The sequence below is a fragment of the Dermacentor albipictus genome, chromosome 6 (assembly GCF_038994185.2).
Source record: "Dermacentor albipictus isolate Rhodes 1998 colony chromosome 6, USDA_Dalb.pri_finalv2, whole genome shotgun sequence".
Taxonomy (NCBI): domain Eukaryota; kingdom Metazoa; phylum Arthropoda; class Arachnida; order Ixodida; family Ixodidae; genus Dermacentor; species Dermacentor albipictus.
In genome coordinates, this window is record NC_091826.1 from 68,905,946 (window position 1) to 68,966,099 (window position 60,154).

The following is a 60,154-nucleotide window of genomic DNA, read 5'->3' on the forward strand; positions in this document are numbered from 1 at the left end:
GTGAAGGGAAGCGCAGTCGAGGACGGCAGAAGGTGTGGCGATGAAATGAGGAAATTTGCGGGCGCAAATTAGAGTCGGTTGGCGCAGGACATGCATAATTGGAGATCGTAGGGAAAGGCCATCGTCCTGCAGTGTACATAAAATAGGTTGATGATGATGATTATGGTGGTGACTATGATGATGAACATTGCCGTTGTCGTTTTGACCTTATGGCGTAGGAAATCCCCATCGTGAGTACGTGTTCTTCACGCGGGCTCACAATCAGCAGCAGCTGCGGCGGGTGCCCTCACGAGCGGACCGACAGAGCAAGAGCAGCTGGACGCTTGCAGGCTTGTCTCGCTCTTGCTGACAGTCAGGGACGGCATTCACACGCAGGGCGACCTTCAGGTGTGCCGGAGACAGCATTGAGTTCAATAACGAAGCGATGGCCGACACTGGGGCGACCACTATCGACAGCAGCAGCAGCTCGAGCTCCTCGGATTCGGAGCGGAACGCCTTAGGCGGTTCGAGGCTTACCACGGGTCCTACGAGACGACCGGGCTTCCAGCGACTCGAGTTGCACGAGCTCCTTCAGGTGCGCCAGATGCAGGCGGCGGCGCGGCGGGCGGCAGATGCAGCCGCCCACGGCGATGGCGCAGACACCGCGCTCGATTCTTCAGCGACGTCTGCCCTCGCGTTGCCGGATCCGGCTCCGGCAGCACAGGTGAGCAATCGGAAACAGACGATAGAGGGCGCGATTGCTGCGCGATTGCTGCGCAGCGGGCGCGAACGGGAATATACCACAGCGTGTCAGGTCGAGTAGGCTTAGCAGTTGCAGGCGGGTTGACGTGCCTCGGGTCGTGCAGGCGGATACGTTTACGTAACGCCAATAACGTCGAGGCAAGTCGCCTTGTCGAGACGAGATCCGGTTATCCGGCTTCACGCGAACGCTAGCAGGTCGGACTCAGGTACACAGCGTCGGACTGGGCCGTCAGCCGGACTGGGAAGGGTGCACGGGGTGAATTGCTGAACCCCATCGGAAAGAAGTGTGTAAGCGCTGTAGTGGCGCTCTCAGTCAGTCCGACTTCTGACTCTACCCGCTAGCGATGTGCATTTAATTCTAGTCGTGTGGAAATGCCGAGCCACAAGAGTTGGACAAGAACCAGCACTTCTATTACCGCTATAGCGTTAATAGAAACCAAGGACATCACGTGAGCGAAGTGTTCCCAGAGTCCTTATAAGGAGTGTGGGAGCACTTCTCTCACGTGTGGCCCTTGTTTTCTCGTATACTATCTGTAGGCTAACTTTCGGAATCCAGACAGGTGCTGAACAGGAGAGGTCAAGCCCACTCTCCACCTGTCGTGCTTACACGAACCCAATTCTCGCGAGTGTGACAGCAACTTTGTACCTTGCACAGGAGGACTGGGAGAGGGGAAGATACCATCCTACGTGGGCGTTAATGTCTAGAAAGAGCATCTGATGCTACACGCAAGTGTCTCCAACTCCCAAACCATCAGTCCTATGGCATACATGTTTAGATGCATATTCCCATGTGTCTCAATAGGCTAGAGTCAAACTGCTACAGGCAGTCCCATTCAACGCATCCCAACATTCATTCTCGTTATCCTGCTCTAGCGTTACATGGACTGGGTGGCGGGATTATGATTCGACAGCCAACAGCCTTAACGCAAGCGAACCTTGTGCCAAAATCGGGCTGGCCGACCTGTTGTAGTTGTCAACGGAAAAGAAGTGGAGTCGGTTGACGTGCCGCCCCACGTCGGCTTCATGTATCTATCTCAGTCTTGCACATACATCACACTCTTGATTTTCAAATTATACGCTATGCGTGAAATTGAAGAGAGGGTCGAACCTAATCAGAATCACCCAGAAAACGTGGCCAACGTTTATTGCTAGGTGGGTGTATACAAGACATTTTGAAACCACATCAAAAATTAGTCAGAAGATATAGATCCGTATATTTCAGCCGTGCTTACTCAGCGTGGTTTAACTGGTTTCGGCCACACTAGTTCCACTTTGGCTATGCATGAGAGGGCGTTTGTCGAGACATTACGAACTAGCTGAGAACTCGCACGCTTCGGTGGTGAGCAGCAACTTCAAACGAGAGTCCCAGTTCTTGGCATTACGTCAATGACTTAATCCAAGCAGTGTAAGAAACACAGGTCGAGTTAGCAGGCAGGAAGCACGCTGGGAGATTACGCCTTTCGCAGAAGCATGCACTCTATGAAAACACGTGGCATGACGGGAAATCTCTTGCGTAGAGACAGGTTTGTAAGAGCGGTTCGCGGCGCATTACACCGAAATGTTGTAATTATGAAGAAAGGCAAAGTTGTACTTTTTCTCCAGTCCGGGTTGTCCTAATATGGCAAAGTTTAAACTACGTTTCCATATGGCTATACGCTCTGATTCATTCCATTGAGAAGTTTATGTGTCCGTAGACGCAATCTGCATCCGTAACACAGTGATCCTGTTATGGGCCTGTAGCACATACAGGGACACTATCGCAGAATAGGGTTAGTGCGTATGTTGTTAAACAGGTTCGAACTACTCTCGCGTCTCCGCGTGCCAACGACGAGCTTAACGCCATATTTCTGACTACAGCATGGGTTTTCTCAACGCCTTTACAGCCTTTCCGGAAAACACTTATCTCAACGCGTTTCCACTGGAACTGGTGTTTTCATTTTAGCTTGGGAACCTGAAGCAGAAGTGTAGCCAGAACCATAATCAGGCTGCAGGTGTGTTTAACCTACCATAGCAACCTTTTTGTATTTCTTAGGACGGTACGTGTTCTTATAGCGACAGACAGCATTTCGGCGCACTATTAGAAATTGAAACTCAAAGTAACATGAATATAGTCAAAGCAATAATCTAGACGCTTTATCAGATGTTCACGGCTGCAGTCAACAAGGTACAAACTTTTCACTTTGCATTTCCCACCCGCAGGAACACGCCGGGCCTAATGTAGTCGTCATTCGAGCAAACTGGCGCATGAACCCCAGGCACGTGACCATCCTGGAGGCGATGGCCGTGATTTTTTCCATCGCCTTTCTCCTCTACCTGGGATCGATGCTGTGAATTCGCGTCAAGGACAAGGGTCTTCTCCACGCAAGCTCCCGGACGTCGCACGCAGAACACGCGGATCTACCACTTTTTTCTGGCTGCCATGAAACGGCATGCCACAAGTATATGGCCGCTATAGAGCTTTCGATTAATCGATCTCAAGACCCGTGCCGAAATTTCTACCGCTTCGTCTGCGACGGGTGGACACGCCAACACCACCTGCTGTCCGTCGTGGATGCAGCGGAAGATGCGATGTACGGTCGCGCGCTTAAAGCCATCGAGTGGAGCACCGAACACGGCGGCAGCCAGTATTTCGCAGCACCTTCGGCGTCGAGCCTCGAGAAGAAGGTAGCCGGCCTTGCCAAGTCGTGCATGGAGCTTTCGCAGAGCAGCTTGCCCGACCTCAAAAAGTTCATGGCCGCGCGCCATCTCCCGTGGCCTAAGACGTCTCGCTGGGATCTCCTAGAGATTCTGCTCGATCTTTCTGGCAACTGGAACGTGCATCTGTGGTTCCACGTGAGCTTCGAACTGGCTCCTCTTCGCGGAGGGACCGGGGAGCCCGTGCTAAAGATTGGCCACAGCGCTGCCTTTCATGCCTGGATTGCCACCACGCGGGCGTTCGCCGCTCAGCCAGCGAAGACGGCAGCGTCGCTCCGGTACCGTCGATACGTGCGAGCCATGTTGTGGCTATTCGATGCTTCCGAAGCGGTCGAAGACGAGGTCATCGCCAAAATAGAGGCAATGGACCGGCTGACACTTCAGGTGCTGGGCCCCGCGATGGCCGAGCCGGACTCGAGAATTCTGCGCATGTCGATCCGCAACCTCACAGACACGGCGACTCCGGGCATTGCTGCTGGACGGCTGCTGCTCCTGTTGAACGAGTACTTCATCTGGGCACGCCGCTTTTCGGCTCGGGACATCGTGCAAGTGGAAAACGCCGGCCTGCTTCGGTCCGTCGTCTACCTACTGGGACTCGACTCCGATACGCGAGAGGCGCTCACGCTGAGCCTAGGCCTTCGCGTTGCCCACGAGTTGGGCTGGATGGCTAGCCGGGAGATCGCGGATGCCACGCTGGAGCTTGCTGGCTTGCCTCCGTCGGCGCATCGGCGACGCTGCCTGATTCAGGTCGAAAGCGCGGTGGGCATCGGGTGGCTCAGTTTGTTCCCGAAGCACCGAGGCGCCGAGGATGTCGTTCGGGACGTGCGGGACGTTCTCGTTGACGCGGTGGCACGCCACAAGGAGGCCTTGCTCCAGCTTTGGGCCCCGGGCGCCATTGTACCATGGAACAACGAGACCTTCCTGGCAAGCGTGCTGCCAGAACCGTCGCGCGGAGCTCGCTTCTTCGTCGACTGGTTGAACCTGATGAACGGGCGCTGGCGCCTCCTGGAACAAGACGTAACGAGCGTTCTCAAGGCGGGTTCCTTTCTTCACCACCGATGGAGCTTTCGCGGCGCGCTCACCATCGCCGAAAACTTCTTTGTGTTCCCGCTGTTCCATTCAGACTTTCCGGCGGCCGTTAACTACGGCGGTGCCGGACGACTTCTCGCTGACGAAGTGCTCAGGGGCCTGTACCATGATCGTCTCGTCAACGTGATCCCCCTTCGCAAGCAAGATATACGCAATGATAACATTCGGCACACCAGCGGCACTTCCACTGCACCACAGGAGTGGTTGCCAAATTATGTGGACTTGAAGGCTCTCCTGGCCAGCCTGGCTGCCTACAGGCTAAGCATTGCTCGAAACACAAGCAGTGCGTACGCCAAAGAGTCGAGCCTCGCGCAAGACAGGCTCTTTTTCGTGGCTTCTTGCTACGCTCTGTGCTCCAGCGGCAACCATGTGGACGTGCTGTACGGAGATGCAAGCCAACGCTGCAACGTGCCCGTCAAGGCGCTGCCCGAGTTTGCGGCAGCGTTTCAGTGCGTGAAAACACAAGCTCTGCGATAATCTTCGCATGAGCATTACTTGTGCTCTCTGCTTAACACCCGTGGCTTGCTCGTGATGGTGGTCACGCGTGGCTTATTAAAATTCTTGCCGGGCGTTATTGTTTGAATGCTATCGTTACGCTGAACAACGACGACGACCCCAAACCCAGCAACAACAGCAACAACATAAACAACACCAACAACAGCAGCAGCAGCAAAAAAAAAAACTTAAATTACAAAACACGTTTAGCTGTTAAAACTGCACTAGTTGCCTCGGTGAAAACGTCACAGTCCGAAGCAAAGTTGTTGGCGTGTTTTGGATTCGTATTTCTTGCATTGCACAGCTTTATCCTGCAAAAATGAACAAAGAAAAAGCGACAGACTAATTTTGTCACGGATTGGCCACAGGACACACAATTTTCTTTTCAGATCCAGCTTGCGGTTCGAGGTAACTGCATCAATGCAGATTAAGGATAGCTTACTATTGGTCAAAGTTTTCTGTGTGGTCGCTAGATCTTCCAGCAGATTAGTCAAGCGAGAGAGAGAGAGAGAACATTTATTTGGGCCATCGAGGTCATTGCTCTTGAGGTCGAGTTGGTGGTGTCCTCATTCCTGGGCTCCACTGGCCATGGCTTCACGACGTACTTGCTGGACGAGAGCTTCCTATCCAGCCAGGGTATCGCCGGTCAGCTGTACCTCCCGCTGCTCAAATGACCTGCTAGAAGTCTAAGTGTAGAGGTTTGCCCCCGCACCCCTACGAGATGCGAAAGTGTAGCGCGTTTGTCGCCGCACCAGGGGCAGATGCGGTGATATGTATGTGGGTACATTTTGCTGTATCTCTGTAGGTTTGGGAATGTGTTTGTCTGAATAAGCTTGAGAGCTACTGTCTCTTCGGTGCTGAGCTTTCTGTGAGGGGCAGGATAAATCTTGCGGTTGAGTCGCCGGATCTCGAGTATGTAGCAGTAATAGGATGGCAGGGGCACGAAGGTAAATGATGGGGATTGATGAGACGATTGGTTTTGCCCCGCTTGGTTGATTAGCGCTCGAGCTAAGGCGTTCGCCCTTTCGTTACCCTCCAGTCCGCGTGGCCCGGCGTCCACGTGATTTGATGGAATTCTTGCAGCCTCGGGCCTATAATCTAGCTGAGCCGCCAGCAGAGGTGTTAGTCCGTTGCTAAAGTTACGGCAGGCCTGTTGCGACTCGGTAACGGCATTAACTTCTCTGCCTACCCTGTCTTGTTGCTTTATTACTAGCGCCGCGGCAATGGTCTCAGCCGCAGCTGCCCGGACGGAGGCCGCGAGGGTCAAGGATTTGTCTGTCCAGTTCACGGCGGCTGCCGCGAAGAGGTTCCCTATTGGGTACGCCGCCACGTCTATGTACGTTACGTACGGTTCACGCTTGAATTGTCGGCGCTGTCTGTCGACGCGAGTCTTGCGTCGTCCTTCGTCGAGTTCATGACTCATGTGCTTCGGTATGGGGTTCACCTTGATCTTGCCTCTGACCTCAAGCGGGAGAGATCGTTGCCCATCGAGGGCACTGAGCTCCGTTGCCATTGCGGTCCGGTGGAGGATGGATCGGCCCCCCGTCGTGTCTGAAGTCTGGCTTTTTGTGAAGCCATAACCGCGTCCGACCGCTCAGCGAAGGTGTTGTGGATTCCGAGGGTCGCTAACTTCTCCTTTGAGGTGGTGATAGGGAGACCCAGGGACAAAAACTAGTCAAAAAGGTTTTACGTTATATGTAGTTTGGGTCAGGTGCACTGATAACCGTCCACACACGAACGCTTTAGAACCAGAACAGAGTTGGGTAATAGTAGTAGTAGTGGTGGTAGTAGTAGTAGTAGTAGTAGTAGTAGTAGTAGTAGTAGTAGTAGTAGTAGTAGTAGTAGTAAATCTTTATTAAGACAGGGAGTACGGGCAAAGGGCTCAAAGAGTGATGGGTGGCTCCCCTAGTCTAGGGCTTCACTGGCCTTGGCCTCCCTGTGAACTTGCTGGAGGACTGTCCTCTGAACACACAGGTGCCAGCTGGCTAACTGTCCCACTGCTCCGCTAATGATTGTTGGTGGTTTCTGTTCGGCTGAATGATGTTTATCCGCATCTCTTAAAACCTACACAATATTGAGTTAGATGGCCGTGGTGTAACGGTAGATCAACCCTATCCCACATTGTTTGGACGTGTGAAAGTTGCGCAACTTTTTCTACATAACGCGTTGTTCGGTTGGAAGGCCACACTTTATATTGAATGCCGGATTTGTGATATTATTTGCCCCCTGATTCCCTTTAGGAATATATTTGCACATGCAGGAAGGAAGGAAATCAACTTTAGTCAAGGTCCTGCAGGCCACGAGAGCTTGGGCTCTCATGGAGTGGGCGTCTCCCACGACGGAACCAGGAGGTTGAGTTTCCTTACGGCGTCGTAGACCTGCTGGACGGGCCAGAGTTGGGCACGGAGTCCTTCTCACCGGATTGCTATTTCAAACTTGCGCTAGTCCGGTTCCGAGTTTATGTGAGCTTGCGAGCACGGCCAGAGTAAATGATAGACGTTAAGGGATGTGTTGCAATTGGTGCAATACTTGTCGTAGGAGACTTTTAGAGCTCAGGCATGTAGTGGTGTAGTCTTTTTTGCGTGGGGTATGTGTCTGTTTGTAGCATTCTGAGTGTAACCGCTTGAGCTCGAGTGAGTGTGCGGTCTGGCGTGCTATACTGTCTACGTTGTAGGTAGTAGTGTTTAGTGATTTCATTGTATGTAGTGGAGGCGTCCTTATTCTCCGAGTGGTCGGGTGAAGCTGCGCGGTCTGTAAGAGCGCGCGCACTCGTGTGCCACCTCGTTAAGGTTGGGGACGTCGCCGATCTTTGGTCCTAAGTGTGCCGGGAACCAGTATATGACGTTGTTTCTAATCTCTTTCTTTGAAACAATTCTGAGAGCCTGTGCGCATACCATGCCCTTTTGGAAAGCTCTGATAGCGGCTATGGAGTCGCTGTAGATGTGGGAAAGATTGTCGTCGGTGAACGCCACAGCGATCGCAACCTGTTCGCCCTGTTGAGGCTTCCTTACAGTTACCGTGGCGGCATATCTTGTGGATCCGCGGCCGTCCGCAAACACCACTGCAAAAGCACATTAAGATGCCGCTTGTTTGACGTCACATTTCCACGGCGACGCGTCCTCGCTGTACAGTGGGACTTAGGCGCGATGCGAGCTGAGAACAAAACAACGAAAACTCGCTGTACTGTCCTTTCATGAGTCCTCCAATACGGCGTGCCCCATAATCAGAAAGTGGTTTTGCCACGTAAAACGCTATAATGTTTCATCATCATCATCATCATCATCATCATCATCATCATCATCATCATAATCGTCGTCATCGTCGTCGTCATCATCATCATCCTCATCATTCGCCTTCTTCCAGCTCAATATATATTGATCTGCCAATTCCTGTGGCTTATGGCCTTTTTAGAAAATCCTGCACTATGGCGAAGCTATTAATTATATTGCACATCCTTATTACGGGTCATAGAGGGAACTCCAGCAATCTGGATCTACACGAGCAAAAATATCATGAGCCATTCCAATCTCTGAAGGGGGATGACCAGCGAAGCTGTGTAGCACACGACAAAGAAGTAACACGGAATTTTGAACACAGGTACGAAGACATTTATTGTCTTGATCGGTGATCATCGAGACGAAAGGTACGGACAGACATTTATTTTTACATTCATGTTTTCATTTGGCGTTATATGGAGGCAAATAATTTGAGACCGAAATCACCGCACCGACTGGCAGTGGGCCAGTGCCGTCAGCGCCTTCTTAGAGGGAGGGGCAATATGGGAACGGGGATATGAGCGGCAACGGAACGGAGACAGCTGTGGAAGAAGCAGACGAAGACGAACCACGTGAGTCATTGCTGATGATGATATTTTATTTCCACGCAGATTTGTTTACGGACACGAAAAATGCACAGAACCCTATAGCCATACAGAGCGTCGCTGCAAAAGCTAACTAAAAATTATTAAACAAAGAGCGACCAAAACCTGCCAATCGCACACGATGAAGAGCATGAGGAATAATCACGCGCTGCATTTCGAACGTGCCAAGCGGTGCAGCACCTACAGTACCGCCGGCATCGAAAGCGGATCGGCTTAGCCACAGCGATTGTTAACAGCTCCCGCAGCGATTTGTCCTTTCTGAACAGTGCATTCAGTCGTAGAACGATGTTCAGGCGCACCGGAGACCGGGTCGAGTTGAAAAACGCCGCGATGCCAGAGACCGGGACGAGCACTTCCTGCAGCAGCAGCAGCAGTTCGGGCACCTCAGGCTCGGACGCGTTCAGCCGCAGGCGCATCGCACGGCCGGCGAGACGGCCGGGCTTCCGTCGCCTCGAGTTGCACGAGCTTCACGAAGTGCGCCAGTTGCAGGTGGCGGCGCGCCGCGCTACTGACGCGGCGGCTGGTGGCGACGGCACAGGTACCGCGCTGGACCCGCTGGCCCTCCCAGAGCCGGCGCCGATGAACCAGGTGGGAGACTGATAGGCGTGTTTAGACCAGTGTGTGTCGTGTGCGCATATTCGAGCACATATATTTAGCGTAACGATATCGGGTGTTTACTTTGAAGCGATGCCCACTCGTGCTGCTGAGCCCGAGGTCGTGGGTTCGATTCCGGTAGGCTGCCGCGTTTCAATGAGGGCGAAATGCAAAAAAAAACAATCTTGTACCATGCATTCAGTGCACGTTAAAGGGCCCCAGCGGGTTAAACATTAATCTGGAGTCCCCCACTGTACAAGGTGCCTCATAATCAGATCGTGGTTTTGGCATGTAAAACCCGGGAACTTCATTTTCTTACTTTTTTATTAAAACGATAGTTTTCTTTAGCTTCTCTAGCCACTTTGAATGGTTGCACGATCTTGCACAACAAACAGCGGTACCGCACCCACTGACGCAAGTTGTAGACTGTAAGTTGGGCCACTAAGTATGCGCTGGCTGATGTTTTTCCGAGCAGACAATATGGGGCCCTGGGGATACATACATGTGCCCGGGGTAGACAACTTGCCGGTAGCTGCTGTCTGGCCTCGTAACAACTTGGACACTGCTTATGTGATATTAGTATGTTCCAATTCTCGGCCAATACTCCAGAATTAATGCGCCAACCTGACGGAATGCGCATGTAGCTTCAAATGGCTTAAAGCGAAAGCGCTGTCTCTGGAACAGACCACCCCGCGACGAGTGGGACTACCTGATAGCCATTGCAACGAAGTTACAGCCAGGATACTAAGGATAATGGAGGTTATGCTATGGAGTTTCAACTGGGGAGCAGTGATTACAACATGATACAGTGTGTCGTAGTGTCGTTCGGCATTGTGGCTGGCAGCGAGATTGTCACTTAGCGTGTGTGCTGAAGAACCCGCAAAGTTTCGCGATTCATGGATATCGTGGAGATATGCAGCAGGATACACAAAAACGCAATCGCCGATTTTGACAATAATATTCGATGGTTTCTGGCACAATTTTTTTTACTAAATTTAAAGAGAAACACATGTGGGGTGGCAGCCGCCAGAGTTTTTACTTTTTCGGCTGGATTAATCATTGCTTGAACGTTAAGGGCATGATTTTTTTAACATATGAAGTTCATAATTCACTAGAATCAATACAAAAATTGATAATTGAGATTACAACTAATTACTTTGGGACGCAAGTGGCAATTTACAAATTGTAGCCGGGGAATTCGCAAGGCCTATCTACTAGGAACAAATTCGGAGGACAAAATTCTTTCAATAATCCCTAAAGCATACGACAAAACAAATTTCCTTCCAGTTATTTCTGTCATAAAAAATACTTGGAATGAGTTTTGCTAGAACAGTATGTGGAACAGGTGCATTTTTTTTTACCGAATGCCTGACAGCACACATCTTGAGACTACATGCTCAATTCACAGCCGCGGTCGAATTTCGGAGGGGGCGAAGTGCAAGAACGTTTAGGTGCAAGTTACGTGAACCCCGGGTGGTCCGGATGTCACCTCTACGGAGCGTCTATCATAGCCCTGCAGTACTCATTAAGGTCTATAGCTGGTAAGACAACTTATTTTAGGAGAACTGTGTCTTTTTCTGTCCCATCTTTTTCGCTGTTCCCTTCAATGAGACAGCGGCAGTGTTACTTTGGGACGTTAGTCGCCAAGCATCAATCAATTAAAAGGTCAATTGCGGGCTACAATTTGTAAATTGCAATATGTACGACAAAGTCTCCCGTTAAAAACTTATTCAATGTAGTTTTCTTAATTAGTCAATTATGCATTTTGATTTATTGCGCAAATGATGTTCGCCTCCTCGAGCGATCCAGTTCAATGATTTGAAACGTGCTTTCACCCACAGTAAACTTTAGAGCACAGCCCTTAGACACCCGTTCGTGCGTTGAGCATCGGAGCGCCTCGGCGTCCCTCATCGTCCCTCGTAACCGAGAAAACTAGGAGAGCGAGAGAGGAAAGAGCGAACGCGGTTGGCAGTGGGGGATGACAGGCGGCGACAGCGAAGAGATCGCGAGGAGGAAAGCGGAGGAGGAGGTTACAGTGAAAGCATGAGGTGGAAAGAGGGAGGAGGAGTGTATTGCGAAAGGGTGAGGACAAAGCAGAGTGCCGCACGAGGCTGCGAGATGGCACCATAGCACTAGAACGGAGCTCCGGAGGTTACAGTGAAAGCATGGGGTGGAAAGAGGGAGGATGAGTGTATGGCTAAAGGGCGAGGACAAAGCAGAGTGCCGCACAAGACTACGAGATGGCACCATAGCACTAGAACGGAGCTCCGGAGGTTACAGTGAAAGCATGAGGTGGAAAGAGCGAGGAGGAGTGTATGGCGAAAGGGCGAGGACAAAGCAGAGTGCCGCACAAGACTACGAGATGGCACCATAGCACTAGAACGGAGCTCCGGAGGTTACAGTGAAAGCATGGGGTAGAAAGAGGGAGGATGAGTGTATGGCGAAAGGGCGAGGACAAAGCAGAGTGCCGCACAAGACTACGAGATGGCACCATAGCACTAGAACGGAGCTCCGGAGGTTACAGTGAAAGCATGAGGTGGAAAGAGCGAGGAGGAGTGTATGGCGAAAGGGTGAGGACAAAGCAGAGTGCCGCACGAGACTACGAGATGGCACCATAGCACTAGAACGGAGCTCCGGAGGTTACAGTGAAAGCATGAGGTGGAAAGAGCGAGGAGGAGTGTATGGCGAAAGGGTGAGGACAAAGCAGAGTGCCGCACGAGGCTGCGAGATGGCACCATAGCACTAGAACGGAGCTCCGGAGGTTACAGTGAAAGCATGGGGTGGAAAGAGGGAGGATGAGTGTATGGCTAAAGGGTGAGGACAAAGCAGAGTGCCGCACAAGACTACGAGATGGCACCATAGCACTAGAACGGAGCTCCGGAGGTTACAGTGAAAGCATGAGGTGGAAAGAGCGAGGAGGAGTGTATGGCGAAAGGGCGAGGACAAAGCAGAGTGCCGCACAAGACTACGAGATGGCACCATAGCACTAGAACGGAGCTCCGGAGGTTACAGTGAAAGCATGAGGTGGAAAGAGCGAGGAGGAGTGTATGGCGAAAGGGCGAGGACAAAGCAGAGTGCCGCACAAGACTACGAGATGGCACCATAGCACTAGAACGGAGCTCCGGAGGTTACAGTGAAAGCATGGGGTAGAAAGAGGGAGGATGAGTGTATGGCGAAAGGGCGAGGACAAAGCAGAGTGCCGCACAAGACTACGAGATGGCACCATAGCACTAGAACGGAGCTCCGGAGGTTACAGTGAAAGCATGAGGTGGAAAGAGCGAGGAGGAGTGTATGGCGAAAGGGTGAGGACAAAGCAGAGTGCCGCACGAGACTACGAGATGGCACCATAGCACTAGAACGGAGCTCCGGAGGTTACAGTGAAAGCATGAGGTGGAAAGAGCGAGGAGGAGTGTATGGCGAAAGGGCGAGGACAAAGCAGAGTGCCGCAGAAGACTACGAGATGGCACCATAGCACTAGAACGGAGCTCCGGAGGTTACAGTGAAAGCATGAGGTGGAAAGAGCGAGGAGGAGTGTATGGCGAAAGGGCGAGGACAAAGCAGAGTGCCGCACAAGACTACGAGATGGCACCATAGCACTAGAACGGAGCTCCGGAGGTTACAGTGAAAGCATGGGGTGGAAAGAGGGAGGATGAGTGTATGGCTAAAGGGTGAGGACAAATCAGAGTGCCGCACGAGACTACGAGATGGCACCATAGCACTAGAACGGAGCTCCGGAGGTTACAGTGAAAGCATGAGGTGGAAAGAGCGAGGAGGAGTGTATGGCGAAAGGGCGAGGACAAAGCAGAGTGCCGCACAAGACTACGAGATGGCACCATAGCACTAGAACGGAGCTCCGGAGGTTACAGTGAAAGCATGGGGTGGAAAGAGCGAGGAGGAGTGTATGGCGAAAGGGTGAGGACAAAGCAGAGTGCCGCACGAGACTACGAGATGGCACCATAGCACTAGAACGGAGCTCCGGAGGTTACAGTGAAAGCATGGGGTGGAAAGAGCGAGGAGGAGTGTATGGCGAAAGGGCGAGGACAAAGCAGAGTGCCGCACAAGACTACGAGATGGCACCATAGCACTAGAACGGAGCTCCGGAGGTTACAGTGAAAGCATGGGGTGGAAAGAGGGAGGATGAGTGTATGGCGAAAGGGCGAGGACAAAGCAGAGTGCCGCACAAGACTACGAGATGGCACCATAGCACTAGAACGGAGCTCCGGAGGTTACAGTGAAAGCATGAGGTGGAAAGAGCGAGGAGGAGTGTATGGCTAAAGGGTGAGGACAAATCAGAGTGCCGCACGAGACTACGAGATGGCACCATAGCACTAGAACGGAGCTCCGGAGGTTAAAGTGAAAGCATGAGGTGGAAAGAGCGAGGAGGAGTGTATGGCGAAAGGGCGAGGACAAAGCAGAGTGCCGCACAAGACTACGAGATGGCACCATAGCACTAGAACGGAGCTCCGGAGGTTACAGTGAAAGCATGAGGTGGAAAGAGCGAGGAGGAGTGTATGGCGAAAGGGCGAGGACAAAGCAGAGTGCCGCACAAGACTAGGAGATGGCACCATAGCACTAGAACGGAGCTCCGGAGGTTACAGTGAAAGCATGGGGTGGAAAGAGGGAGGATGAGTGTATGGCTAAAGGGTGAGGACAAATCAGAGTGCCGCACGAGACTACGAGATGGCACCATAGCACTAGAACGGAGCTCCGGAGGTTACAGTGAAAGCATGAGGTGGAAAGAGCGAGGAGGAGTGTATGGCGAAAGGGCGAGGACAAAGCAGAGTGCCGCACAAGACTACGAGATGGCACCATAGCACTAGAACGGAGCTCCGGAGGTTACAGTGAAAGCATGAGGTGGAAAGAGGGAGGAGGATTGTATGGCGAAAGGGTGAGGACAAAGCAGAGTGCCGCACGAGACTACGAGATGGCACCATAGCACTAGAACGGTGCTCCGGAGGTTACAGTGAAAGCATGAGGTGGAAAGAGGGAGGAGGATTGTATGGCGAAAGGGCGAGGACAAAGCAGAGTGCCGCACAAGACTACGAGATGGCACCATAGCACTAGAACGGAGCTCCGGAGGTTACAGTGAAAGCATGAGGTGGAAAGAGCGAGGAGGAGTGTATGGCGAAAGGGTGAGGACAAAGCAGAGTGCCGCACAAGACTACGAGATGGCACCATAGCACTAGAACGGAGCTCCGGAGGTTACAGTGAAAGCATGAGGTGGAAAGAGCGAGGAGGAGTGTATGGCGAAAGGGTGAGGACAAAGCAGAGTGCCGCACGAGACTACGAGATGGCACCATAGCACTAGAACGGAGCTCCGGAGGTTACAGTGAAAGCATGAGGTGGAAAGAGCGAGGAGGAGTGTATGGCGAAAGGGCGAGGACAAAGCAGAGTGCCGCACAAGACTACGAGATGGCACCATAGCACTAGAACGGAGCTACGGAGGTTACAGTGAAAGCATGAGGTGGAAAGAGCGAGGAGGAGTGCATGGCGAAAGGGTGAGGACAAAGCAGAGTGCCGCACGAGACTACGAGATGGCACCATAGCACTAGAACGGAGCTCCGGAGGTTACAGTGAAAGCATGAGGTGGAAAGAGCGAGGAGGAGTGTATGGCGAAAGGGCGAGGACAAAGCAGAGTGCCGCACAAGACTACGAGATGGCACCATAGCACTAGAACGGAGCTCCGGAGGTTACAGTGAAAGCATGAGGTGGAAAGAGCGAGGAGGAGTGTATGGCGAAAGGGTGAGGACAAAGCAGAGTGCCGCACGAGACTACGAGATGGCACCATAGCACTAGAACGGAGCTCCGGAGGTTACAGTGAAAGCATGAGGTGGAAAGAGCGAGGAGGAGTGTATGGCGAAAGGGCGAGGACAAAGCAGAGTGCCGCACAAGACTACGAGATGGCACCATAGCACTAGAACGGAGCTCCGGAGGTTACAGTGAAAGCATGGGGTAGAAAGAGGGAGGATGAGTGTATGGCGAAAGGGCGAGGACAAAGCAGAGTGCCGCATAAGACTACGAGATGGCACCATAGCACTAGAACGGAGCTCCGGAGGTTACAGTGAAAGCATGAGGTGGAAAGAGCGAGGAGGAGTGTATGGCGAAAGGGCGAGGACAAAGCAGAGTGCCGCACAAGACTACGAGATGGCACCATAGCACTAGAACGGAGCTCCGGAGGTTACAGTGAAAGCATGAGGTGGAAAGAGCGAGGAGGAGTGTATGGCGAAAGGGCGAGGACAAAGCAGAGTGCCGCACAAGACTACGAGATGGCACCATAGCACTAGAACGGAGCTCCGGAGGTTACAGTGAAAGCATGAGGTGGAAAGAGCGAGGAGGAGTGTATGGCGAAAGGGTGAGGACAAAGCAGAGTGCCGCACGAGACTACGAGATGGCACCATAGCACTAGAACGGAGCTCCGGAGGTTACAGTGAAAGCATGAGGTGGAAAGAGCGAGGAGGAGTGTATGGCGAAAGGGTGAGGACAAAGCAGAGTGCCGCACGAGACTACGAGATGGCACCATAGCACTAGAACGGAGCTCCGGAGGTTACAGTGAAAGCATGAGGTGGAAAGAGCGAGGAGGAGTGTATGGCGAAAGGGCGAGGACAAAGCAGAGTGCCGCACAAGACTACGAGATGGCACCATAGCACTAGAACGGAGCTCCGGAGGTTACAGTGAAAGCATGAGGTGGAAAGAGCGAGGAGGAGTGTATGGCGAAAGGGTGAGGACAAAGCAGAGTGCCGCACGAGACTACGAGATGGCACCATAGCACTAGAACGGAGCTCCTAGGCGCCCGTTCCTGCGGCGAGCGTCGGCGCCCCTCGTAACTGAGCGAACGAGCATGGCAAAGGATGACAATATATATATATATATATATAGTGAATGTTACGTTCAGTATCTGGGCGTCGTAATCAGATTCTTGGGTTTAGTAAAAGTCGTGACCTTCTGGCGAATTGCAATGCGATTTCACAAAGGTTTTCGTTCGTAAGTGCTGCTTACCATTGTTCGCTCGCAGCTTCTCAATGTCCGACATAGCAATTGGCTGGCGTCTGATATCCCGTCTGCGCCCTCATAGTGGCCGGTAGCGAACCCGCTACCTCGAGCTCTGCAGAACAATATACCGTAGCCATAATAGGCTACCGCGGCTATGGTTAATCACGAAAGGCACTTACTTCAAAGAAACTTTGTCAACAAGACCCTTGGCCGTGGTGTAGCTGCATAGTTGCTTTAGGCCAGAACTCGTCATTCGGGCCCGTATCACACCAATGTCTTATAGACATGGCGTAGCTGAAAACGAATAAGTGCTCTATGTTATTTGGCTTGATACCATTCATCACCGCTAACAGTACAGTGCACCCGAAAATTACTATTGCTACTACTATAAGACTGTCACAGCTGCTACCAAACACGTAATACTGATGCCATGCTACAGACCTCTACTCTCATGAACTGCTATATAAAGTGACGTCCCTACGATGACATTTACATTCGCAGGAACGCAACGACGTCGAAGTAGTTGTTCGACGAGGGAATCGGTACATGAATCCGAGATTCGAGGCAGCGCTTTCCGCCACGGCCATCCTCTGCAGCTCCTTGGCTCGACTGCGGATTGGCATAAAGTACCGCGACCTCCTCCGCGCCAGCACCCGGAGGGCTTATGCAGAACGTGCGGACCTTCCCGTTTTCAGGCTGCGACGAAATGGCGTGCCAGCTCTACATGGCTGCTATAAGAACTTCCATAAAGAAGTCTCAAGACCCCTGCAAAGACTTCTACGGGTTCGTCTGCGACGGCTGGAAGCATCAATACCATCTGCTCTCTTTTATGGACGCGGCTGAAGATACGATGTACGAACGCGCGCTCAACGCCATCAAGCTGGCTTCCCTGGACAGCCACAACCAGGATCAATCCGCTTCGCCCGCTATCAGCGTCCAGAAGAAGGTGGCCGCCCCAGCCAGGTCCTGCGTGGAACTTTCGGAGAGCAGCCTGCAAGACCTGAGAAGGTTCATGTTCGAGCGCCACCTGCCATGGCCCGAAAAATCTCGCTGGGACCCACTGGCGATTCTGCTCGACCTGTCTGCAAACTGGAACGTTCATCTCTGGTTTCAAGTCAACATCAGGCTGTCTCCACTTCGTGTCGGTAGCATCGAGCCGGTACTGAAGATTGCTCCCAGCGCAGCCTTTCGCTCGTGGGTGGCTACCATGCGTGCATTCGCCGGCCATCCAACGGGGTCGGCGCCGTGGCTTGGCACGTAAAACCCCGTATTTAAAAAAAAATCTATACCAAACGGCAAGTGCGCATGCTTGTCACAATGTATACTGCAAAGCTGCTTGTTTAAAAGCAACCACGTGCACGCGATATTCAAATGAAGACGACCAGCTCTAGACACGCGATGGGTGGACCCTGTCGCGTGTCATGGTTTGAAGAAACCACATGGGCACTACATCAAGAAAAGAAGTGGTGGAACATTTCCATTGTCCGAACAAGTATACAATCGCATGCCGGCAAAAGATTGCAAAATGTGCCCCGAGTATAACGTCTTAACCCGAATGTACTACAGATGGATGGATAGATGGATGCAAAACTTTAATGAAGGTCCTGAGGTACGCGACTCAGCACGCTGCGGGCCGTTCCCACGTTGGGACAGTCAGGCCACGCCCGACCGTCGCATCGTGGGCATTCTGGACAGCCCATAGTTGCGCCCCGGCATCGGGGCTCTTGATAGCGGAGAGCGACTTGTCCTCATTGATTTGTTCTGTGCCTCGTAACGAGGGGCAACGCCGGAGCAAATGGTCTAGGCTGGCTAAGTCAGTGCGGTGCCTGCAAGAACTAGTGGCATAGGTGTCGGGATAAAGCTTGTGGAATAAAGCTGGGCTGGGATAAGAGCCTGTTTGCAATAATCTGAGGGCCAGTGCCTGTGCTCTATTTAACTTCCTGTGTGGAAGGGGAACGTCTCTCCTGCCGAGGTAAACGTGCTGCGTATTTCATGCACATTTTTAATATTCCGCGTCATCGCTAGTAAAAAAAGAGCTTTAAGAAATAAAAAAATATTTCGCGGCTCAATGCTCATAAACAAACAGCTGCTATCGATAGCCACGACAGAACGTCAATACCTTATCTTCAGCGTGAGATGAGACTAAGCGAAGGCTGATTTTACCGTTTATTTCTTGCTGTCATAACAGAGAGAAAGTAGCAAGAGATAATTCAGACTGAAGTATATATATAGGAGGCCTGGGGTAGTCTAGGTGTTCCCATTTTGTTATGGGCAACCACGGGTAAGTGAGACTCAGGCAGAAAGAGCGCTCCTCCAGAGACTTAGAGGCGGACGGAATCTCGTGTCTTTGTGACGCTCAACAAACTACGTGTACTTGGCCTGCAATTTACTAAAAAATTAGACCATCAGAAACCACCGAAGAATTGAATACTGACCTGTACAATACACAGAGAAGCCACGATACCGCCATTCGAAGCAGTAATCAACAGGTTTTGGAGACTCCTTCTAGAACTAGCGATGAGGTTTGAAGGGTGTTGCAAGATGTGAAACGGGTAAAGCAGCAGGAGCAGATGGAGTAACATTCAGTTTGCTCAAAGATTGAGAAGACATAATGATTGAAAAACTGGCGGCTTTCTATGAGAAGTGTCTATCGACTTCAAGGGTTCCAGAAAACAGAAAATTGCAAACATTACACTAATTCACAAAAAGGGAGACGTTAAAGAATTGAAAAAATATAGGCCTATTAGCTTACTTCCAGCATTATGTAAAATACTGAAGATAAATCTCCTATAGAATAGGGGCCACACTGGAGTTTAGTCAACCACGGGAACAGGCCGGCTTCAGGAAGGAATACTCTGCAATAGATCACATCCGTGTCATCAATCAGGTAATCGAGAAATCCACAGAGCACCGTCAGCCTCTCTATGTGGCTTTCATAGATTACGAAAAGGCATTTGATTCAGTAGAGATACTAGCAGTAATAGAGGCTTTACGTAATCAAGGAGTAGAGGCCGCTTACGTAAATATCTTTTAAGATTTCTACAGAGATTCCACAGCTTCCTTAATTCCACACAAGAAAAGTAGGAAGATGCCTATAAAGAAAAGGGTCAGGCAAGGAGACACAATCTCTCCAGTGCTATTCACTGCGTGCTTGGAAGAAGTATTCAAGCTACAAAACTGAAAGGATTTGGAGTAATGATAAACGGCGAATATCTCATCAGCTTTCGGTTTGCAAGATGACATTGTGCGGTTCAGCAACACTGGAGACGAGTTACAACAAATCATGCAGGACTTTAACAGAGAGAGTGTAAAAGTGGGGTTGAAGATTCATATGCAGAGGACAAAGATAATTATGACTAGTCGGGCAAGGGAACAAGAGTTCAGGATCGCCACTCAGCGTCTAGAGTCGGTGAAGGAGTACTATTTACCTAGGTCAATTTACCACAGGAAACCCTGACCATGAGAAGGATATTCACTGAACAATTAAAACCCGTTGGAACGTATACGGTGGATATTGTCAGCTCCTGAGTGGAAGCTTACCATTATCATTCAAAAGGAACATGTGCAATCAGCGCATTTTACCGGTGCCGACATATGGAGTAGGAACTTGGAGACTGAAAAGGAAGCTTGAGAACAAATTAGGGACCGCGGAAAGAGCGATGCAATGAAGAATGCTATGCATAGCGTTAAGAAACAGAAAAAGGGCAGTTCGGATCAGAGAGGAAACGGGTATAGCTGATATTTTAATTGACATTAAGATTAAAAAAAGGGAGCTAGGCAGGTCATGTAATGCATAGGTTAGATAACCGGTGGACCATTGGTGTTACAGAATGGTTGGCAACAGAAAGGAAGCGCAGTCGAGGATGGAAGAAGACTACGTGGGGCGATAAAAGGAGGAAATTCGAGGGCGCTCGTTGGATACGGTTGGCGCAGGACATGGGTAAGTGGAGTTCGTAGGGAGAGGCCTTCGTCCTGCAGTGGACACAAAATTGGCTGATGATGATGATAATGATGATGAACATCGATTATCTGCATTTCTTGCCTGACTTACTTCTTCGTCGTCGTCGTTTTGACCTTATGGTGTAGGCAATCCCCATCGTGAGTACGTGTTCTTCACGCGGGCTTAGAATTAGCAGCAGCTGCGGCGGGTGCCTCACGAGCGGAACGACAGAGCAAGAGCAGCTGGACGCTTGCAGGCTTGTCTCGCTCTTGCTGACAGTCAGGGACGGCATTCACACGCAGGGCGACGTTCAGGTGTGCCGGAGGCAGGGTTGAGTTCAAGAACGAAGCGATGGGCGACGCTGGGGCGACCACTTTTGACAGCGGCAGCAGCAGCTCGAGCTCCTCGGATTCGGAGCGGAACGCGTTAGGAGGTTCGAGGCTCATCACGGGTCCGACGAGACGACCGGGCTTCCAGCGCCTCGGGTTGCACGAACTCCTTCAGGTGCGCCAGATGCAGGCGGAGGCGCGGCAGGCGGCAGATGCAGCCGCCCACGGCGATGGCGCAGACACCGCGCTCGATTCTTCAGCGACGTCTGCCTGCGCGTTGCCGGATCCGGCTCCGGCAGCACAGGTGAGCAATCGGAAACAGACGAGAGCTGGCGCACGCGCAGATGTGCGATTGCTGCGCAGCGGGTGCGAACGCAATATACCACAGCGTGTCAGGTCGAGTAGGCTTAGCAGTAGCAGGCGGGTTGACTTGTCTCGGGTCGTGCAGGCGGATACGTTTACGTAACGCCAATAAATTCAAGCCAAGTCGGCTTCTCGAGACGAGATCCGGTACTCGGGTTCACGCGAACACTATAGCAGGTCAGTCCCAGGTATACAGCGTCGGACTGGCCTGTCAGCCGGACTGCGAAGGGTGCACGGGGTGACTTCTGACTCTACCAACTCGCGTCGGGTTCAATTAAAAGAAGCTAGCGAAGTTCATGCAATTCTAGTCGTGTGCAAGTGCCCAGCCACAAGAGGTGGACAAGAACCGGTATGTCTATAACGCTATGGCGTTAATAGAAACCAAGGACCACACGTGAGCGAAGTGTTCCCACAGTCTTCATAAGGACTGTGGGAGCACTTCTCTCACGTGTGGTCCTTGTTTTCTCGTATACTATCTGTAAGCTAACTTGCAGGAACCCGACAGGTGCTGAACAGGCGAGTTGAAGCCGACTCTCCACCTGTCGTGCTTACAGGAACCCAATTCTCGTGAGTCTGACAGCAACTTTGTGCCTTGCACAGGAGGACTGGGAGAGGGGAAGATACCATCCTACGTGGGTGTTAATGTGTAGCAAGGACATCTGACGCTGCAGCCAAGTGTCCCCAACTCCCGAACCATCAGTCCTGTGGCATACATGTTTAGATGCATATTCCATATGCCAGAGTCAAACTGCTACAGGCGGTCCCATTCAACGCACCCCAACATTAATTCTCGTTATCCTGCTCTAGCGTTACATGGACTGGGTGGCGGGATTAGGGTTCACCAGCCAACAGCCTTAACGCAAGCGAACCTTGTCCCAAAATCGGGGTGGCCGACTTGCTGTAGGTGCAGACTGAAAAGAAGGGGAGTCGGTTGACGTGCCGCCACACGTCGGCTTCATGTATCTATCTCAGTCTTGCACATACATCGCACTCTTGATTTACAAATTAGGTGCTATGCGTGAAACTGAAAACAGGGCCGAACCTAATCAGAATCGCCCAGAAAAGGTGGCCAACGTTTTTTGATAGGTGGGTGTATACAAGGCATCTTCAAACCACATCAAAACATCAGTCAGAAGTAATAGATCGGTATGTTTCAGTCGTGCTTACTCAGCGTGCTTTAACTCGTCTCGGCCACACTAGTTCCACTTTGGCTATGCCTGAGAGGGCGTTTGTCGAGACATTACGAACTCGCTGAGAACTCACACGTTATGGTTCTGAGCACAAACTTCAAACGAGAGTCGCACTTCTTGGCATTAGGTCAATGCCAAGACGTTGAGTTAGCAGGCAGGAAACACGCTGGGTGATTACGCCTATCGAAAAAGCATGCACTCTATGACAACATGTGGCATGACGGGAACTCTCTTGCGTAGAGACAGGTTTGTAAAAGCAGTTCGTGGCGCATTACACTGAAATTTTTTAATTATACATAAAAGCAAAGTTGTACTTTTTCTCCAGTCCGGGTTGTCCTAATTTTTGAAAGTTTAAACTACGCTTCCATATGGCTATACATTCTGATTCATGTCATTGAGAAGTTGATGTGTCCGTAGACGCAATCTGCATCCGTAACACAGTGATCCTGTTATAGCCATGTAGCACCTACGGGGACACTATCGTAGAATAGGGTTAATGCGGATGTTGTTAAACAGGATCGAACTACTCTCGCGTCGCCGCGTGCCAACGACGAGCTTAACGCCATGTTTGTGAGTACAGCATGGGTTTTCTCAACGCCTTTACGGCCTTTCCGGAAAACGCTTATCTCAACGCGTTTGCACTGAAACTGGTGCTTTCATTTTAGCTTGGGAACCTGAAGCCGAAGTGTAGCCAGAACCATAATCAGGCTGCAGGTGCGTCTAACCTGCTATTGCAATCTGCTTGTATTTCTTAGGACGGTACGTGTTCTTATAGCGACAGACAGCATTTCAGCGCACTGTTCGAAATTGTAACTCAGAACTAGATTGATATAGTAAAGCAGTAATCTAGACGCTTTGTCAGAGGTTCACGGCTGCAATCAACAAGGTACAAGCTTTTCACTTTGCATTTCTCACCCGCAGGAACACGCCGGGCCTAATGTAGTCGTCATTCGAGCAAACTGGCGCATGAACCCCAGGCACGTGATCATCCTGGAGGCTGTGGCCGTCATTTCTTCCATCGCCTTTCTCCTTTACCTGGGATCGATGCTGTGGATTCGCGTCAAGGACCAGGGCCTTCTCCGCGCAAGCCCCCGGACGTCGCACGCAGAAGACGCGGATCTACCACTTTTTTCTGGCTGCCATGAAACGGCATGCCACAAGTATATGGCCACTATAGAGCTTTCGATTAATCGATCTCAAGACCCGTGCCGCAATTTCTACCGCTTCGTCTGCGACGGGTGGACACGCCAACACCACCTGCTGTCCGTCGTGGATGCCGCGGAAGATGCGATGTACGGTCGCGCGCTTAAAGCCATCGAGTGGAGCACCGAACACGGCGGCAGCCAGTATTTCGCAGCGCCGTCGGCGCTGAGCGTCGAGAAGAAGGTGGCCGGCCTCGCCAAGTCGTGCATGGAGCTTTCGCAGAGCAGCTTGCCCGACCTCAAAAGGTTCATGGCCGCGCGCCATCTCCCGTGGCCTAAGACGTCTCGCTGGGATCTCCTAGAGATTCTGCTCGATCTGTCTGGCAACTGGAACGTGCATCTGTGGTTCCACGTGAGCTTCGAACTGGCTCCTCTTCGCGGAGGGACCGGGGAGCCCGTGCTAAAGATTGGCCACAGCGCTGCCTTTCATGCCTGGATTGCCACCACGCGGGCGTTCGCCGGTCAGCCAGCGAAGACGGCAGCGTCGTTCCGGTACCGGCGCTACGTGCGAGCCATGTTACGGCTATTCGATGCTTCCGAAGCGGTCGAAGACGATGTCATCGCCAAAATAGAGGCAATGGACCGGCTGACACTTCAGGTGCTGGGCCCCGCGATGGCCGAGCCGGACTCGAGGATTCTGCGCATGTCAATCCGCAACCTCACAGACACGGCGACTCCGGGCATTGCTGCTGGACGGCTGCTGCTCCTGTTGAACGAGTACTTCATCTGGGCACGCCGCTTTTCGGCGCGGGACATCGTGCAAGTGGAAAACGCCGGCCTGCTTCGGTCCGTCGTCTACCTACTGGGACTCGACTCCGATACGCGTGAGGCGCTCACGCTGAGCCTAGGCCTTCGCGTTGCCCACGAGTTGGGCTGGATGGCTAGCCGGGAGATCGCGGATGCCACGCTGGAGCTTGGTGGCTTGCCTCCGTCGGCGCATCGGCGACGCTGCCTGATTCAGGTCGAAAGCGCGGTGGGCATCGGGTGGCTCAGTTTGTTCCCGAAGCACCGAGGCGCCGAGGATGTCGTTCGGGACGTGCGGGACGTTCTCGATGACGCGGTGGTGCGCCACAAGGAGGCCTTGCTCCAGCTTTGGGCCCCGGGCGCCATTGTGCCGTGGAACAACCAGAGCTTCCTGGCAAGCGTTCTGCCAGAACCGTCGCGCGGAGCTCGCTTCTTCGTCGACTGGTTGAACCTGATGAACGGGCGCTGGCGCCTGCTGGAGCAAGACGTCACGAATGTTCTCAAGCCGGGTTCCTTTCTTCGCCACCGATGGAGCTTTCACGGCGCGCTCACCGTCGCCGAAAACTACTTTGTGTTCCCGCTGTTCCATTCAGACTTTCCGGCGGCCGTTAACTACGGCGGCGCCGGACGCCTGCTCGCTGACGAAGTGCTCAGGGGCCTGTACCACGATCGTCTCGTCAACGTGAACACCCTTCCCAAGCAAGATATACGCAATGATAACATCCGGCACACCAGCGACACTTCCACTGCGCCACAGGAGTGGATGCCAAACTACGTGGACTTGAAGGCTCTCCTGGCCAGCCTGGCTGCCTACAGGCTTGGCATTGCTCGAAACACAAGCAGTGCGTACGCCAAAGAGTCGAGCCTCGCGCAAGACAGGCTCTTTTTCGTGGCTTCTTGCTACGCTCTGTGCTCCAGCGGCAACCACGTGGACGCGCTGTACGGAGATGCAAGCAAACGCTGCAACGTGCCCGTCAATGCGCTGCCCGAGTTTGCGGCAGCGTTTCAGTGCTGAAAACACAAGGTCTGCGATAGGCTTCGCATGAGCATTACTTCTTCCCTTTGCTCCACGCATGACATGCGTTTCCCCGCAGGCCGGCTGAGGCCGGTGAACAATAGAAGGCAGCATCCACGTGACCCTGCGTTCCCGGATGTTGGTTCCCTAAGTTGGTTTCCAATTGTCCCTATGGGGCCACTGACTACCTAGTGTGTCACGTGATTGGGGAGGTTTCTTCCCTGTATTTAACCCTAGTGCGTGCAATGCCGCAAAACCACGTGCATCCAAATGCCGCCTCTCCGCTTCGGAATGGCGCACGTATGTGATCGAGCTGCCATCGGCGATGACGATCGTCGCTGCGAATTTTGCAGCAAACTACTCATACAGGGGAAGAACATGCTGCAACACATCAGGAACGTTCACAGAATGGCCGTGGGTGTCAAGAAATTGATGAAATACGACGTATGTGGGACTTCCCTGCTTACAATGGAGAAGTATTCGGTGCACCAGATCACTGCGCACAACTTCGAGGCTGACTACGTGCACCTGTGTTCCGGAACAATAAGGGTGAGGAACAGTTTTATTAAGTTTATTCTCAGTCATCGTGAGCAAATGACGTTTAAACGCAATATTATATGTCGGACTTTTTTAAATTTCTTGTGCGCAGTGTGCCTCCAAAAGCAGCTAGTTGTTTATACCTTGCGGGCCTTTGTTTTTTCTTTCTGCATCTGTTTCGCGAAGAGCAGCTTTTGCGCAGGTGCCCAATTTATTTCGTTGGGGTATGTTGAACTTTGTATCCTCGTTAAATATAATTTGTTTGTTTTGTATGGTCATGTGTGCGCGCTCCCAGCGATGCGCTACATGACGTACGTTTGGCATGGTCTGCTTTCCTGCACAGCAAGTGGAGTGAAATTTGACGTTTGTACATCTTTTTTTCTTTTTTTTAAGCGACAGGAGTAAGCTGTTCTGCGTTCTGACGTTGCTCTGTGCCACATGCGTGCGTGGCCTAGTCTTCGCCTCAATCACGTTGCAATGCGGCAGAGACGCAGAACCGGGACCATACTTGAATTTGCGGATGTCGCCGGCTGGTTTCCCAGCGTATTGTTGGCAAACTCTTTATTAGTACATTTCATAGAATAGAGCGAAATGTGACGCTCGCGCACCCCCCCCCCCCCTTCTTTTTTTTTTTTTTTCTTGAACGAGAGGAGGGATTTGCTCTGCGTTCTGACGTACGTTGCTCTGCGCTACTTGCGTGTGTGGTGCAGTCTTCGCCTCAGTGCAGGCCGCAATAGGTCCGAATGCAGACGACGTATGTCCAGGACCACACTTGCAATTGCGGCTGTCAGCGGCTTGCTCTCCCGGCGTACTTTGGGAAAATTCTTTAGTAGTACCACAGTCCTTCAATTGAAGGACTCTGGTTGTAGATTTCATAAAATAGAGCCAAATTTGACGCACGCGCAATCGTTTTTTCTTTAAGAAGAGTGTGTTAGGAGGCTACTTGGTAAGACATCTTTTTGTGAACTTAAACTGCGCTTGGCAAAAGACACCAATGTCGAAGAAGACGGGACGAACGCAGACTAGCAACTGGTTTATTGAAATCACACATAATGCTGCCTCCTCGAACCAGGCGCATGCCCAAGCCAGATCATAACCGCGTGACGATGGAACACTCCCTCGCCAAGCCCCTATCTACAGTAAAAAAAATCAAGCTCTTCTTGAAAAGAAGGAGCTTTTCAAGAAGAAACTGAGAGAAGGGATTCACACTGCTCTGGGACGTAGCTTGCACCACGTGCTCTCAGTTCGTCTTTGTCTTATCGTAACAGCATTGCTGTGAATGTAGTTAAGGAAGGAGTGAGCATAGATCATGCTTAAGTTTCATATTTGTTTCTTATTAAAACAAAACTAATATGATACATTTTTTGAAGTTATGGCGCATTGCATATTTGAAATTCAATTTTAACAGAAATTTGAGCAATATCAAGGGTGACCTCATGACACAGTCGAGTTGAAGGTGAGGGAGTAAAATAAATGCTACATTACCCGTGTACAAAGCCTTCAAAGTGATTATTTTTGTTTGCATCTCTCTCCACAAAGTACTTGTCACCATCTAATGCTATTTTGTGCTTTTATTACAGAATTTCATGAATGGAAAGCAGAAGAAGAGGGTAGCAAAAACTGCTGGTTCATTTTGCCCAGGGACTCCAAAAAGCTGGCCAGTGGAGAGACAAGGATCCACTATTACTGTAATAGATCAGGCGAGGCAAGGAAAAAGGAAGGTCATAGTGACCGTCGGGAGAAAAGTCAGGGGAGCTGTAGGTCTGGTAAGATATGTCTTTCATTTATTACCGTCACAATGGACAACACTCAGAGTCCGACACCTGAAGGCACCACCATAAAAGTCGGGTATCAAAGAAACCATTATGGTCATAAACCAGAAATTCAGCACTTGAGAATGAGTGACAAGGAAAAGGCCAGTGTAGCAGATAACCTAGAAAGGGGTGTGCCCATAAAAACCATACTAAAGCGAATAAGAACATCTGTGGCATCCAAGCTGAGGCCAGTGCACTTGGCAGAGTGCTCAACCCTGCATAACATCAAACAGCAGTTTAACATTGCTGCTCCTGAACGTTGTCACACTAATGACGCTGTCAGTGTAGACACGTGGGTGCTTGTAATGAAAGAAAAAGGTGAAACACTTGTCCGCCTGTACAAGGCACAAGGTGCAGTGGACCCAAGTGGTACATTTTCTTCAGCAGACTTTGCTCTTGTTCTGATGACAGAGCCTCAGAAGGAGCTACTAGAAAAATTGGGCCCTGCAGGGACTCTGTGTCTTGACTCCACACATGGAACTACAGAGTACCAGTTTGAGCTGACCACTCTTCTGGTGCTAGATAAAAAAGGATCAGGTGTAGCTATAGCTTATTTCATCTGCAACCAGATGAACGAGCAAACTTTGACAGCATTCTTCAAATCTCTGGAGTCGGCCATGGCCCAAAAAGTGGCCGCTAAGACATTGATATCTGATGATGCCTCGCAATTCTACAAAGCATGGTCCAGGGTCATAGGTGCCGCAAAACAGAAACTTCTCTGTGCCTGGCATGTGGATAACAACTGGCGTAAGAAGACACTCGAGTGTGTAGAGAAACAGCTAAGGCCACATGTTTACCATAGTGTGTGGCTACTCTTAGAGTTCCTCGCGGAAAAGGCATTTGAAGATTATTTTAAGCAATTCCTTTCTAGTGAGGAAGAAAAACTGAGGGACTTCCTCAAGTACTTCAAAGACCACTATGCAGTTAGGCCGCAAGAGTGGGCCTATCGCTTTAGGACTAGAGCAGCTGTCAACACTAACATGCACCTTGAGAGCAAGCACAGGACGTTAAAGCATACTATGCTGGAGAGAAAACAGAATAAGCATGGTGACAAACTAATTTCTGCCCTCATGGACTTGACAAATCATTTTTTAATGAAAAGGGCTAGCCAGATGATGAAAGGGGCAAAGGGTAAGGAGCTGAGAACAATTCAGAAGAACCACAGGTCTGGCAGTGAAATGGCAGCTTGTGCCAAAATAAATGAATATGGCATATGGACTGTGCCATTTCAGTCTATTAAAGGGCTCTCATATAAAGTGTCAAAAGTGAAAGATGGTGCTTGCTGTCCTTTGAGGTGCAAGGAATGCGCAGTGTGTGTGCAAGCACAGTCACTGTGTGGTCATCGCTAATCCAACTAGCAGCAACAAGGCCCATGAGAGCTCACCCAAAGAAGCATGTGAGGCAAGTCGGGCATTGCACATTGTACAGAGTATAACAAAGCTGGAAGCAGCCAAAGCAGTGTCAAGCTCAACACTCTTAAGAGCAAAAATGGACTCAGTCAGACAGGCAATATCAGATGGTGAAGTCTCTGAGGGTGTGGCTGAGAAGGCAAACAATTTGTTTGAGCCAGTTTTCATGCTTGTGGAAAGTGAAAGTGACCCAAAAAGAAAGATGCCAGACCATTCAAATGAACCAGCCAACAAAAAAGTTGTGCACCTGTTAAGATTTCACTCTACAAAAACCCCTAGATTGTCGCAGCCATCATCTAGCCTTTCAAGGCCCACTGAAGCTCGAAAGGAAGTCCTTAAATAACAGCTTAGGGACAGCAACATAGAAACTGAAGAGATAACCACGTCAGCAGGGCACGATTACTGGTAACAAGCCTCCAGTGCAGTTAGGAAGAGAGAAGTGGTGCAGTAGTGCTGTGCTGTCATGCCTTATAGAAGCAGGTTGAGGGCTCGCATATAAACAAATCATGACATGTGGTCTCTGATGATTAGCCCGTCTGTTTTTGTCTGTGGTGTGCAGCCATATGTCACAGCTGGATGGTATGTGTGTTAGAGCACGAGAGATGCCTCCATGCTTGTATGAGCTGCTGCTAAGTGTTCTGTGAAAATAGGTACAGACCCAGTGGTTATCTCTGGTATGTGGCAGCTGTTGGATAGTAGTGTGTTCGAGCACGCCTCCATGCTTGTCATATGAGCCGCTGGTAAGTATGTCTGTACATAGATGTAAGGAAGCGCATTGGACGGTGTGTAGTGTTTCAGTGTGCAAAAGCCTCCAATGTGTTTTGCTACTTATAAATTTGTGTAAACACTCAGTAGTGCAGTAGTCATGATGTTGCACTGCTGAGCTCAAGCCTGCGGGTTCAATCCCAGCAAAGGTGGCTGCACTTCAGTGGTGGTGAAATGAAAAAAAAAAAAAAGCATGTAGTTGAATTCAAGTGCACATCACAGAACCCAAGGTGGTCAAAATAATACTGAGTCCCGCACTGTGGCATGCCTCATAATTCTATCTAGATGTTGTGTTCCATGTGATGTTCTTTATTCCCATTTGAATGAACTTTTATTTTTCAGATTACCAAAATAGAGGGTATATGCAGTGGTGTTGTGTGCAGTCTGGATAAGTTGCTCTGGTCATGAGCACTCAATGAAAACTTCTGCATATTTGGCTGCAGCAGACAGTGTCATAATGATAGTAAAGACTATGCAGAAAGCTTTAGGCCACTCTACATATCAGATCAGTTTTATATTGCATCCTTTATGGTGCTTATGGTGGCAGAATAATAATTGGCAATGCTTCCTTACACATTTAATATTTTTCTTTTTTTCTTTTGGAAGAGCAACCTTGGAAGAATAATCTCCAACAATGCTCCTACCTTCTCTTTCACTGTCTCCCCATTTCTTTTCTACACTTCAACTTCATTCTACGCACTATCTTATTCTCCTCTTTATCCTACATTGATGGTGTGGGAAAGTGAGCTAAGCGTGCATAAAGATTGCTGTGCAGAACTTAATTGCAGCACTGACGAAGACAAATCTTTGTCAAAAGGTTCATTACAGCTACATTCCCCCTCCAAACACTGTTTATCACTTCAAGCCTTCATATTCCTGTGAGCTTTTGTCTTGTTTAACAGTTGTAACAGTCATACTATTTATTACTATCAATAGCGAGCATACATTTTGCACTGCAAAGTGCTGTTTAGAAGACGTGCGAGTTTCTACTTCCCTTATGATAAATACTCCAGACATTCAGTCTCTAATTTATGAAAATCTTTCAAACATTGCCAGTGATGACCACCATATGGGTTAATGTCGGCATGGGACTGAGGCTTTCCCGCAAAAAGAACGGTTATGTTTTGCTCATATCATGTGACTGACAGTTTCTGCTATAATTTTTGCACTTGTCAACTGCACTGTGAAGAGTTCGTTTCTGTGAATATGTGCTGGCCTGATTCTTCTTAATCACGCATTTCAGATCTTGTGCTGTGAGATGAGGAGGTGTAAAATAAAAACACCATGTAGATTTCACAATGCCTTTAAGAAACCACGCAAAGCTTGGAGATGAAGCATTACATGCAACTTGAACCAAGTGTCTGGACACAGCAAGTGAAAGTTGTTTTGTCATGAGTGAGGCTGTTGGCGTTACTTGTAACTGCCTTTAAATAAAAGTTTGTTTCAAAACAGTGGCTCAACTCTGTGTTCCCCCGGTAAAAAACAAAACCATTGGGATTTGCAATTCTCTTTTTAAACATAATTGACCAATATGAATAAAAAAAAACTTTATGAATCAAGATATAAGCTTGCCATACCATGAAAACACTTGAAACTCCTTTTGAGAAGTTTACTCATACGCGAACACATTATAGCAATTATTTTCAATCGTGTACCCACAATTTGCCTCGTCACCATGTCAAGTTTCAAGGCAGATTTTTTTTTAGACTCCAGGAAGCCGTATGCTTAATTCTATCCATTGTTTACTGCATTGCATTTGATTTTCTATAACAAATAAAATGAATTCTCCATTGATTGCACCGACGCTCACGTTATAATTATATGCTATTATTATTGACTAGTCTTTTATATATATTCTTGGAGGGTGGGGGCTGCACTGGTGGCGTTCTACGAATTTGCGCCGCGTGTTTGTGCGGGTAAACTTAAGCGCAGAATTTTTTTTTTTTGCGCGTTATGAAAACAATGCACTGCAGGTATTTTAATTAATGCAACGAGCTGTATGAAATATCAGTCAAGGGGTTGGAAACATCGCTATAGAGAATCCCGACTATTTTCTTTTGCGTGTGTGTATTTGGAGTTGATGCACAGTTTTCTTTATTTACTTATTTTGGCTACATTGCGCCAATTGCGCTTCCATAGAATAAAGAAACGCGCTTCCGCGCGCTTGCCGACTCGATCGCAAGGGGACAGCCTGATCAACATCAATATCAGCAGCAATGGCGGATTTGCGCTTGCCGTGGCGCTTGCGAAGTTTTCAATAGTTTTCGCCTTATAAGTGATTCTTTTGCTATTTTAACGTGTGGAGGTTCATTGTACGTTTGTTTTTTCAAGTTTGGCATGTGTTTTAACACATGTGAAGGTGTAGTCTTTTCTTCTTCAGCGGATATATGTACAAGACCCCGTTCACCGTCTATCAGGTAAGATGTGTACGTATGCTACACGCAAGCGTAGTGCTTCATTAAGCCACAGTGCACTACAAAGTTAAGCATGAACGGTACACAAAATTCACAAGTTCTAAGTATTGCCAAGAACAACCATTGATTGGCGAAGTTCTCACAGGTGTTGCAGAAGTTGTTGGGCGCGGCAGTGCTGAACGTAGCGTTAGCGGCTTAAATCGTGTTTTTTTACTAGTAACAACGTGTCACTATTTCATATTATTGGCGGCGTCTCCAGGACACCAAATCGGTAACGGGGACACCAGAGCTAGAACCCGGACTGGTCCATGGGTTGGGGCTCGCCGAGGCCTGCGCGTGCTAGTAGTATATCTATGATGCCCGTAGGCTGTGTGTAAGTCGTACTTCCCGAATTTTCTGACGCATTTTAAGATCAGCTGTCCGCTTTCGCGGACAAGAAAGCAGGAGTCAGGGTGGTCCGTGGGTTGGGGCAACATAACCTGCTTCCAGTTTGGCACCGCCCTGCTTCCAGTCTAATGCTCTCCTGAGGCCTCTGTTTGCCGGTTACATGTGCCCTCCTGGAGCAGTACTTGTAAATGAATCCGATCTATCGTCGCAACGAAAAAAGCGCCCCGCGACTTCTACAACACCAGTCAGAACCTTGCCCATTGGTTTACCTATGTGTGGCCGCAAATACCTGAAACTCAATGCCAGTTCAACATATTTGTTGGCAAGGGTGTCAGGTCGTTGCTTTGTGTGGAATCGGCCTTTTCTCAATTCTTAAGAATTTAACTGGAATGCACCTGACCAGTGCTGCTCTGTGGTGCTTGCCACCAATCCCTTGGACAGGGAAGACATGAGTATCCCTGTGCATACACTTTATACGCAGTAGTGTGACCGCTTCCTTTGGGAAACTACCACGTTAGCGATATTGTGAGCGCAATGTGGCTTTCCTTCATCTTCCTCATCCGTACGTAGTGTGTCGCTTCTTCCTCGCCATAGCTCTAGCTCGGCACGAATAAAGCGGTTCCTTAGAAGTGCTGGGGTTCTGCATACCAAGGGCGTATAAGGTAACAGTGCTTGTGCCTTTAATATGTCGCATTCGATCATTTTGAGACGTGGTGTTGTTCATGCGTTAGCACAATTCCAGGACATCCACAATGTAAGAGGTACATGATTCTCTAATTGTATACTCTCTCCAGGCCTTTCTCACAACCTCAGCACAAGTAGTGGGAGCATAAAAAAACTGACAAAGCTGGTGCATGAATGTTGCCCAGTCAGAAAGATCTGGCTCTTGGATCAAAGCCAATTTTTTTTTTACATTGTAGAGCCAGACGGGCATGCTTTGAAGTTTCTAAGAACTGTCCCACCATTGCTGACTCTGTTGTACATTTATCAAACCACTTGATTCTCACCAAGCTCAAGCTATGGTGACGAAGACGCGCCACATGCTTTACAGTCACATATTGCACTCGCAATACATCTGTTATGCCAGTTTGCCGAAATGAGCATGCACAGTAGTGACGAATTCACTATGCGTGCACAGGGATTTGCCTTTCCTGTCCTATGGGCTGTTGGCAAGCATCACAATGCTACACTCGTCAGGTACACCTCAGCTTTCAGTATGTTTACATTCGGTTGCATGAACATGGAGGGAGTGCGTTCGCTGTAATCAGTACCACACATTTTGCTAATGTAGGCTTGAGTGGCTTTCCCATGTCTCCACTAAATAGTCGGAATACTTCCATGTATGATAGAATGATGAGCATTTAACCTCCAGACATGCAGCAGTCTTTATACCACTGCAAGGCAGAAGCGGCCTTCTCACCATGTTCACGCTCAAATAAATCCCATGATTAAGGCATTTTATGGGCCTCCCAAACCGCCTGCACCACCTGAATGATGTGACTTGTTGTTGCACCTGGCTGTTCATTTCATTTGGCATCCTCTGTTCGCACATATTCGTTTCCAATAATTCAAGAAAATTGCAGGGCGGGTTCGCAATCTTTTCTGTTTTCCTTATTTTTTTTATGGCCTTGTAAAACTGAGAAACGATAATGAAAAAAAGAAACAAAGGCTGCCTTCCTGTTCACCAGTGAAAGCATTGTTGCTTAGAAAGAGGCGCAGAAAAAGATGTATATGCATGTCGGACAGCCTGCACAAGGTTTTATCTTTGTCTCTTCAAACATTGCGTACCTGCGTCAGTGGACTCGCTGTTCTGTAGCATTATCCCTGGCAGCGGAAGCACTGTCCCAGAGCTCTAAAGAGTCATCGGAAGCACAGTGCTAAACCTTCATCCTTGAAATGTGAAGAACGTCACTGGACAGGACGAGAGATGACAAGGTGAGACTGATTGGGGCAATGTTGTGGTGATGGGTGCCACCTGGTTGAGCGCACAGTATGGTCCCCTGTCCTGAGAAAAGCTTTTCTGGGAGCTCTACACAGTGGAAAGGGAAGTACAAGCGCACCAGGGGAGAAATGAAAGTCGCATTGTGAAGCATGGTACTGTCATTTCTGGTTGCTTCATGACCCAGTAATGATAGTCGCAGCACAATATTTTCAATTTATTCCGGCAACTCACGATATGCAAGTGAATGCTGCTTACTCTGATCATGTGGCTGCGTTTCAGTGCTTGGATATTTAAGGCCACGTTGCAAAATGCACAAGAGATTTATAATCGACTTCGTATACACAGAAAATACAAGAACAGTTCTAATAGCACTGAAAAGACAGAGCATTCATGGCGTCGTTCAAGCTCAGTGTCCGTGAGCGTGCACAAGAACTAGTCTAACTGATGTTATGACTGGCCTGTGTGGTCAACGATTTGTGTCGCGCCACCAAAGCAACAGCGAAAGGCTGGACCCTTTAGATACGCCGAGCCGCCTGCAACCGTTGGAAAACGCCTAGGAGGCCCCAATAGCAATAAGACGTTATCATTTGTGCAGGCATTTTCGCCTTCTTACCCACGGCTTGCACAACACCCTGATGTCTGCTTAGTCTCCACAGTGTTGTCTCCCTTCAGCAAGTGGGACGATTAAGCTTCGTGTGTGCATTCGTTATTTCTCTTTGTCCTCGGCAGGGAAGATGCCAGCGTTGTGTGCGTGTGTGTGCGTGTATGCGCATGTCAGTGCCTTTCCTTCTACTGAGCCAGTGGGGGTTAGAAAATTAGTTGAACACTTCCATGTATCGAGCGGCAGCCGCCAGCGTGGAGAGTGTTTTCTCTCTCCTTTTCTTGAGCGAGGGTATTCCAAACACTATAAAGGACGTCTTCGCTAATGGACTTCAGCCTTCAGTTTTTGAGCAGACTAGCATGTCTGTCGCTCACCATCGGGAAACTTGCAGAGTTGACCACTCCGTAACAATGTGAAGTAAACATTCATTGCTACTCGTTGAATTGTTGCCGTATCTCCTGCCTGGCCCCCTCGGCACTCATGAGCCGCTGCAAAATGCAGTCAGCGGCACGATCCGACAACCAATGGTAAGCTCCAGACCACCAAGCCCACGCTACTTCCACAGTCTTGGGTTCCCATCTTTAATACGGAGCAGCAACAAAAAAAGAATTGACATCTGTGAATAAGGTATGCGGATGTGGGCTGCTTCCCTTGAACATAGGAGGCAAATGCCTTCAGGAAGTTCAGTTGCACTTTGTTATATGAAAAGGCGTCTCACCAAGATTGGAAGTTGCAAACCGACAAGTGCAGTGCATAGATCACACACTAACAATCCTGTCTCCAAATTATCAAAATGATGCACAGTGGGAAAACAACTGAAATTTTAAACAAAAGCCATCATGGTCTCAACGAAGCCCTGCTTCAGCCAGAGTCAAGGTTACATGCACAAATGTCTCTATGTAAAACGTGCTGCCTGCAATATCACCAACCATGGCACGTGACTTTCGTAAGCCAACCAATGTTAAATGCCATCCCTGGATATGTGCCCCACAGCAAAAAAGGAAGAGAAGAAAAAAAGGAAAGAAAAGACGGCTCGTAAGCGAGTGTGACGTGAACCCTTGGCTCCGTCATGGGGGAAGATGAAGAAGGAAGATCACTAGGAGGCAAAGGGGCTGAGTGCCGTCACTTTTAGCACTCGCGTCCTGGCAGCGTGAAAATGCAACATTTCAATTTCTTCCATTTCCTTTAATAATGAACTAATTAGAAATATTTGTTTGAGGAAATGCTCCCTTGACGGCATCTTACAACTTCCAATGTACCTATAACTAAAATTTGCCATGGTGCTTAATGAGAGGGGCTTTTCAGCCCAAATTAGATCCTGCAGACTATAGTACTGTATGGAAAATATGGTACATGGAACTGTAAAATTTAATTTTCCACAGCAATTTCTACCTGTGCAGTTGGAGTTGGCTTTGTCATAGCATAGATATGAGGACCGTGAAACAACCTTTATTCCCTAAAGATCCTGTCCTGTAGTATATTTGAGCATTTACATAAAGGCATGGAGACCCTCAGTGTGTTGCAATCTAAGTGGCAGCATATAGGTGGTGTGTGCTGCCTGTAGAGATGCCACTGTAAGCCATCTATGTATTGGCGGATTTCTGAATTGTGGATGGGAGAAGGCTCATGGCTGCTCTGCCTTTGCACCAAGCACTGCAGAGCACAGTGCTACAATTTTCTGTTTGTGCAGTTCGAAGAAAATTATTCCTGCAGTGGCAGTGACTACACAGAAAATGCACCCTACGAGAGTGGACAGAGTTCCAATGTGACTGTGGTTTGAAATGGTCCAGCCCCTGTGTATACAAGCACCGATTTTCCCAGACAAGTGTGACAGTGCCTGGCTTTGAATGCAGTGTGCTGCTTCATAAATATTGCAGTTGCACAGCACTAAGCTGTCTGGATTATGTGGTTGCCATAATGACTTCTCTGTACCCGTGGGACAAATATTTGCACTCGAAATAGTGACAGCAGCCATGCATTTCCTGCTGACATAGAATTATGGTTCCACAATGTCATCTGATGTATGCACATGCTGTGATGTGGTTGGTGTGGCCATGCTCTTTTTTCCTCCCTTCAAGTATGCTGGTAAACTGCCACTAGTTACAGATGTCTGCAAGGAGTGCACACTGTGTGAGTGCTGCACATGAATTGAAATTACGATCACCACAGTGATGATAAAGGACACATTGAAAGGTAATCTGACAACACTTATCAAGACTGTCTACAAGTTTTCTGTGAGAGATTTCCTCAGGGTTGACAAAAACCATCTTAGGGACCATTTAATGGGGTGTAACCGCCCACATTATGAGATGGAAGAAAATGAAGCCATTAGGATTTCTCTGGTGGTGCAAGGTGCTCAAATAGATGGCTTTGATTGCAGTAGACATAAATATTATCATTCTTTCTGTCTGGGCACATAACTTCTTTGCCAACCTCTCTGTCATCTCTGTAGCACATTAATTTAGGATAGTAACTCCACTCTGACGCAGGAGATAAAAGTGCATGCCAGACATGCTGACCACACTGACTTGGAGAGTGCCACTTTCTTAAATGTGGCAAAAGTCTGTGTTTTGGGCGAAATAAGAGCTCATAGGCAATTTTTATCTGTGATAAACAGAAATATGTGCTGCCAGTGGTCAGACGTCATTGAGGTCGAGCTTCTCAAGCAATAGATGCCATCGAGAAGACCAAAGAAGCCAGTGATTAGCCATTGTGCGCAGCAGCTTCAAATGGCAAAGTCCAGCTGGGATTTCTCTGCACAAGGTCACCAAATGGCATTCCTAAGTAACAGATATTTTTTACCCTAAACTGCTACCGTAGAGTGGCTGGAACATGCACCGTTCGTTCCAAGCATGCAGCTGTTATCAAAGCTTAGTTTAGTCAATTATTGAGGCTTAAGATCGTTTTAATGATGTACAGTAGAAAACAATTGTAAAAGAATCTAAAAAAAATTTGAACTGTGTTGACTCTTTGGTGGCATACTGTTGCTATTCCCGAAGTTGCGTCCTCAAATGACTTATGCTCCAGGTATTTGAGTAAAAACTATGGGTGTGGAAATATCAATTTTTAAATTTCAAAGCTAATTCGAATAATGAAACCTAAGTGCGAAGCGAATATTTTTCGAATATTAATACTATTGGTATTGCAAAAATCCATTTCTTTTCACCAACCAGAGGTGCAAAATAGTTATACTACATAGACTGCATAGCAAATAATGTACAGGGATATTATGCTTCGTGGTTAACAAAATTCTCTAATACAACACTTTTGTTTGACAATGTCATAATTGTAGTTACTTAATGTTTCATGAAGCAAGGACAACAGCTCAACATGTTCGAAGAGCAGTGACACCTAGTGCATGTCACCATCGATTCAGACATCAAAAAGAGCTGCTTAAGTGTCTGGTATCAGCAGGTCGCCCTTCGCAAGCCGAGCCAACAGTGGGCACCACGCTTACACCATCGCTCAAACGGATCTTCTTTTTGGACCAAAATGTCATCATGCAAATATCTTTAAACCTGCGATTGTGGTAGTGAAAATTTCTGCCACGAGTGAAAATTTCTGCTGGTTGATAAGCTCATCAGAGTCTTTCCACAGTGCTGATGTGGAAGTGGCCCGTTCAGAAGCTTTTGTTGTTGAATGCATACTTCGGTTCCTTGGTGATGAAATTACCCTTCCTTTCTCTAAATCCAAGGGCGAGATCTCGCATTCTGAATGTTTGCTTGCGCTCTCATTATTCGCCTTCACTGTGCTTTCGTCAGCGGTCGTCTGCTTGGTGAAGCGGGAGCGCCAATTGAACACTGCCTACTCACTGATGTAGGAGGTGAAGCAAACATTCAGAAAGTTAGAAGCTGGCGCAATTTCATCTCAGGTTGTTAATCCAGTTTGACATTGAAGCATCCTGGTAGTATTAAAGTACTTTAGAATGAGGTTCCAGAAGCATTGCCAAGTTTGCCACTTGGTGAAATTTGTAGTTTGGAACAATTTAGGCTCTTGGCGAGATTAGCAGTGAACACAGAGGTTTACACATGGCGATTGGTGTTGTCCAAATGCATGAAGAGGTCACAGTATAGGTACTTAAGCTAGTGTCGGGTAACCATAAGCACCCGCAGGGGCCCCGTGACAGTGTCTCCTTTAACTTCAGATATGCTTCACTGCATGATGATAAATATGCTTCGCCGCATAACACGACTCTGCTGCAGCAAAGGTGGCTTAAACCGACAACAGCCGAGAAGGTGCAAATCGCACTGCGCTGCCTGGTTCTTGCTGTTGGCCTTATTTTTCTTCTTTTCACAGTGTCCTTACTGTAAGTGCACTCCAGAGTTACAATGCAGGAATATGCATGTGTGCACAAGCTTTCTTTCAAGAGTAACTCACGATCATAAGTTACGTCATCATGGTTTCGTACTATGTTACGGCATCATAAGCGAGACATAATAAAGGGGGCCTCAAAGGCTGTGGGAGAGACTAATCTTTTGTGCGAGATTGTGCTATCCTTGCTGCACGCAGTGCAATATTATGACTCTCATGTCTATGGTGGCATTGTCGATTATGAATGTTTCCTTACTGCGTTAAAAAAATGTGTAGTGCATCTTTCAGATAATAATGGCATTATAGCTTCAGAGTTGTTCCAAGTTTTGGGGACTTGTTCACTAAAAGTACATTATTAGAAAAGCTTTAGAATGTCTAGGTCATAATTGCATTTGAAGAATTGTAAGTCTTCCTACACATAGCAATTAGTAGCTTACTGTGCGATGTTGAAGGTGGTTTTTATTCATAGGCCCTACGCAGAGAGCAGCAACACAATGCCTGGCATGTGACCAGGGTTCGTAACAGCGTTTGCATTTCCAGTGCTCGTAACTGATTCCAGTATTAGTGCATAAATTTGCTTTATGAATTCTTTGTAGACAGAAGGTGCTTGAATATTGGTTGCATGAAATGCTCCAATGCACTGTATACGTATAGGGTGTCTTTTATTACCATACAGATTTTCTTGTTTTCAAGTTATGAGCGCGGAAAATGTGGCATTCTTGCAGAGGAATTCCTCTAATGCACTCTCATTTCTTACAAATCTTGAAAGTTGCACCTAATTCAAGATATTCATCATTGAATTTCACTGGCAAATCGAGGCAATATTGGAACTGAGTGTGCTGGGAGTGCAAAAAAGAAGGTCCCGCTATCTCATCAGATGGAAACATCTTGGCCAGTCATTGTAGCTGCTGATACGACACACTTTGCCTGGCAAGCATGTGCGTCAGTGTGCCATATCAGGCTATCATTTAAGCTTTGTCCCACACTTCTTGACAGGGCACTGCCGCCTGATGTGGAGGAGGATGCACCAAGTTTTGATTGTACTCAATTGAGCGCGATAATGAATATCTCAAAATAAGTGCAATTTTCGAGATTTAGAAAAAGAAAGGGTGTGCGTTCACATGCGACTGCCTCCAAATATGCCATTTAGAAGGCTGCCGCCAAGTTACTAATAAAAAAAGTGACTGAATTTTTCAAAATTAATTTTCTGAAACTCGCATTATTAGCAGCATAGTGTGTCCACCTCACCTAGAAACTCCTTTGCAAAAACGCTGGGCTCTCCGTGCTCAAAACTTTTTGCTAAATATCTGCACGGTTAAAAAAAAGTAGATATGCACAATTGTTTATGCATGAAAGTCGTACACTATTTCAAGATTTTTGCCCTTCTATGCAACACCAGAAAAATTGGAAATAGAAGCTTCAGGTGACCTATCTGATTTGTTGCAAGTTGCATGGCCATATTATTGTTTTAATTTTTCGCTATTCCCTTTTACTGTGATGTCACCACTGCAGCAGCTCAATGGCTGTGGCTTTTCATTCCAGGTCACAAAGCTGCACCCAGGTAGAGGCAGATTCCAAAAATGCTTGTGTACTTAAGTATAGCTGCACATTACAGAAGCCGAGGCCCTCAACAATCATCCGTAGCCCTCTTGTAGCCCACGAGTTCCTTATATTTTATTGGGATTGAAGAGCAACGTTTGTGCTAATCCCTCTATTTCAGACGAAATAATGTGCATGCAAAATTATATCTTCATTACTTTACACCATAGTACCAATATCTGTCGTGCGTTGATTTTTGATGTCTTTGCATTTGCTATAGCAAGGATTTTTAAACATCAGCCACAAAAGAAAAAATAAATGGTCAAAGAACCAAGAAATGGTGTGTCGCAGCTCCCTTCTTTTTTTAATTGGCGGCAAGTTTTGCACTCGTTGTGTACTTCAAAAGAAGTGTTACCTTCCTGCTTTGGAACTTTGTGGTTTTGTTGTGCCAGCTGCTTGACCAAAACAAGCAAAATGTACTTCGGATATTCCACAATTCTGTATGCATTTGGTACAATAAAAACAATAAAATTTGTTTCAAGAATGGACAAATGCAGTGATGGTTGTATTGAAAACTGCAACATGCCGATTTTAGTTTCATGCTTCATTAATTTTCTCAGAGCCCCAAAGCATGCGAGGTTTGAAAATATATCATGCGACGAAGTGCTGGCCTGCCATGACATTAGTGCACTCGGTCTAGAGAACTGATTGATGCTGCACATACATTGAACATGGTGGCCATGACCATCCCTCATGAATTGGCATTCCCTGCCTAAACCACCTCACCAACACAGCCTGTTAACAGCAAGAAAGCTGACGAGGCTTCCAAGAATTTCTATGCACTATTAGTATCGCCCTACTGAAATTACTCCATTTGTTTGCTGACAATTGTCTTGACGAAAGTGGAAGCCGAATCGGTTGTGTTCAATCAGTTTTATTTACATACAACCTATTATAATGTGGACCTCTCTTCGCCTCTTCAACTGTTCCACAGCTGCTGCTGCCATCTTGCATGCCACATCGAGGAGGGGGGGGGGGGGGCAATGTACATGGCAGGAGCATGGGCGGATTTTCCAAGGAACTCTGGAAAGCTGTAATCAAATTGCGGGCAAAGTTTAAAAAGTCTTAAATACAAAAAGGGTGAAGAGTGTTGTAACCTTGTACATGTTGATCACACCACATGTTTCAGCTGCAGCTGTAAGTGCCTTGTCTCAACCAAGCTACAGTTCTTGCAATAATCCACTTTGTGATACTCGGTATGAATTGATAAGACTAGCTGCTATTCTAGTGGTTGTGCAGGCCACAAGGGAACAGTGCCTGGCCTTTGTGCTCGTATGTGTAAATTTTTCTCTATCGGTCTCGCCCAAGCCACACCAAAATGTTATCCACAAGTGAGGCGTTTTTTTTTTTTTCGAAATGGGTCAAATCCACGTAAACAGAAGTTGAGAAAAAAGCAAAAATTTGTTACCGGACCTAAATACAACGCTATCAAAGCTATTATATGATATGCTTTACATGTCAGCTAGGGCAAGTTTACGACCACAAGTAATGAAAAATTATGCGGCAAATATGCCCAATATTAGGGCGAGAACTTTGGATTTGGCTCGTATTGAATTGAAACGCTGGATTTTAGGTGGTATTGCTATGAAAACATTATTAAAATTGGCTTTCGAGAATGGTATCATGTAATCTTGACAGAAAAGCTATAATAACATTGGCAGCAGGGCACTGCATTTTGCATTTTGGCAACGGCGCATTCTTGCTTTTACGGTGGTGATGCGGCTTCTTTTCACTTCGTCGTCGACGTCTAGGGATAGATTTTTGCCGATCTCTTCATTGCCATCCGAATCCACAAACAACGATATCAGAAAAGCGAAGAACTCACGAAAACACGAACGAAACACTCTGAGCTGTCAGGCGGGAACCAACTCCTTGGCGGGAACTGACAAGGAGGCTGCCATGGCTACATGACGTCACGCCAAAAGCGCTCTTCTATTGGGCAAATGGATTTGGCTCATTTTGATCCGTGCAACAGCTGGATCTGGCTCAATTTCGAAAAGAAATAGGATCTGCGAACACGTTCGCCTGGCGTTATTTGACCCATTTCGTTGCAACGGGTTTTCTATGAGAAAGTTGCCTAGTTTTTCTTGTCATTACAGTTTTATCTGACCTAGTTTCGGTTTGTGGATTTGGCTCATTTCGAAAAAGAACTCCTCAAGTGTCGTGCCAAAAAGGCCTGGCAACATCTTGTATTAAGCCGTTTGACCCATTTTATTGCACTGATGCACACGGTGCAACCAAATGTAGGAAATGACATCGCCTAGGTGATTAGTAAATTACCCTTCTAAAATACCACAAGAGCAACTTTGCTGTGGCAAGAGCCTTAGCAAAAACATAAGAGACACACAAATATGAAGGAAAAGCGACACCTTCAAGTTCCCGCACCAACTCACCGTGACAAGCACAGATATTGACAGTGTCTGCTTGAGCTTAGTTATTTGGAGATACATGCAGTTGAATGCTTTTACGAGCATTGAGATGCCCCACTATGCTAGCTTGCCTTTTATGGCTATAGAAAGTTGTATACTGCCACAAGTCTGCCTATTCCGATTAGAATCTATATTGAAGCTGCTTTGAGCAACAGGTGGTATTCTATTTCAGCGCTAATGATACATTGAGAGTAGTGTGCCTGGAAGGAATAGACAAAAGCATTGCAGAAGCTGCAGTACTTTGTGCTCGCTGAATGATCACACGAGAAGGTAAAGATGCCATCAGAAAGCATCTTTCGTATGGAGTCTCTTTAAAAGAAAAACACTACAACTAGACATGGTGACAGTTGTGGGCAAACTAAAAATATGATAGTTTAAGGTGTGGTATGGCATGCTTATGCTATTTCTGAAAAAAATAAACACGGCAAGTGTGTCCATGCCAACAATTGACACAGGATGTGCAGATGCAAAACTGCAATACAGCACCACGCCGTCAAAACGACAGTATGCAAGTGGTGGTCCAGCATCAAAACTTCAATGTCCCTACACTGCAACACTGGTGGCCAGCAGGCACTGCTCTGTCGGGCACAGGACGTGGCAGCAACTATTTCTCCTAAGGATTCAATAAACGGATTTCTCTACCTCACCCGCCATGCGATGCGCCATGTGAGGGAATGACAGTGCCACTACTCTCACAGGATATGGATGGTGCACAACACCACCTTGAGCATCGGAGCGCACGTCTGTCTGTGAGCTCTTTGTACTACAAACACAAGTGGTGCATGCAAGGTAACATTTAACACATCACTGCCAAATGCCATCAACGAACAGAAGCAGCAAAGAAAGCTGCTTACATAATTTTCAGTGTGTCGGAACTGCATATTTTTTACATCCTGTCTGCATGCCGCATTGTTCATCACTGCTAAAAAGTGCATAGTTGCATGGTACTTTTTTTCGATTTTGTGCACTTTCTTTTGTCCTGAAAAAATAACCACATAAAAATAAAGCAGATGTTTCTCAATGAGCTGTAAGTACTAAAGTTGCTCAAAAGGGTAGTTTACTGAATTGATTGCATTTGAGTACTGCAGGCCTAGTTTCTTTCGGTCTTTCTCTTTTAAAGCCTCAGCACAAGTTAGCTGAAACACCCTGTATACTGGACAGCTTGCCTGGCTGCCCGCACCGCCGAGGCGGAGTATCTTACGTTTTTGTGGTGCACTTGTCGCCGTCTCGTGGCACCGGTCGTCCATCCTTATCGCGCACACGCCAGCGTCGTCTGGTGTTCCAATTGGCTGCAGCAAAGCGGACAGCTCTGGCGGGCAGGAAAAAAAGTGGTCCGCAAGCGATCGGGCTTGCTGCCTCGTTTAACGCCTGCTTTTATCCGCCTGGCCAAGAGCTTTGCCCGGTTTAGCCGCTCCGTCTTCAGTGTGAACGTGCCTTTAGAGTAAAAAATCAACAGCTTACGCTTCCACATTTTTTGCTTGGTAGCTACATTCAATTTGCTTGCTCCTCATCTTTTAGATGTCTAGGCTCCTCACATTTTAACGTGGCTGAATAGTGCACAAATCAGAAACTACAGTTTCTGTGGCCTAGCCTTCTCACACTTGCAAGGATACCATCCAAAATTGACCTATTTTTCTTATGGGGTGCCCACTGATTATGACGATGCTGACATCGAAGGATCTCAAGTGGTTCTCTAGCATTTTGGTGACAAACGGAATACAGTAAATGCCGAGCTACAACTGACTTGATATCTGTCAGCACCAATGAACGCAGTAAGTATTCTCACTAAATTGAGAATCCAGCCCAACAGCAGATGGACACCAGTGGTTTGAATCCCCCGTGTTGGCAAATTTAACTGGCTGAAATCAAGCATTTAAAAGACGCACTTAGTTCCATCCCTTCAATCTGTGAGCATAATGAAGATCAAAGGTCAGGTTATGTGGCTGCAGCACCTTCTGTTCATGCAGCATACCTTGTGTGCAAGCCACATCTATTTACAACAGAAACAGCGCTTTCCACCCGTGAGCTAATGTTCGGTGTTAAAATATGGTAGAATTCTTTATCCAGCCAACGCGTGCACGCTGAAATCCAAGTGGTACAGCCAATATGTGCCTGTTTAATCACTACAATGCATTGAGACACTTCCGACAACGCACGGCTGTACCAGAAAAGGTTTTAATTTTTTTCACTAATGCCATGTACTTATGAACTTTTATGAATGTACCTGCAGCTTTCGCAGGCTTCTCGAGCGTAAAGTGGCCTGTGTGTTATTGCTATTCAGCCGGAGTGCAATAGGAGCCAGTCAAATGAGTAAAACATGAAGTCAATGTGCACACAAAGACTACATGTACCCTTGCATGACTTCGTGCCACAGGTAGCCAACAGCTTCCAATTCACAGTTCTTGTAATATGCTTGTGGCAGCCATCTACAGTGATCTATTTGATTTAACGGGGATGTGTATGTTGGCTGAAAAAGAGAAAATATGCTAGGAAATATATTAACACCGATGGATGCAATATATCCTTTCCGGTAGAGTTTTGCACAGAAAAGTTAGCAGATTCCATGCATATGTGAAAATCGGTTATAAGTGAAGCCTTTGTAATGTTCAGTAAAATGCAACCACTCGTTCACTTCTATAACTCTGCACACAATGCATGTCCTGGTCTCGTTTAGTTCATTTTTGTCCATACTCGGTTGCTTTCGATGCTGACTTTCCGACTTCTCTGTGGCTGACTTCTTAAATTTCCTGTTGTATACTTAATTTCTTGCCTCTTGTTCTACGTGTCTACCCAGTGGTACATGTTGAGCTGCACTTAACAGGTAACCAAGTTGCCATTTGGACACATGCCAAGCAGCACATATCCAGTGCCATACACAGTGACCAATATTGGCAGGACTGCAGCAGCCACCACCCACTGAGCAAGGAAGAGGCAAAGCGGGTTTCGTTTTAAGAACCGCTCATTAAAGTTATTCAATCAATCAATCAAAAATATGTAGCAGCTTGCATATGTAGGAATGCGATTTATTCGCGATGCTAATAATTTGATCACCTGTTTTGGTAGCTGTGGGCACGAGAAATTTAGACACCTAACCGCACCAAAATTCAGCTATTATGAAAACGCGGAATTTCGATCAAAAGAGTCGATTTGCCGCTGTGGTGGTTTGAAGGACGGCGACAGAATAAACCAAACTTGTAGAAAGGGAAGTAAACAATCTGCGCAACCGCTCTATCGCATGTTTGACAAAGAAATTGACGAAAAAATGTGCTTAACGTGATTCAGAAACATGTCTACACAGGAACGTTCAATGGTAGAAATTACACTTCACCGCTACAGAGTAGCGAAGTTGCCCTGAATAGTGGGACCAATATTTTCCGACCGCCCAACAAAGGGTGAAGTGCGCACAGTATGTACGGCAACACTTGCTTTGTTCACCGCAGTAATGCCACCCTGTGATGGAGACAACTACGACAAACGGTCCGCATTTCTTCAGCAGCGAGCAGCGAGAAAAAGTGAAACATTTTTTTACCGAGTCAGAAATAAGCCAAGCGTGTTCCTGACGGTATGTAACGGCATGCCTCTGGAAAAAAAGGGGTCCATACCTCGGGGTTCAAATTCCGCAGACACGGCATGCGCTTCAGCGTAGCCGTCAATTTGCGGTTGAGCAAGCGACGTTTTTGCATTTTCTGTTCCGCATCAGCATCTTCTAGCCAGCGACAGAGCACCTTGAAAACCAGCACGACGGGCGCCGTCTCGCTGAACAATCAAGGCCTAAAACTTAAAAGAAAACACAACTATTAGCGCTTATTGTTTCAAATTTTGTGATTTCAGTAGACTTACCTTGATGTTGTTGCATATTTCTTGTAGATCCATGTTGCTTTCACGGTCATTTCCGCCAACATAAAGAACGGCGAAATCGACACGCTCGAAGCGCATCGTGGAGACAGCCCACGCCAGCCACACTGAATTGTAGCCAGCAAAACTGAATGTGCAGTCTTTAATAGACTCAATTAGGCGCAGGCGCGACCTATTAAAGAATTTAACCTGACTCGCCGACAATGACGCCGCGCAAGGACGGCATGACTGAACACGATCCAGCGAGGCGTAACAAGACCACGCGAACGAACCTACGTGAGCCGGCAGAAACCACAGGGATTTAGCAGCAGCACCTAGCAGCGTCTTTCCCTAGGCGTACAAGTACCTATCTGGGGGCAGGGAGTACGGCACTGGCTCACGTCACATCCGGTTTGCCTCTAAACCGGGTACAGCCGGCCTGCGGGGATACGCTTCTTTATTGCTCGTGATGGTGGTCACGCGTGGCTTATTAAAATTCTTGCCGTGCGTTATTGTTTGAATGATATCGTTACGCTGAACAACAACGACAACGACCCCAACAACTGCAACAACAGCAGCAGCAGCAAAAAAAAAACTAAATTACAAAACACGTTTAGCTGGTAAAGCGGTGCACTAGGTGCCTCGGTGAAAACGTCACAATCCATAGCAAGGTAGTTGGCGTTTTGGTTCAGTATTTCTTGCATTGGACAGCTTTATCCTGCAAAAATGAACAAAGAAAAAAAAAGCGGCAGACTAATTTTGTCACGAGATGGCTACTGGACACGCAATTTTCTTTACAGATCTAGCTTGCGGTTCGAAACGATGCAGTCTGGAATGTAGAGGTAACTGCATCAATGCAGATTAAGAAGAGCTTACTATTGGTCAAAGTTTTCTGTGGGGTGGCTAGATCTTCAAGCAGATTAGTCAAGAGAGAGAGAGAGAACATTTATTTAGACCGTCGAGTAGGTGGTGTCCTCATTCCTGGACTCCACTGGCCATGGCTTCACGAGGTACTTGCTCGACGAGTTTCCTATCCAACCAGGGTATCGCCGGTCAGCTGTACCTCCCGCTCCTCAAATGACGTGCTAGAAGTCTGAGTAGAGGTTAGCCCCCGCACCCTCACGAGATGTGAAAGAGTGTAGGGCGTGTGTCGCCCCACCAGGGGCAGATGCCGCGATATATATGAGGATCCAACCTCACGCAGAAAAACATGATCATCTGGTGCCCGGGTCACGCAGGACTCGAGGGCAATGAGAGAGCGGACGGCGCAGCTCGTGCTTTTGTAAACCGAGCGGTCGACCACTCTGACGAAAACCCCTTTTTACCACGAGACATCCTTGAGCACCAGCGGCGCGAGCGAAGAAAGTACAGTCCACCACACCCTGACCTATCCAGGCAGGACTCTTATGACTGGCGCCGAATACAGACGCACACCTTTCCAAACCTTTATTTGAAAAATGCCATTCACCCAACGCTGTACAGCGCTCGCTGTCCGTGGTGCGGAGGCCGGCCAACTCTCGCCCACATTACGTGGGACTGCCAGAACAGGCCACCCAAAATTAATACACCAAAAATAGCCGGCAAACTTTCCGAAAGGGAACAGTGGGAGACTTGGCTCGCCAGCGAGGATCGGGAGATGCAACTAGCGCTCCTCGACCGAGCACGGCGGACCGCTCAAGCCAGTGGGGCCCTGGACTAGGGGTTCCACCCACTCGCTTTCTGCATTTTTTTTCTTTCAAATAATCGTTTTGATATATATATATATATATATATTGGCACAAGATGATTTCGAATTACGCGCGCCAGCCGCCTCCTGCGTTCGTGCAGTTGTTTACTGCTACCTGCGAAAGATAGCGGCAGTGAAGCGGGCAACACGGGCTCGCAAGGCACGCGCAATCGGAGCAGCGTGTCATGAGCGCGGGACACGAGCGAAGAAGAAGACGTGCGGGTCTCTTGCGAAAAGACTGCGGACGCTCCTGTGAAGCTCTTGTTTAGCTGTGTGTCGGGCACAAGTTCGCCCAAGGTAAAGCGATTAAAGTACCATCACTCAATTGTGCGTTACAAATCTGGTGGAGGTGCGGGGTATGATTTCAAGCCCTTCTCAAGTCAGGGAAAGGAGCCTGGACTCACGGCAACTTGGACCCATCGAATTGACGCCTGTTCACCAACGCAGCAGTCGTCGCCTACGTGGTGAGCCCCCTGAGTTCTGCCCTTTGCCGGATTCTATCGGTGCGTCAGCATCTGCTAGCGGAAACGCTATCGAGATGACCACTCAAACCACGCCAACTCATATCGTAGTCAACTCGCCAATGACGCCAGAACCTTTCCACGGCGACACATTTGAAGACGCAGAGGACTGGCTGGAACGCTTTGAGCGCGTGGCTGAGTTCAATGGATGGAGCGGAGAGCGCAAGCTACGAAACGTTTACTTCGCATTAGAGGACAGCGCACGAACATGGTTCGAAAACCACGAAGCGACATTTGTGTCGTGGGATGCTTTTCGACGGGAGTTGCTGGCAACCTATCCGAGTACCGACCGCAGGGAGAGGGCCGAAGCTGCCCTGCAAGCTAGAAACCAGCGCAACAACGAAAGCGTGGCCATGTATGTAGAAGACATGTCCCGCCTATTCCGCCGAGCGGATCCGAACATGAGCGAGGACAAGAAACTACGCCATCTAATGCGGGGCGTAAAACAGGAACTGTTCGCAGGGTTGGTTCGGAGCCCGCCGCACACCGTCGCTGAGTTTCGTTCAGAGGCGACGACTATGGAAAGCACGTTGCAACAGCGATCAAGGATGTACAACCGGGAGATGAACATCACCTCTGTGGGCGCATTTCCGGCCGTCTTCGGAAACAGCGTGGAGGTCATGCGAGAGCTCGTGCGATCCGTAGTGCGCGAAGAGCTTCAGAGGCTACGGTTTGACCAGAACGTTCCAACGCCCTCTTCGCTGGCAGACCTCGTTCGCGAAGAAGTCAGACAGGTGGTCCGGGAACCACAGCTTAGTGCGCAGCCCCAAGCGCCACTCCTGCGCCAGCCGACCCTCTCATATGCCGATGTGCTGAGGCAAACTCCCGGACGTGCTGACGTCGCAGCCACTTCCGCTATGAATAGCTCGATGCCTCGTACTACGCTGCCGCCACCCGAGAGAAGATTCAGGAAGGCCGATGTATGGCGAACTCCTGACCGAATACCCCTCTGCTACCATTGCGGTGAGGCTGGCCACCTGTACAGAATGTGCCACTATCGTCAGGCAGGGCTTCGCGGTTTTCCGGTGAACGCACCTTGCCCTCGAAATGGTGAGCGTCCCTTGGAAATCGAAGAGTACCTGTCCACTCGTCAAAGCTCCCCATACGCGTACCAGCAACACCAACCTCGGTCAACAGCGCCGTTGAGGCATCGGTCACCGAGCCCCCACCCGTCTTCAAGCTCTCCAAGACGCCGTTCACAGAGCCCGCGTCGGGAAAACTAGAGTCAGCGACCTCGGGAGGTAAGGTCGCTGCCGACGCGAAAAGAGAAGAACCTCCATCGATGACTCCGAGCGACGACGAGGGACTCAGAAACCAGTGCCGTAAGAGTGACGTTGCTTCCGATTTACGTGTGTTTGTTGACGGTTACGAAGTAGACGCATTAGTGGATACAGGTGCAGATTACTCGGTAGTAAGTAGTGAGCTCGCCAGGAAACTGAAGAAAGTGCTGACTCCTTGGAAAGGGCCACACGTTCGCACAGCAGGAGGACACCTCATCGACCCGACGGGCAAGTGTACGGCTAGAATAGGAATACGAGGCTTCACGTACGTCGCCAGCTTAATCGTGCTTTCCGAGTGCTCAAGAGACTTGATTATTGGCATGGACTTCTTGCAGGATAATGGCGCTATAATCAACTTGCGGGAATCATGTGTTTCCTTCTCAACCAAGCACGCTGTCGCAGCATTCAACACTGAAGAAAAATTCGACGCCCTTTACATTGCCGATGACGACGTGATGCTTCCTCCGAGATCCAGCGTAGCCGTCACAGTCAGAAGCGACGCGTTCAGCGACTACGAAGGAATTGCAGACAGCAACACCAGTCTCCTACTCGAAAAGGGGATCTGCATGGCAAGAGGCCTTGTTCAGCTGCGTGGCGGATGTGCCAACGTTTTCCTCACTAATTTTGGGAATGAGGTGCAACATGTCGCGAAGGGAACCGTTGTTGCCACCCTTACTAACTTCGTCCAAGTTACAGATCTCAGCATTCCGGAGTCTTCACCATCGAATTTTCAAGATGTGGATTCTGTCCTTGCAGCCATCGACATCGAACCAGGCCTATTGCCCAGACAGAAGGAGCAAATAGAGACCCTCGTAAGAGAATTTGCCGAATGTTTTTCAGTGTCATCCAAAGTCCGGCGGACATCTATTGCCAAACATCGGATAATTGTTGACGAATCAGTGAGGCCTATTTGCCAGCATTCCTACCGAGTGTCACCAAAAGAGAGGGAAGCCATCGGAAGTCAAGTTAAGGAAATGCTTGAAGACGACGTAATTCAGCCGTCGGCAAGTCCGTGGGCGTCGCCTGTGGTACTTGTAAAGAAAAAGGATCAAACCTTGCGCTTCTGCATTGATTACCGAAAGCTGAACGCCGTCACAAAGCGGGATGTGTACCCACTTCCAAGAATCGATGACACTCTAGATAGACTACGAGATGCCAAATTCTTTTCCTCCCTGGACCTCAAAAGCGGCTACTGGCAGATAGAAGTGGACGAACGAGATCGTGAAAAGACGGCGTTTGTGACGCCAGACGGTCTGTACGAGTTCAAAGTGCTCCCATTCGGCCTTTGTTCCGCACCTGCCACATTTCAGCGGATGATGGACACTGTGCTCACCGGTCTGAAATGGCAAACCTGTCTCGTTTATCTTGACGATGTCGTGGTTTTTTCTACCACCTTCGAGCAGCATGTAGAACGTCTGCGGGCTGTGATGGAAGCGATTAGGTCAGCAGGTCTGACGATAAAACCGCAGAAATGTCATTTTGGCTTTCGCGAGCTTCTTTTCCTCGGCCATGTCGTCAGTTCAGAAGGCATTCGCCCGGACCCTGAGAAGACTGCGGCAGTGGAGAAATTTCCGAAACCAACCGACAAAAAGGCTGTTAGGCGATTCTTAGGACTTTGCGCCTACTACAGACGCTTTGTGAAAAATTTTTCAAGGATCGCCGAACCACTAACGCGGCTAACAAAGGAAGACGCGCCTTTCGTCTGGTTGAATGAGCAGGAGAATGCTTTCAATGAGCTCCGAAAGCGTCTTCAGAACCACCCAGTTCTCGCTCATTTCGACGAGGAAGCCGACACTGATATTCACACAGACGCAAGCAATTTAGGTCTCGGTGCCGTCCTCATTCAGTGGCAAAACGGAGAGGAACGAGTCATTGCGTATGCCAGTCGAACACTTTCGAAGGCTGAGGTGAACTACTCAGCGACAGAAAAAGAATGCCTCGCGATGATATGGGCCATCAGCAAGTTTAGACCATACTTATATGGCCGACCATTCCGAGCTATCAGCGACCATCATTCGTTGTGCTGGCTGGCGAATCTCAAAGACCCATCTGGACGGCTGGCAAGGTGGAGTCTACGGCTGCAGGAATACGATATAACGGTCGTATACAAGTCCGGTCACAAGCACAGTGATGCAGATTGCTTGTCCCGTGCCCCGATTGAATACACGGAATCTACGCTTAGGGAAAATGAACAGGATTACCCTTTCCTAGGAGCTGTAACATCATCACAAATGGCTCAGCATCAGCGATCCGACGCGGAGTTACGCCTGCTCATTGATTACCTAGAAGGACAACCTGTCGACATTCCACGAGCTTTTGTCCGCAGCTTGTCGTCGTTCGTCCTGAGAAATAATGTCCTGTACAAACGAAATTTCGAACATAGTGCAGAGACATTTCTGCTCGTCGTACCTTCAAAGTTACGACTCGAGATATTGGAAGCATGCCACGACGAGCCAGCAGCAGGACATTTAGGAGTGAGCAGAACATTCGCACGCATCCGCATGAAGTATTACTGGCCAAAGTTATTGAATTCTGTGCAGCACTACGTAAGAACCTGCCGGGACTGTCAAAGACGTAAAATACCACCATTCAAGCCAGCAGGTCTCCTACAACCGATACAGCCACCGGAAACTCCATTCGCACAAGTGGGAATGGACTTACTTGGCCCCTTCCCACATCGTCATCAGGAAAGCGTTGGATCGTAGTTGCAACTGACTACCTAACTCGATATGCCGAGACAGGGTCTCTTGTCAAGGGAACGGCCAGTGAAGTAGCTGATTTTTTTGTCACTAACATAGTCCTACGGCACGGCGCCCCTAAAGTCCTCATCACGGACCGAGGAACCATATTTACTGCCCGCTTGACACAGTCCATTATGAAATTGACGCACACCAGTCACCGCAAAACCACGCCATATCATCCGCAGACAAATGGACTGACTGAGCGGCTCAACAGAACGCTGACTGATATGCTGTCAATATACGTGGACATGGAGCACCGAACATGGGACAGGATACTACCGTACGCAACGTTCGCGTACAATACCGCTGTGCAAGAGACGACTCAAATGACACCTTTCCAACTCGTTTTTGGCCGGACCGTCACCACAACCTTAGATGCAATGCTACCAGTAGATGAGACCTCCGAAAATGACAATGACGTCAGCGACTTCACACAAAGAGCTGAAGAAGCACGGCAGCTGGCGCGACACCGCATCCAGCAGCAACAGCAAACCGACGCGGACCGATACAACGTGCGACGCAGAGACGTCCAGTATGCACCTGGAGACAAAGTATGGGTGTGGACTCCCGTACGGATGCGCGGCCTATCCGAGAAGCTTCTTCGTCGTTACTTCGGCCCGTATAGGATAATTCGCCGAATTAGTCCGTTGAACTACGAAGTTGCTCCAGAAGGTCAAGTAACCTCATCACGACAGCGGCATCGCACAGAAATCGTCCACGTCGTCAGAATGAAACCGTACTACGACAGGCAATAACTGCTTCCGCCTACAAGCGTTGCGAAATCATGACAGCCTAGAAATCACCGCCCTCTGTATGAGCATCGGGACGATGCACTCTTGGAAGGGGGACAATGGCACAAGATGATTTCGAATTACGCGCGCCAGCCGCCTCCTGCGTTCGTGCAGTTGTTTACTGCTACCTGCGAAAGATAGCGGCAGTGAAGCGGGCAACACGGGCTCGCAAGGCACGCGCAATCGGAGCAGCGTGTCATGAGCGCGGGACACGAGCGAAGAAGAAGACGTGCGGGTCTCTTGCGAAAAGACTGCGGACGCTCCTGTGAAGCTCTTGTTTAGCTGTGTGTCGGGCACAAGTTCGCCCAAGGTAAAGCGATTAAAGTACCATCACTCAATTGTGCGTTACAATATATATATATATATATATATATATATATATATATATATACATGGGTACATTTTACTATATCTCTGTAGGTTTAGATATCTGTTTGTCTGAATAAGCCTGAGAGCTACTGCCTCTTCAGTGCTGAGATTTCTGTGAGGGGGAAGATAAATCCTGCGGTTGAGTCGCTGGATCTCGAGTAGGTAGCAGTAATTGGATGGCAGGGGCACGAAGGATGGATGGATGGAGTAACTTTATAGAAAGGTCCTGCGAGCTACGGGGTGCAAGGTCCCATAGAGCGGGCTACTCCCACGTTGGGACCGGGAGTTTTAACTCCCTGGCCGCATCGTGGGCTCGCTGGACGGCCCAGAGCTGCTCCGCCAGGTCCGTGCTGTGTAATGCGTCTTGCGTCTGACCACACAGCCAGAGCAAGTGATGTAGGTCTAGTGTGCTATGGCAATTTTCGCAATATGATGTTTTGTATAGGTCAGGCATGTAGTGATGTAGTCTGTTCTGCGGGGCACGAAGGTAAACGATGGGGATTGATGAGACGTTTGGTTTTGCCCCGCTTGGTTGATTAGCGCTCGAGCTAAGGTGTTCGCCTTTCCTTACCCTCCAGTCCCGCGTGGCCCGGCGTCCACCTGATTTGATGGGATTCCTGCAGCCTCGGGCCTATAATCTAGCTGAGCCGCCAGCATAGGTGTTATTCTATTGCTAAAGTTACGGCAGGCCTGTTGCGAGTCGGTAACGACATGAACTTCTCTGCCTACCCTGTCTTGTTGCTTTATTACTAGCGCCGCGGCTATGGTCTAAGTCACAGCTGCGGTCTCTGCCCTGACGGAGGGCGTGAGGCTCAAGGATCTGTTTCTCCAGATCACGGCGCCTGCCGCTAAGAGGCCCCCTACAGGGTACGCCGCCACATCTACGTACGTTACGTACGGGTCACGCTTGAATTGTCGGCGCTGCCTGTCGACGCGAGCCTTGCGTCGTCCTTCATGGAGTTCATGACTCATGTGCTTTGGTATGGGGTTCGCCTTGATCTTGCCTCTGACCTCAAGCGGGAGTGATCGTTGCCCATCGAGGGCACTGAGCTCCTTTGCCATTCCTGTCCGGTGGTGGATGGATCGGCCCGCCGTCGTGTCTGAAGTCTGGCTTTTTGTGAAGCCATAACCGCGTCCGACAGCTCAGCGAAGGTGTTGTGGATCCTGAAGGCCGCTAACTTCTCTTTTGAGGTGGTGACAGGGAGACCCAGGGACAAAAATTAGTCAAAACGTTTTCACGCTATATGTAGTTTGGGTGAGGTGCGCTGATAACCGTTCACACACGAAAGCTTTAGCACCAGAACAGAGTTGGGTGGTGGTGGTGGTGGTGGTGGTGGCGGCGGCGGCGGCAACGGCGGCGGGGGTGGTGGGGTGCAGCAGGGTGGTGGTGGTGGTGGTGGTAGTAGTAGTAGTAGTAGTAGTAGTATTAGTAGTAGTAGTAGTAGTAGTAATAGTAGTAGTAGTAGTAGTAGTAGTAGTAGTAGTAGTAGTAGTCGTAAAACTTTATTAAGACAGGGAGTAGGGGGAAAGGAGTCAAATACTGATGGGTGGCTCCCCTCTAGGGCTTCACTGGCCTTGGCCTCCCTGTGGACTTGCTGGAGGACTGTCCTCTGAACACCCAGGTGCCAGCTGGCGAACTGTCCCACTGCTCCGCAAATGATTGTTGGTGGTTTCTGTTCGGCTGAATGATGTTTAACCGCACCTCTTAAAACCTACACAATATCGAGCTAGATGGCCGTGGTGTGGCGGTAGACCAACCCTATCCCACATTGTGTGGACGTATGAAAGTTGGGCAACTTTTTCTACATAACGTGTTGTTCGGTTGAAAGGGCACACTTTATATTGAATGCCGGATTTGTGATATTAATTGCCCCCTGATTGCCTTTAGGAAAATATTTGCACATGAAGGGAGGAAGGAAATCAACTTTAGTCAAGGTTCTGCAGGCCACGAGAGCTTTGGGCTCTCATGGAGTGGGCGTCTCCCATGACGGAACCAGGAGGTTGAGTTTCCTGGCGGCGTCGTGGACCTGCTGGACGGCCTAGAGTTGGGGACGGAGTCCTTCTCATCGGATTGCTATTTCAAACTTGCGCTAGTCCGGTTCCGAGTTTATGTGAGCTTGCGAGCACGGCCAGAGTAAATGATAGACGTTAAGGAATCTATTGCAATTGGTGCAATACTTGTCGTAGGAGACTTGTCGTAGAGCTCAGGCATGTAGTGGTGTAGTCTTTTTTGCGTGGGGTATGTGTCTGTTTGTAGCATTCTGAGTGTAACCGCTTGAGCTCGAGTGAGCGTGCGGTGTGGCGTGCTATACTCTCTACGTTGTAGGTAGTAGTGTTTAGTGATTTCATTGTATGTAGTGGGGGCGCACTTGTTCTCCTAGTGGTCGGGTGAAGCCGCGTGGTCTGTAAGCGCGCGCACTCGTGTGCCACCTCGTTAAGGTTGGGGACGACGCCGATCTTTGGTCCTAAGTGGGAACCAGTATACGACGTTGCTTTAATCTCTTTTTTTGTAACACTTCTGAAAGCATGTGCGCAGATCGTGCCCTTTTGGAAAGCTCTGATAGCGGCTATGTAGTCGCTGTAGATATGGAAAAGATTGTCGTCGGTGAGCGCAACTGCGATCCCAACCAGTTCGGCCTGTTCAGGCTTCCTTGCAATTACCGTGGCTGCATATCTTGTGGATCCGCCGCCCTCCACAAGCGCCACTGCGAACACATATGAAGGAAGGAACGAAATCAACTTTATTCGAGGTCCTGCATGCCACGAGTACATGAAGATGCCGCTTCTTTGAGGTTACATTTCCACGGCGACGCGACCTCACTGTTAAGTGGGACTTAGGCTCGATGCGAGCTGCGAACAAAACAACGAAAACTCGCTTAAGTGTCCTTTCACGAGTCCTCCAATACGGCGTGCGCCATAATAAGAAAGTTGTTTTGCCACGTAAAACGCTATAATGTTTCATCATCATCATCATCATCATCATCATCATCATCATCATCATCATCGTCGTCGTCGTCGTCGTCGTCGTCGTCGTCATCATCATCATTCGCCTTCTTCCAGCTCTATATTTATTGATCTGCCAATTCCTCTGGCTTATGGCCTCTTTAGAAAATCTTGCACTGTGGCGAATCTATTAATTATATTGCACATCCTTATTACGGGTGACAGAGAGAACTCCAGCTATCTGGATGTACACGAATAAAAATATCGTGAGCCATTCCAATCTGTGAAGGGGGATGACCGGCGAAGCTGTGTAGCACACGGCAAAGAAGTAACACGGAATTTTGAATACAGGTACGAGGACATTTATTGTCTTGATCGGTGATCATCGTGACGAAAGGTCCGCACAAACATTTATTTTTATAAATCCGCATTCGTTAGCGTTATACATTTGTTATATACACGTGTGTTTTCATCTCAGGATATATTGACGCAAATAATTTGAGACCGAAATCACCGCACTGACTGGCAGTGGGCCAGTGCCGTGAGCGCCTTCTTAGAGGAGCGTAAAGTTTTATTTCAAATCAACAAGATTTGAGTCCGGTGTCTTTTTAGTGGGTCTGGGCACCAGCCGCGGTCGCGGTTCTGAGACCTTGTCTCGAAGCGGCTTCCTCGGGTCGCTGGACTGCCCAGAGTTGTGCTGTCAGGTCAGAGCTGAGCAGTGCGGTCATCCAGCGTGACTGGAGGCTAGCGGTGGAAGATACGGAGGGGTCGGCACTGCCCGACTTGTTTGTTAGGTCCCGACACTACCATAACATATGATTTAGTGTGGCAACCTCGCCACACGATGTGCATCTGTTTGTAGTGTACATGTCAGGATACATGGCGTGCATGAGTCTGGGGTTTCTGTAAGAGTCTGTTTGTAATTGTCTGAAGTGTACTGCTTGCGTCCTGTCTAATTTAGCGTGAGGGAATGGGTATATGCGTCTTTGTAATTGGTAGTGTGCCGTGATGTCGGAGGGGCAATACAGGAACGCCGATATGAGCGGCAACGGAACGGAGACAGCTGTGAAAAAAGAAGACGGCGACGAACGCGTGAGCAATTGCTGATGATGATATTTTTGACTGATGATGATATTACATAGGACATCCCACGCGGCTTTCTGAGCCGTTCGTGACACTCGAAAAAAAAATACTGTAATCGTGCCACCGTATTGATTCTCATGTTTTAAATTCGGGTGGTTTGTTTTTATTTAATTCTTTTGCAATACATTTCTTTCCATAAACCAACCCGTTCTTCTAATTAAAAAAATTGCAGCTCTCTTCTTACGTTTATTCTCGACGATAATGCGATTAGCATTCAAGCACTGTAGTCGCACACCCTATTTCTGAAGTCATATGAGTGAGTGAGTGAGTGAGTGAGTGAGTGAGTGAGTGAGTGAGTGAGTGAGTGAGTGAGTGAGTGAGTGAGTGAGTGAGTGAGTGAGTGAGTGAGTGAGTGAGTGAGTGAGTGAGTGAGTGAGTGAGTGAGTGAGTGAGTGAGTGAGTGAGTGAGTGAGTGAGTGAGTGAGTGAGTGAGTGAGTGAGTGAGTGAGTGAGTGAGTAAACTTTATTGCACGTCCAGCGAGGACGCGAACTCGGCGCGTACCCGGCTAGTCTCACGTCGGGACCGGCAGGTCCAGCCCACCGGCCCGGTCGCGGGCACGCCGGACGGCCAGGATTTGCATTTCTAGAGTGGGGCTACACAGAAGCGAGTCCCACTCCTCCTTGATGAACTTGGGGTATGTCGACCCGCACTCCCAGAGCATGTGAGGTAGAGTGGAGGTCTGCCCGCAGGACGGGCAGGCGTCGTCGCGATAAACGTCCGGGTAAGCCTCATGGAGAGTGGACAGACACGGATACGTGCTGGTCTGCAAAAGCCTAAGCGAAACGGCTTGCACCCTATTCAACTTGGGGTGAGTTGGTGGAAAGACCCTTCTAGACATGTAGAAGAATTTAATAATGTCGTTGTGAGTAGCGGGAGCGTCCCTGTGGCCGTAGGGAGGAGGGGAGTTGGTGCTTCTTGCAGAGGAAGCGCGGTCGGTGAGGTCACGCGCAGCCTCGTGAGCAGACTCATGGAGGTTCGGGGGAGCACCCTCGACCGACCCTACGTGGGCGGGAAACCAGTGGATTGAATGTCCTCACCTGCTATCGTAAGTGAGCGGCCGCGTCTCTATAGGCATCTGCTTCACAATGAGTCAGCATCTTTGGCGGTGGCGCAAAGAAAGGAAGCGCCTTCGTCCCTGATAAGCAACAGGCACTAAGCACGGTAGAGATGCGCTGCAATACGACAAAGTGGCTGTCATGCCGTACTTGCACCAAGCTATAGCCGTAGTATGAAGAAAATTGGGAATCATCACGGCGTTGACGCCGCCTTTTCAGCCCCTTTGAAATTGTGTATAACTTGTGCGCGAAAGTCAAAATTCTACACCGACATGC

The 60,154-nt window shown here is 48.9% G+C and overlaps 3 protein-coding genes and 2 long non-coding RNA genes across 5 annotated transcripts; 4 read left to right on the plus strand and 1 right to left on the minus strand.

The window, feature by feature from the left end:
* Positions 1-273: 273 nt before the first annotated feature.
* Positions 274-5,085, plus strand: LOC139046891 (endothelin-converting enzyme-like 1). Its single transcript, XM_070520821.1, has 2 exons — positions 274-703; positions 2,941-5,085. Exon 2 carries the CDS (start codon positions 3,184-3,186, stop codon positions 4,999-5,001), a length of 1,818 nt encoding a protein of 605 aa, XP_070376922.1. The 5' UTR covers positions 274-703; positions 2,941-3,183; the 3' UTR covers positions 5,002-5,085.
* Positions 5,086-9,066: 3,981 nt separating this feature from the next.
* LOC139061169 (uncharacterized) lies at positions 9,067-18,073 on the plus strand. Its single transcript, XR_011515235.1, has 2 exons — positions 9,067-9,487; positions 16,985-18,073. It is a non-coding gene; the product is annotated as an uncharacterized lncRNA (long non-coding RNA).
* Positions 18,074-20,661: 2,588 nt separating this feature from the next.
* Positions 20,662-25,336, plus strand: LOC139061165 (endothelin-converting enzyme-like 1). The gene is made up of 2 exons (XM_070540796.1): positions 20,662-21,056; positions 23,227-25,336. Exons 1-2 carry the CDS (start codon positions 20,775-20,777, stop codon positions 25,264-25,266), a joined length of 2,322 nt encoding a protein of 773 aa, XP_070396897.1. The 5' UTR covers positions 20,662-20,774; the 3' UTR covers positions 25,267-25,336.
* A 198-nt stretch (positions 25,337-25,534) lies between these two features.
* Positions 25,535-31,189, plus strand: LOC139061160 (uncharacterized). The gene is made up of 2 exons (XM_070540790.1): positions 25,535-25,815; positions 27,384-31,189. Exon 2 carries the CDS (start codon positions 27,602-27,604, stop codon positions 28,964-28,966), a length of 1,365 nt encoding a protein of 454 aa, XP_070396891.1. The 5' UTR covers positions 25,535-25,815; positions 27,384-27,601; the 3' UTR covers positions 28,967-31,189.
* Positions 31,190-41,913: 10,724 nt separating this feature from the next.
* Positions 41,914-47,759, minus strand: LOC139061161 (uncharacterized). Its single transcript, XR_011515232.1, has 4 exons — positions 47,315-47,759; positions 47,077-47,245; positions 44,676-44,908; positions 41,914-42,076 (listed from the first exon to the last, which is right to left on the minus strand). It is a non-coding gene; the product is annotated as an uncharacterized lncRNA (long non-coding RNA).
* Positions 47,760-60,154: the final 12,395 nt, after the last annotated feature.

Coding starts and splice junctions, on each gene's coding strand:
- LOC139046891 (XM_070520821.1), top strand. CDS start 3,184: ATGGCCGCTATAGAGCTTTCGATTAATCGATCTCAAGACCCGTGCCGA.
- LOC139061165 (XM_070540796.1), top strand. CDS start 20,775: ATGGGCGACGCTGGGGCGACCACTTTTGACAGCGGCAGCAGCAGCTCG. Junction 21,057..23,226: donor ATCCGGCTCCGGCAGCACAG/GTGAGCAATCGG, acceptor TCTCACCCGCAG/GAACACGCCGGGCCTAATGT.
- LOC139061160 (XM_070540790.1), top strand. CDS start 27,602: ATGGACAACACTCAGAGTCCGACACCTGAAGGCACCACCATAAAAGTC.